This window comes from Acipenser ruthenus, chromosome 2 (assembly GCF_902713425.1).
Source record: "Acipenser ruthenus chromosome 2, fAciRut3.2 maternal haplotype, whole genome shotgun sequence".
In the NCBI taxonomy this organism is placed as follows: domain Eukaryota; kingdom Metazoa; phylum Chordata; class Actinopteri; order Acipenseriformes; family Acipenseridae; genus Acipenser; species Acipenser ruthenus.
The window spans coordinates 87,096,435-87,168,523 of NC_081190.1; the positions used below are offsets into that span (position 1 = coordinate 87,096,435).

A 72,089-nucleotide genomic window follows, 5' to 3' on the forward strand; every position below is an offset into this window, starting at 1 on the left:
CACATCTGCATCTTGTTTCTATCCACATCAGTGCAACATTGTTGATGCTCTCATTGAATACCAACTGTAATTTCTGTACTGTGTACGACGACAACAAAAGGTGACACTGCGTTTTAGATCAGATGTTTATGTCAAGGTTCAGAATACACTTACCCTCAAGGGTTTGCATAATATTGCAAATATGAAGTCAGTACCTCAAATAGCATTTGAAAGTAGACAATGCAGCGGTGACAGCTTTATAAAATGAATACCAAGTTTATTCCAAAACTTGACCCATTATAGAGTACAATTGTATATCTCAAAACAATTGGTATTTATCATGCGGAATGCACAAAAAAGAAAAATAACTTTGATCAACTGAGCGTTCCGTTTATTTTAAAACACCAATGTAAACATGATTGATTCCCACATTTATTACACATTTCTACAGGAGCTAAACTGCATTTTAACAAAACAAAGTTCCCTTTTAAAACAGAAAACTTCATGTTAACATCCATCCATTATCATTAACCACTTACTCCTTTTCATGTTAACATTTTAATTCAATTTTATATTTTAAGTTATTTCAATTAAATAATTCCTCCACTCAGGCTGATGAACATGTTTTCCACTTCAGCAATCACCATCCACCTTTTCCACCCTTCTTTTTCTTTTGCTGTGGTTTCTTTCTGGTAGCCCCAGATGTAGCTGGCTTCTGTTGTCTAGGGGGTACCACATTGCTTGAACCTGCAGTGCCAGGCCTTGGGGATGTTGGAGGACTACTTGCTGTTTTACTTGCATCCCTAAAAGGAATGTTTCATTAAAAAATGTGCTCCTGTTAAAACATTTCTCTATACAGACATCGATTTATTAACAAAGCTTCACTGTATTTTTAGAAGTATTTAGTGAATTTAATACAGATAATCAGTTAACCTCTGGAAGAAACTCCAGTGGGATAAATACCCGATTAAGAATTTGATTAATTAAAATAGATCACAGCGAGTGGTCCATAAGATAAATGGCAAACCCCGGAGATGATGTGTCTATCTTAGTGCACAAGTTTGATCATCAAAAAAGTCTTAGTTTGAGCTTGATGACTTCTCTTCTGACATAAAATATCGGTACAGTTGGACCATATGCTAAAGCAGAGGACTTTCAGTAATAAAAAAAAAAAAAAAAGTCAAATGATCTTTACAAGGATTTATTTATTTGTTCTCAATACTTACAGTTCTCCCGATGCACCTGATGTTGCCCCCTGTGTACCTTTGCCGACTTGCTCCTTCTTTTTACCCTTCTTTCTTCCCCGATAGTAAGAGCGCTCTCGCATCGGAAGCCATCTCTCTGGATCTGGAGTAGCTTTGGGATCACAATTCTTTGGCAGTTTACCTACAGATCACAATCCAAAGAGACATTTAGAAAATCAAACACACCATTTGGTTTCTATACTACACTTAAAATGGTAAAAATATACAAATCATTTGTTTCAAAACATGAGCCCATCACAGAAGCTAGTAGTAGGCACAATCAAGTTTTTTTTTTAAATCCCATCCCATTCTGCTCTATCATTCACATATAGTACATAACAAAAGATAACCACAGTACATGTCCTTATACAGAAAATGAAACCTTACCCTTCTTTTTTTTCTTCTTTTTCTTTATATCCCCTTGCCTGCAAAAAAATAAAACAAAGTTCATACCAAGAGGGAAAACAAACTCTTTACACACTACAACACATATAAATATTTCATATTACCAACATTCAACGAGAAGGCGTTGGCAGGAAGAAAACACTTACCCTTGTTCTTTTGGTAGAATTTCTCCAGTCACCTTTGCTGCTTTCTTTCTTACATATGTAGCTCCGTGTGAATTCTCTAGCTCGTCTACATCAACATTGAAAGACATTTTGTCTGCTGATGGTAGGTGCTTGCTAAGCCTGGGGAAACACTGAGCTTAGGAAAGCAAACTTTGTTAAAAGGCAACATTTTACATTCTTAAACTACAGGAAAGTGTATATTTCAATATAGATTTTACTCTACCAATTAGGTGCTGCCTTATGAAATAATTGACATTGTTCTTGCAATATTAACTAGTCATCTGCAGCTAAACAAGCTTGAAAAAAAGAACCACATAATATAGGGGAAACTCAATGAACTAAATCCCAGAAAGACATAAATAAGTATTTCTGTTAAAAGGATACGATTTAGCTTTTTCTTGATCTACCAATGAGTAAGCAGAGATGAGCTGTGCCAATGTGTGTATATCCTTTGGATTCTGCCTAAGGGGCAAAAAGATAAATTAGATTTTTTTTGCTAAATATTTTTGTGAAAGCTTAGTCAACACAAACAATAGAATACAAACTAACATACAAGCAAGCAGGTTGACTGTGAGCGCAAGAAACATAAAATAAACTGTGGTGAAAATGTGATTTGATATTATCTGGGAGTCAATGCTGAAGGCAATCAAAATAATATTTTATAGTTTTAGGAGGAATCACAAATTGCAGTCGTAAAAATGTTTATCAGGACATAAATGTTTCAAATTGTGCTTACTTCCACAACTGCTCAAGGTCGCTTATAGCCTCCTTTTTTCGTCCATACTTTAACTTGAAATTCGCTGCTTCTCTTACAAGTGATAGATGAGCAGGTAAATTCGGCTGATGAGGGATTTGAAGAAAAAGAAAAAAAAAAGGAAAATGTCAAATACCTGTATGTTAATAATAATAAGTTTATGTATAAAATAAAGGCTGCTTAAAACACCTATGAAATTGTATTCTACTGATAACAGACAAGGACTAGAAATAGCAGTTTAACAAAAACAAATAATCCCTGCATTATCTAAGGGGCTTGTCATATGATATTGGATGGTTTGTAAACATGAACAAAAAAGGATGTGTGAAAAAAAATCAAGTTTCTGTAACACAACATATGAAACTGCAAGCTTATATGGTTTGAATGCAAATTCATACAATGGGGAGGTTTAATTAGCAGACATACCTGATGTTTCTGGTAGTGTTGAATACCTTGGCTGAAAACATCAATTGCACTGTCAATGTCTTCTTCATGACTATACATTGTAACCAATGCAGAAATCTGGGAAGATGAAGCATTTGCAATTACACATGACTATAAAACACTGATCTTCTTACAGAGCATGTTATTATCACTTGTATATACAAATTAACATTGTAAAGGGTCTTACATTGCCTAAACTACAAGTCATAGATATAGATAACTTACCATGCCTTGTTTGTGCTTAAGATCTTCTATGGACCGCAAGATGTCACATGCTTTCGTTACATGACCTTAAAGTTAGACGAATAAAACAATCTTTGATTTTCATGCTTAAACATATTTTACATTTTTAATTAAATCACTTGCACCCATAAATGAATAAACCCTACATGAATTTAAAAAAAGTTAATAATTTACATGAAAAGCAGCTTACCTTGAACCACATACAACTGTGCCATTGTTAGTTTTATTTCTGATGCACTCTCTGGATGTTTTTCTGAAAAACGCTAACATTGAAGAATGGAATTTTAGGGTTTGTTCAAATATCTTGGCTTGACTAACCAATTTGGACAATACAAGCAATTTCTTATAGTTCCTGTAGCATTAAAATATAATACTGAAACATAATTAAATGAATACAAATAAGGTTATAACTTCCAGTAGTTTTGTTAGTAAATTGAGTACTTAATTTGATATTACAAACTGCCTTCCAATTTATAGAGCAATACAGTGTACTAAAATATGCAAGGAACACAAAAATTGAAGACTTATTTAAAAGGAAGTAAACTGAAACGTGTGCAGGTTTAAAACTTCACTCCTTGTTTCTTATGCCGTGTTTCCAGCTGTCACTTTGACTGATTGAAGTGACACAAAATCAGTCTTGTTCAGTTCTATCAGCCAAAAAACAAAATTAAACTAACTGAATTAGTTTAAATTTAAGCCTCAATTCAGATTAGAAAATATTTTCAACATAGATATCCTTTGATCTTTGTCAAACATGTGTTTGCTGATCAAATTAAGACTTAAATTGGAATTAGTGGCAGACCAGATTGGAAACATAGTTTTATATCTCAGTTACATAGAACAAATGCTAATAAATTAAAACGGTATAAAAGAAATACAAGGTTCACCTGCAGTAGTTCTATAGCCTTTGAATGCTGCTTTTCTCTGCAAAGCTGTGAGACTTGAATTAACACTGGCCGTGGATGACCTGGATTCTGGGACTGTAAACTTGCAACTAGTTTACGGCATTGATCTGCCTATAAATATAAAATGATTGAAATGGATTGATGTTTTGTACAGAGCTCATTTTAATCTACAGTACATACATTTGCATTAATTTAGTAATATAAAATAAAAACTTTAAATTTGGCAATAGGCACCTTAATGTACCTTCTTAATATGAAATACATTGCAAGTAATTTATGAATTACTTTAAAGTGGTTTCACAAACACTTTGGACTACCTTAACAATAATAACCAATAAAACATAAACACACACACAAAAAAAAGACAAATTGTGGCAATAGGCAGTTAAATGTTACCGACAACATGCAAAAACAATCCTTTTTATTCCTTACCTGATTCGTGTACATGGCCAATAAAGCCTTGTTAAAATCAATAGCCTGCATCTGTTTTTTAGCAAGTTTGTGCTCCACACCATCTGCATTGGTCAATTTCACCTTTTTCTTGGAGTCAAACACATTTTGGTCCTGTTTATTGAGAATGAATACAGTACAGGTCAGGATGTTATATTAAGAACTAGATGTGTGAATCTTTCGCTTATTTCTTTAACTTTAACTTAACAAAAGGAAGATGGCACTGCCATTAAACATTTAAAAAAATCTACCAAAACAAACAAATCTGTTCAACAACATTTAATTTAAAGTGATAAAATGCACCTTATTAATAGTAATGATGTTATTCGCAGTGACAGCAAGCAATCCAACATCCGTGGGCCTATTGAAGAAAAAATAGGGTTCCCATTTTAAATGTTGTGACAGTAATAGCTAGGAGCATTTTTTATATATTTTTATTGGTATTTAAAACAAGGTAGTTCCTCTTGAACTGAGATCAGATCATCTAGGGCCTTTTTTGCAGGAAGCTGTAAATGTCAATTAGATATAATTCAATTGATTTATTTGAAACCTGACACGTAAGAATAAAAACGTACTTTAATTTGATTACTTGATTGTACAGCTGCAAAGCATCTTCAGTCCGTCCCTGCAACTGCATGACATAGGCCATTTGGGAATGGATAACAGCCAGTTCAGCATCAATATCTTCTTCAGTCATATCCTGATGATAAAAAAAGTGTTAATTCTCTGAATAGATCAAGTAGTTTTGTTGGAGTCATTTTATGCAAGTGTACTGTTATACTGTTAATTTATTTTATTTAATTTACAGTGAATTTAATGCAGGTCATGAATTATTACATTATACTACAATACCCTAAAGTCAGATATGCAGGTTTGGGTACAATTAAAAAAACCGCAGGAAACAGTACTTACAGAATCTTCAGACAAAGACTGACGGCAGAGTTCTAAGGAAAACAAACAAAAAAAATAACAATCACTTACAATACTTTTAACACTGTGCAAATTCTAAGTAGTACACACAATCCTAGAACCTGTGCATTTTGAAATTTTACTGAATGGATTGGTAAAACAGCTTTTTAAGAGTAATTTCTGTGACATTAATGCATTTTCCTCAACTACATACCTGTTACAGTTTCAACCAATTCAATACATAAAGGCATTTATATGAACACTATACATCAAGTTATTCTACATTAGTATAAAGTATATACATCAATAAGGAATTAAACCACAATTCTACAGCTGCTGAACCTTACCTTCTGCTTCTTGAAGCTTTTTCATAGCCTCGGGTAGCCTGCCTTGACCAATAAGTGTACAAGCCGAATTGTAGCACAGCTCATAAGAGGTTTCAGGAAGCCCAAGGTCTTCCTGAGAAATAGTGTTTAAAACAGGAGTTATCATTGTACTTAAAATATGATTGGAACTGGCAAATGTACAGAATATTTTGCAGTTTGAGGCACCATACTGTATAAACGTAAAGCACCCAGTCATTATGGTGGATGCTACTGTTACTTTGAGGGTATCCACCCCCGTAAAAAAAATATCCTGATTATAATGTATGATCCATTGTGGGTGGTTATTAAGTATGCTATATTTACCATAAAAAGGCTACTATTTTAAAAGGTAACCTACCGGTGGAGCCTGTTCCCAGGCACTCAAAGCTGCAACTACTGCAGATAAGTTTGTTTTCCTTTCTTCTTCATAATCATCCTGAGAGTTCCTGATCAGGTCTCGATACACTGTCAAACACTCTTCATAGCGCTCCAACCTATACAGCTGACCCAAATAAATACAACATTTAAACTTTTTTTTTTTTTTTTTTTTTTTTTTTTTTAAAGAATAGATATTAAACCGCATTTAAATACATCTGTATAATTCAATCGATTTATTTACATTTTAAATACACCTCAAGTCAACAGGAATCAATTGGCCTGCAGAAGATACATTTATATTTGCATTAAAAGTGACGAAGTACACAGAAGCACATTGGCTAGGAATTATGCTGTTATCGTGTTATTTGCAAAAAGCCGCAAAAAGACAGGCAAGAAGCAGCAGCTTCAATACCTGACCTTTGAGGACTTTGTCTTCTGCGCTGGGCAACTCATCCAGAACTGGACTCTGGGAGCCGTGGACAAGACTAGACACACGCAGAGAAGGCTTGGTGGTCCAGTGGTTAAAGGGCTTAATACCAGGAAGCTCAAATCAGCCACTGAATCACTGTGTGTGACCGTGAGCAAGTCACTTAACCTCTTTGTGCGCCTTCCTTTGGTTGAGACATAAAACTGAGGTCCTGTTGTCAATGACTGCAGCAGCAGTTGCTGTTGATGCACAGCTCACCCCTAGTCTCTAAGTCGCTTTGAATGCATCTGCTAAATGACTAATAATAATAATAATAATAATAATAATAATTTTATAAGAATGATTACCACTTGGCCATAAAGTTCCTTTAGCTTGTCTGTCTGCTGGCTTGCGCTTTCAATTGTCTTCAGGGCATTTTCCACTCTGTTCAATCTGTATTCACAATAAGCTTTCTCAAAAGCAATGACATCGCTGCAGACAAAACAAATCATTAAAAAAAAGTTTTATTTTTTTTAAAAGGACTATACACATATAGTACGTATTTAAGATCGTTGTGTGCTTAGTATCAGTGCATAATACTTTGTTTCAACATCTTCTCTTATACAACTCTTTCATAACTTTGCCTATATTGCTGTATATCTTTTAGCTTTATTTCGCTTAGACTTGAGTGGAAGCCTATTCAAGCTGCCATCACTTATAAATTATCGTCCTTTGGTCTTTGATACACACAGGAATCTATATAAATCTATAGCGTGGTGGCAGTCAAAACTGAAGTCAGGGATACGTTAATGCGCCCCTGGTGTGAAACCACATACCTGGGTCGTACTCAGGTTGACCCAGTTTGCAGCGACCCACCTCAGGATGTGGGTCGACATGCTTTGAACTGGGTCGAGCGAGACAAAATGCATAATGACCGTTAGTAAGTCGACGGAATAACAAACAGCCACAGCTGTATGAAGGTTTCAATTCTGCAAGACACATTTCTGATTAGCCATATTTGTTGAATGAGACACACCACGAGCCAGATTGCAGCAGGGAAGAAGAAACATTTGCTCTAATCAACATTTGGGCCGATGGTTCAATCCAGCTTGAACGGAAGCGTCCATAACAAGCTGCTTCCGGGGCACTGCGTACTTGCTATTGTCACCCAGGTCAACCCTGCTTTATCAAAAGCAGTGCGAAATCATGTAGCCGGCCCGCATGACACCGGGTCCAGACCCAGGTAGAGCATGCCACTGTGAATGGGGCTTAGGTGTCATTCTACAACACACCTAGTTGTAATAAGTAACAAGGCATAAATATAACTTTAAAAAATGTACAATACCTGCCAAACACTTTATTGTGGGTATGGATAACGTTTAGGGCTTCCTTAAAATTACCATTCTGAATAAGGCAGACAACTTTACAGTTCAAAGCTGTGACGTCATCTTTACATTCTTGCAGAACTGTTAAAAAAAAAAAAAAAAGTTAAGTCTTTTTGTATCCCCAGTTATACACAGTCCAACATTTAGGTTTTCCTCTTAACTAAGCGTATGCTAAATACAATCTCTCTCAACCTGGTCTAGCCAACTCAATTGCAAATACCGAATACTGAATCAAATATTCTTTGCTGAACCTTCGCTAGTAGTATCTTGACAAGAACTACAGTCATCACAAAGCACATGCATGACGAAACTGATGCCTGCCAGTGGCTAGACTAAAATATGTGCTGCCCTGAAAAAAGAATAAAACCTGCAATATTTAATAAGTGTGTGTGCGACTACAAGGGTGCCGAATTAACAATATTTATTTATAATGGCAGTTTTCTACTCAACACATTCGACAGCATTCGCTTTTGTGTATGTGACACGTAACCACTTGACCACATGACAAACTGTACAGTAAGTACGTACCAAAGCGTTACCTTAATATTTTATTATATTGTGATATAATACAAAGACCCTACGTTAATCACTCAACCACTATTATACAGAGAATTACTAAAGGTCTGATCTATATTTTAAACATTTACCTAATCCACCTACACACAGCTCTTTATCTTTATCAAGTCTTTTTCAAATGGGTCTGTCTGATTTGGTGAGAAAATATATATTTACTTTTATTCACAGATTTCAGCGCTCGAGTGAAATCTCCGCTTTGTCCACATCGATTTACTTCAGTCCAGAGCGCCGCTATAGTACCCCCACCGCTCGCCATCTTGTTGCACACTCAGCACAGCTCTGTAACACCGGAAGAACTGCAGAGTTATATCCGGTTGAAGGTTATATTACATTTCCTTTGTGTTACTTACTGTCCCCTTTAGTATGAGGTGCCTACAGTACCGTAGATATACTTGGCCGATCTAGTCATATGTCCTGGCAAGCAACAAAGTATCCTAATAGCTCTAGTACTGTACATACATCGGCAAAAGGTGTTCACTTTTTAAGTCTGAGGGCCCAAAACAAGGATGAAACAAGGATGAGTCCATCAGACTTCAGTGAACATTTAAGAGGTGGAATTGGAGAGGGTGTGTCTGAATATATTATTATTATTATTATTATTATTATTATTATTATTATTAATAGTTTGTTTATGTTATTGTGTATTATACTATATTTCCACCCAACATAAATCCAGTGTTGTACCTGTGCAATGACTGAACAGGACTTTAATCATCACAGGCATTGTTTCAGTAAAACTTACATGAGGAGGTGCCTTTCACTACACTGTATGACACACATTCATTATTACATACTGTGGACTTTTTAGCTCTTTTTTATATTGACAGCTATGACAAGAGGGGCATATAGGTTTCTGACTTAGTTGTTTGTATAGCATTGAATATGTGTTTACTTTTCATTAGTGTTTTTTTCTTTAATAATTGTTTTTATTTATGTTTTAGACACATGTTGAGCAAAACTGTTATGTTGAGCAAAACAGAGATAAATTGATCATACATAGTAAATGGTAAATACACAAAATAAACAAGACAGAAACACATCATTTATTCAACAAAAGCGTCCATATTTTGCTAAAAGTTTATATTTCCCTATACCAAGCATAAAATGTTCTTATATAACATGGAATGCATCCATTCACTCATTGTGGGTATCTTTGAAACTTTCCAATACTTTAAACCCAATAGTGTGGAAATAAAAAACCCAGCAGACAGAACCATTGATGGATACAAAGAGCACATTTATATGCAACAGAAATATAATCACTTATAAAATGATCAATTAAAAATGTCATGGAGAAGTGAAGACTTGTGTGGTAATTTCATAACTACTACCTGTGTTATGCTTTATATATATATATATATATATATATATATATATATATGACAGATTGGATTTATCTTTAAGCAGGCCCAGAAGGCATGTCCTCTATGTGGCATTTTTCACATGTGGGAGAAACACTAGGTATGACCCTGTGGAGACTGCTTTTTGTTTAATAGTATGCTTGTTTTCAAAGGTACATTTCTTCTATTCAGTCCTTGCTTCCATAGCTTGTTTTGTGCAGAATCAGACATTTTCTTTGATAGCATGCGCCAGACTCGTCTTTTAGTCTAACCATTGTTACTTGCTTTTACCACACCACCACAATATATTTTACACTTTGTGTAAAAGGCCAGGAATTCTCACAACTGATTAATTTCCCTGTGATTCATACAACTGATTAATTTGTTATACCTGAGCACCATTTTTTTTTTTTTAAATGGAATTGGACAGCTATTCCTTCATATATAAAAACATCATCTCCCTGTTGCATATATGTTGAGCAAAACTGCAGATCTGACAGAGGGCTGATATAAGGTGCCTTGCTGGCAGGTAATTCTGTGTCTAAAACTGCTGTTATCAATGAGAAAGTCATGTATCCCTCTAGAAAATGTCAACATCTTGCAGACGTATTGCCATCCTGGCACCCCATATTGACAGTGTTATGTTGAATAGCTTATGGCAGGTATTTTCCAAGCTTGTATATTAAAACAAAATTTCCTGGCATATGAAAATGCACAGAATTTCACAATTGTATCTTTTCATTTTGTTGAATGAATAAATAAATAAATAAATAAATAGGGTTAGAGTCACACACACATACTTTACAAAAACTGTTTATGGGTCCTATTTATAAAGGTTTAACTCATTACTTAAATGTTTTTTGGAATAAAATATAAGATATTTACAAAGCTGAATGTTGTTAAATAAACCAGCATCTTTCATTGAAACACTGAAATTAAAATTACAAAGTTTATTTTTCGTTAGTGGCTCATTAATCAAATTATGAAACCCTGAAAGTAAGTTTCTAAGATAAAGCACACTCAATTATGCAGGCAGTTATTCAAAATTTTTATTTTTCTCAAAAAGGTTACAGGTTTACCACAAGTACAATATTGTTCAGTGCATGTAACAGAGCAACTTATATTAAAAGTTAAAACAACCTACATGCTGTACAAGCTTAAAGCAAAATAAATGCAAAAAATACAGACACAACATTATAAGGCAAACTGCAGACGTATCTCAAACATAACATAACCACAATTATAAATAGTCTTTTTTTTTTAATGGTAAACCCTGACTGACACAAATTAAACTTTTTTTGTTGAACATTATTACAAAGATTTACAAAAAATATTTTTTTAAAAAAAAGATAGGTGTAACAGATTTTTAACAAGCTTTTCCACTTTGAAGCTGAACACCTTATAAAAGCAGGTGCCAACCATTTAAACCACTTTCTAATTAAACTGGGCAAATACAACACTGAGGTTAAGAAATGCATTAGGGAAACCTCTTTTTATATTAAAATACTGCTACATAACATTTGATACACTTCTTACAACTACACACTTCTCAGCCAAAGTGAGTTTCCTGTTGAGTAAATATTGCTGGGACAAATATTTATATTTTAAAAAACAAAACAAAAACAAACAAACAAAAAACATTGCACTTGTTGGTATAACATACTTAGTAAACAAGCATACCAAACAATTTCATATAAAGACAGCAAATTAACAAATGCTGTCTGAAACAAACCAGCAGTGGTTCTTTTGTATATAAGGTTATTTGATGGGGTACTGTAGATTAAATAAAGTACTCCTTTAAAGCTGGTCTCAGTGATAAATGTGGTCTCAGTGATAAATGTGAAAATTGTTAATATCAATGTATGATCATAATGATATTAATTAAAACATTTTAAAAAGGGTAATGCTAGTGTGAATTAAAAAAATTACCCATATACCCCCCCCCCCCCCCAGAAAAAAAAAATTCAGTTGATTCCTAATAAAATTAGAATAATATTATTATTTCTTTAAAATATTACTGTTGCTTTACTTCATTAAGTTACATATATCCAAAACAGCTATGATGACATACACATTAAAATAAACTTAACACTGCAAGGATTTGCTGGGAGTCAAATTCATGCTCATGAATATGAGAGTAGTAAAATTGTTCAATGTCATGTTACAGTCAAATTCTGCAACACAATGTTCAAGACGTTCTTTAAGTTCAGGTCTGCAATCTGTGGTTGCTTCATTTGTTTACAAGCTTTACAGTCCCTTTCATTCATAAATGTGGAATGAAGTGGCAAGTACATGGCAAATACATATTCTCTAGTCATGGATTTGAAGATGTCAGTGTGGCGACATCACATTGGGCCCTATTTACAAAACTTTGATAGCTGAAATAAATACCATTTGAAACTGACGTAGACTGTTGTTATTCATGTACAAGAACCCAGACAAATGTAATGGATACCTTTAAATGTATCTAACATTATGGTTGGTAGCATGAAACTTTTTTTTTTCTTCTTCTTCCGTTTGCAGTGCATGTGGGTATTCTAAATTATGGCTTCTGTTTACATAATGATACATGACTTTTTTTCTAATTTATAGAATATATATAAGCTTGCTTAACCTAGGGTTTAGTTTTAATTAGGGTGCAGCAATCCCAAGTACCAATTAACAAACAAACAAAAAAAACCTGTTCAATTATATAATGCTATCCCCACCCCCCAGATCAGCCCTGGTACTATATATGATGTACACTATGATAAATGAAAGTATATATGGTTTGCACTTATTATTACAGCTGGCAGAAATGTGCAATATTTACTGAATCGACCACCATAACCAAATATAGGTTTGCAAAATGTAATTTAATCATTTTATGAACCTGGAGATATAGGACAGTTTACAATCTGTGCTTTGTCAGGCTTTAAACATACCTTATGAAAAAGGTCATTATAACATCCGCTACTTAAAGGTTCATAATAAGAAAGTTGCTTCTTAAAATTATGTTACTATGACTATTTAGGCAGGTATACAACATTAACAGCTTGTTTAAAAGAGCTAGACATGCTATTTAAGAAATCGGATGTCACATTCTGGCTTCCCACCTCTCTTGTATATTATTTACAACCAAGGGAATTGCCTGTGAAAATGGATTAAAACTAAACAAATCAGAAGGGAAAAATGGATCATCAGATCTTTATGACAGTTATAATACCTTAGTTTATTGCACAGTTTTTGTTTTCTGAATGGATGGCTGTTCCTAATTTTTTTGTATTCCTCTAAGACATGACCATATTTTTATTTTTACTTTTACCACTGTTGCCAACTGAAATCATCATTGTTCCCAAATACCAAGAAGAATCCCAGGATGGTTCCAAAGATTACAGCGTTGCCCGTTAACACAAGTGCACAGGCTCCCCACTCAATCTGAAAAGAAAAGAAATCATTTTTAGGTCATTGTTAGAAATAATTTATTGAAGTCACTACCAGCTTTACTGAGTGACGGACTAGAGTTGCATCTTCTTAAACTGTATTGGTATCTCCTTCAATGTGCATTGTGTGGTCCTAGTTTTTAACCAAGGTTTTCCAAAGTACTTGTCACACAGCCAGTGAATCTCGGATAGATTTTAGTAAAGCTGCTTGTATTTTCTTAGCCCGTAACCTTTCCTACAAACAGCTTTAGTAAAATGTAAGACATGAACTCAATGGAACATGTCAGTCAGCAGACCTTTTTAAAAGTTAAGACACACAAAATCTGGAGAGTTACAACCCAAAGCCGAGACACTCTGTAATGTTATCCATTCACTACTAATGCACAACAACTGGGTTATTATTTTTTCATGCACTTTTAAATATATTTAAATCTGCATGTTCATTATACACCAAGAATATAATAGTGTCAGTTTCTACATTATCCTATAGCCTGATGATCATTCTACAATGTCTTCCTCTGTCTGTGCCACTGTTTCACTATGTGAGCCAGGTAGGCATGGTCCTATGTGAAACAGCAGGTCGTCATAAATAATACTTTCAAGCTATTATAGCTCAGGAAGCAAAAAAAGAAAACAAAACAAGGGAACCATAACATTTTACAGACATCAACCTTATGAAGTCATTTTGCTTTTTTTTTAAACCCTAGGAACTAAATTGTTGGAACACAAACACAAAACAAATAATAGAATAATAAGAAAATAATTACCACAGTCGCTCTGGCAAAGACTATGGGTAATCCAAAGGCTGACACAACTATGCCTGTTGTAAGAAAAATGGCCAATTCTTTACAAGCGTTGCTTGCAGCGTCGGTGTCATCCACTACTCTCCTTGCAATGCAGTATGGGATTGGAGAAAGGATATAAAAGAAAAGAACAAACAATGGCCAGTATCTGCTGTAATGAGAAGAGAGAGACAAGGAAATTTAGATTCCCCTCTGAATAGCATGCTTTTAAAAAAAAAAAAAAAAAAACTAACATGGGAAACAAAGCATGTTGGATTAACTTTAATTAAGATACTTACTTGTACACAGGTAGGGCACATCCAAGCATAAGAAACATAAGTCCAATAGCACCACCAAAGGACAGGCTAATTAGGGCTGTGGGGAAAACAAAACATTTAGGAAAAATAATTTTAAAAAAAACCCCAAAAAACAGAGAAAAAAAAAAAAAAAATTTAATTAAATAAATACTGAAATAATACCAAACTATACACACTTTGTTATTAGTGTTATTTTATTTCCCCAGGCAAGTAAAGTATGAGATATAAGCTATTGTGGCAATGGTAAATAAAGGTCAACTTTCTTATGAAGCACAGTGTACAAAAAGACGAGGGAAGAACATAAGAACAGACACTAAAGTAGAGTCCTGCATCTGGTCGGGCACCCGCGACCGCAAAGCTGGTCGGTTTCGTCCGAATGTGAACCTTTTCGCTGTTTGCGGTTCGGATGCTGGTCAAAAAATGTAATTTTCGGGTTAGGCTCGGGTCTGAATTTGAATCACCAATAATGTTTTCTGTCCTTTCAGGGTACTCGTCTGTAACCGTTTCCTAAATAACGTGTTAGAAACTAAATGCACCTGTACCTCCTGCACTAAAGCAGCAGGCGATTAGGGAGGAGTCAGCTGACTAACGGTGTTCTCGGTTTGTATTGCCGATTGCTTGAACGTCGCAAGACCCATTTATCACGTCTACTTGGTGATATTAAAAATGTCTGTGAACGAGGTGAAACAAAAGATAGCGCATGGTTTATATGAAGTGGTTAATAATAATCATTCAAGAGATAAATCAGCCTTATGGAATTATGTTTTAATCATAGCGAATTAAAATAATGAACATGCGATTGGATTCGTTGCTTGTAAAACCTGTCAATATTTTTTGTGTACGACAGCCACAAAACTGGTACATCTCTGTGAAAGCACAGGTGTAGGTCCCTTTCAGTGGTGGCACAAAATGAATAGACAGGCATTTTATAGTAAAGTAAGTAGAGATAGTTAATGTTAAAATATATCCAGACCACTAGAGAAAGCTACCACGCTGTATATAAGCTCAATCTGCGGTAGAGACTGAATGTGAGAGCGTGAGAGTCAGATGACGCAGCCAGTAGGTAAGCACAAACACTTGCGGTTTCGGGTCGGGTTGCAGGTCTTAAAGCGGGTCGGGTCGCGGGTAAGAAGACGGTGCTGCATCGGGTTGCGAGTTCGGGTCGGGTCCTGTAATAGGGGGTCCGGTTAGGCAGCGGGCTGTAAAAATCGGACCCGCGCAGGATTGCACTAAAGTCTGTTCAGCTGTTGTTTCAAATGTAAGATAAAACACACTGCAGCTTTAATTCAAAATAACGAATCTATTTTTACCATGTGATATGTCATGATGCAACAGACTGTATACTACACTGTACACAAGCAATGCATCACTCCGAGTACTGAAACATGTAAGCATTCCCGGTTATATAAAAAAAAAAAAAAAACCGTTTCGTCGCTTTATCCATATCCTCATGCTTTTCTAAACGGAATAACCAGTAGGATATTATATGCTGAATAAAGTGAACGTTAAACAGTGTGCCGGTGCTAGGTGTGAAAGTACACAGTACATAGTACGTGGTAGAACCTTGCTGTCCTCACGTCTGAAGGAAATTAAATAATGTTATCACAGTTTATTATATTGCACATATGATATATTCTGACCGCATTCTTGTTTTAATCCACTGCGTCTTCAATTTAAATTTCAGGTACCATGAATACGTCATGATTTAAGTACGAGAACACAAAGCACAGCCACATAATAACACATGATGTTGTTATTATTATTATTATTATTATTATTATTATTATTATTATTATAAACATTGAGCACATACAATTATTACTAGCTCCTAAATAAATACAAAAAAACCCATCGTGACACAGACATAGTATCCATTGTCTCTTAATGAATAATCAAGTAAATAACTAAAATATTCAATTTAAAGAAAGCAGATTTACTAAAGCTGTTGGCCTGTGTAGAAAGATGTGATGTGATGGGTTTAATGGCAAAACTCAATACATCACGCTCATACCCTATTTGCCCCGAACAAAACAAACCCATATTTCATATACATGATTCATTTTAAACTCACCTTTAATTCCGGCCATTTCTGCAAAACACTACACACAACCAGTATAGCTTAACCAAAAAAAAGGGATACAATTCCCAGTGTCTGTCTCACGTACTACCGTACGCATGCTCCATCCGGCGCACACAGTTTTGTTTCATTGCGCATGTCAGACAATGCAAGAAGTTCCGCATGCAGTGTATAAGGTTTTGGGGGATATTTATTATTATTATTATTATTATTATTATTATTATTATTATTATTATTATTATTATTATTATTATTACTAACAGTCAAATTGAAAGGGATTAAAGTTGGCCAGTTTTTTTTGTTTTTTTAATAGCTTTGCAAAAAACGTGATAAACCCACCGTTTGGGTCCAAAATGTGGAGTGGCAAAACGGATTCACAGCCACTGAATCGTAACAACTGTTTTGTTTTATTTTATTTATTTATTTATTTATTTATTTATTTATTTATTTATTTATTTTTTTTGGGGGGGGGGGGGGGGGGGGGGTATTTTTCAGCTATCTTTTTGAACAGTACTGTATTGGTTTGTCAACAATGATAGGCCTTTCCAATAAACCCAACAAAAGCCACACTAATTCATTAGTTACAAAAAAAACAGCTGTATTTTGAAAGTCATTATACCACTTTAGGTGTAAAACGGATCAGGGTCTGGCTTAGGGTTGCCAACTGTCATCAGGTTTTAAGGGAATTTGTAGTGTCTGGTCAGAACCATTGACCGGTGATGTCTGGTTTTGAAAAAAAGTGAAAGTTGGCAACCCAAGTCTGGCTTGAGAACGTACAAAACACGTAATAAACAAAGCTCTAAAAAATGTCACGACTAGTACAACGTGTCTATGGTTACACAAAGCGCACTGTATCAATCAAATGCAGCATTAACACAGTAACGGTACAGTACCTATAAAAATGCATACAGTTGTTCAGAATCTATTTAAAGACCAAAGCCGTTCAATTCATTCAGCTGCAAACCCCTGGCCAAAGTTGGATTTTTTGTGCAAGCTCCTTACCATACCTACCATTTCTTCCAACGATGTCCGCACTGAGACAGGTAATACATTGTATGGGACGTTTTTGCTTTTGTAATACAGAGTCTAAATAACATTTTATTTTTTTGTAATCGGGAAATTCAACTTTTTTTGATTTATTTATCTTTACCACCACAATGAATACTAACCACTTTGATTTAATGCTGTTACTTATAGGCTTCCTAATAATATGACACATCGTTATTGTGGTTGAGTCCATCCCATAAGGGGTGTGAGCAACACATTCTTTATAAAAAGAAAAAATCTGGCGATCTTATGTTTTTTTTTCTATTAAATTAAATAATAATAATAATAATAATAATAATAATAATAATAATAATAATAATAATAATAATAGTCATTTTTTACATTAATGTACAAATGTGTGTGTGTGTGTGTGTGTGTGTGTGTGTGTGTGTGTGTGTGTGTGTGTGTGTCACATATACCCTGTTTAGAGACCCACCTCGGGATCTTTTGCATCACTTCTTTGGGAGACCTCTATTACTATTTCTTCATGTGACTGTTACTGATTCTAGTGCATTTTATAAAATACAAATCTATACGTTTAGCCATTTGTTATTTATACAATACAATAAGGTTTAAATCTAGATTATTATCACACATGCACAGTTTATAAGATAATATTAATTATATATGGGGATTAGTAGTTACATTGAGACTGCAGCTTTGCCCCTTGTTACACATTAATTATTGAAAATTTCTGCTAAATATTTGCTTACAGCTCTTACAGCTTTAAGTGTCTAGTCACTCTAGTGGATCACATGGCACGCCACTTTAAGACACACATTTGCATACATTGTAGACTAGGCCATTCCAGTTACTTACATTCAAGCCAATGGGGTCATATTTTGGCATGGGATACCAACATACAGTAACTGACTGTGGGACAGCACATCTTTAAATACTTAAAATACTGCTGTATTAGTAGGCCTATAACTAAATACACTAATCACATGCACCTCTTTTGACTATTGTGTGTTGAATTGCAGTTTTTCATTAAATTAAGCACAGTACAGTTTAATTGTTGTTGTGCTGTTGCTGTACAGTATTGCAGTGCTCGCACAAATTATTAACTAGTACAATATTATATACAAAAAAAAAATGTAATTAGTTTGAGAGCTCAAGTTCCTGTTTTTCTAATTGTAGATACAAACAATAGGCTGGTGAAATGTTCAATACATACTGAATTTGTTAAAAGACAATTCATGCAAGTAACACTGAAATCCAGCTTTAAATAATACCAGAAGCACATCATATTAAGCCCTATTACAGTAGATTATTGTTAATTGCATAGCCCAGGTGCCAACTGTAACAGTTGTATGCAATTAACCAGTATGCAATTATCAGTAATAAATACAGTGTAATACATTACATTTTATACCTGATCATTGCATACAATTGTGAAGTACGTTTGTGTTCCTTATTCTGGTTAAATGCATAAAACTGTTAGGCACACAGGATACAATTCACAGGAATCTACAGCATGTGTATTTTCATAAGAAATGTGCTCATGTATGCAATTAATTGCAATGCAAATTGTAAAAACCAAAATCTGTAAATTGAATTTTTTTCTTCATTTTCCAGAATATATATTCACTGACTGGACAACACTTAAACACTGCTCTTACAACTAAATTAATTTCCTCTGCAACAGGTATTAGGCCTTCATCTGTGCCTCTCACTCAAATTCTATGCAGCACACTCTATCCGGGCCTAATACCTGCTGCATATGAAGTAATCAATCAAAGTAAATCTACCGTCTGGAGAAATTGTATAGTCACATGTCGCGGCATTATGTCACAGCGCATCCGCCATCTTAGTAAAGGCAGGACTTGCGTATTATGAATAAATCTTAGGGAACAAAATGTTTTCAGACAGAAAAAATACAACTTTAGAAAATCCTCTAAAATTAAAAATGTACCTTAAAAAAACAACCGCCCATTTCTTACCTCCAGATTGCAATGAGCAGCAACGGAAAACCTCTGATCTGGCAACACTGCCACAGACTGACTCACTTTTGACCTTATCAATATGGCGACACACATCACATGACTTAACAACAGACCATTTGCGTAAACGGAAAACTACACGGAAGTGATTGGCAGTGAAGAGCTGTGTTAGGCCTTAGAAAGTGTGCACTGTATGATGAAATCCAAAGCAACGTATTTCACACTGAGAATCAACGAAATTACAATTTGAGTTTGTAATTGACATTGAAAGCGTTTTACAAAAAAAACAAACAAAAAACAAAACCACAAACTAAAACGGCTTCCCAGTTAAGAAAAGTGTCCAAGTGAAACTGCGTCACCAGTAATTGAGTGGTAATCATTTCAAGGATTTTACTTAAGTTGTAACTATTGAATGGGCAACAAAATGAAATTTGTAATTGCAACGTTTGTTTTTTATCTTCTGATAACGCACGCCGAGAGCTGGAACGACGGAGGTAAGCAAATACATGTCTATATTTGTCTATTGTTTACCGGCCATAGTGCAGTCTTGTTGAAGTTTTGGCAGTAGGTGGACTTTAGTGGGGAAGAGTATATTCCGGTAATAAATAAACACAACGTAAGTGAGGGAGCGATTTCCCTTGGAAGACACGGTGAATTTAGCATTGACATATTAAATAAAAACTGTCGTGTTATTGTTAATTAACTGCCAGCACCATCAAAGATTTATACATAATAATAGTTTTGTATTGCATATTCAGGAAATTGTGTTTACTGGAAAAAAAAAATGTAAATACTACAACCTGATAATGTTTTTAAGCAAATAGAAAGTAAATGTAACTATAAATGTAACGAGAACCATATATTAATTGTAATACAACTTGATCACGTACTCTTAAAGGGACATTGCGAATTAAAAAAAATAAAAAATAAAAAAAAGACTCAATTTACTCCTAAACTTAAGGCTTTCTGTTAGGGATGGGGTAAAAGCCGGAACGCCACTTTAATTAATTCAATTGCATTAAAAAGCAGTGTAGAAATAGACACGTGAGAAATATTTTAGCAGTCAGACCCGATTAATATCGCGCTGTCAGTGTCATTAACACGTTCCGGCCCAGAACCCTCTCTTTGTATCACCAAAGCTCCAGGAACAGTAGCAATAAACAGCTATATAAATAAACACGCACGGAACACCATGTCGGTTCGGTGGGGTTTTTCAGCAGTTTTGTTATGTTGTACCCACTTAGTTGTGTCATTTTTTGTCGTCTTTGTTTGCACCTTCGGAACTGACTGTTCCTGGAGCTTTTTGGTGATAAAAAGAGGGTTCTGGGCCGGAACTGGTTAATGTCAGCGCGTTATTAATCGGCTCTGATTGCTAAAATATTCTCCTCACGTGTGTGTAGCTTTCTACGCTGCTTTTTAATGCAATTTAATTAATGAAAGTGCCGTAACGTCGCGTTCCGGCTTTTACCCCATCCCTTTCTCTTGCTGTACATAACCTGCCGCAGTGGTGGTACTCAGCTTTGGCCCTCGACGTCAAATGTGGTGTGAAAGATACTTATAAAAAGTATAGGTTCTATTCATTTGGTTGCATTGCTGCACAGTTTTGCTTGCCATATCGCATCTAGTGGGTAGCAGCCTTTAGTCTTAATTTAGTGTAATAAAGTATATAATGTTACGGTCGTTGAACCTTCTGTGTTTTTATAGGGGTACAAGCTTTAATGCTAAACGAATTGCTCTGCTGCCAGATTTCGATATCCCAGTTAAGTAAACATTTCAGTTACCGGTACATAGTGTAACTACTGCTACATTAAACAAGTAGTTGTACAACATAATTCAAATTTATTACAACAAATAAATGTGCATTTTACAGAACACTATTGAAATAATGTTTTATAGTAGCAGCTGGGAACATTAAAGTACTCTCAGATCATTGAAAAAAAAAGTCATGCTAGGGCTTTACACAGAGAGCCAGGTGTGAGAACACAGTATAACTCTATTTTAGTGTCCATTCGAATGCATCTCACCAGATTTGATATATACTTACAACCTTGAGTTAAGTGAGATACATTTCATCTGCTTTCCACAAAGAATGACACTTTTTATCAATGATAAACCAATGACAATAAACTGCTAGATAAGCACCACATTCCTGTGACTGTCAAAAGTAGAAATGTGTAGCAACGTTTTAAATAACATTTTTACACAGATAATCAGGAATAAACTAAAATAAAAAGGGTTAGTGTCTCGCTTTCATCTCGGCAAATTTGTCAACACCAGCCTGTATTTGTAAGTCTGATATTTTTACTTGTCGGGTTAGCTCGCAATAACCAAAATATCGCTCAATCTTTCATCCCCAGTAGAACCTTTTCATGCACGAAAATAACCTTTCATTTGCCTAACTAATACTAACATTTGCATACAGCGAAAATGTTAGAAAAAGAAATCCATTGATTTTTCATGTATAACAATGCCATCATTTCTTTCCATATAAATGCATATTTAAGCAATGTAACATTTTAAAACAGTATTTTATAACGGTACATTTCAAACAGAGTGTATCTAATACTGTAGAGTACCACCTTCATTTAAAAATCATTTTCCGCAGCTCCACTGTGAAAGATATTATAGACCAAACATGAAAACGCAGAGCATAGCCCTACACATGAGCCTAAATCTTGTTTTCTTTAAAGCATGTATAAATAATTGTACCTGGGCATCAGCAACATTAATAGTTTCTTCTGCAAGTGAATCCCTCCTTGTTGTCTCGCTGTGTTTAATTTCTTCCGTTTTCTATCGGCTGTGGCAAACATATCTGACATTTCCATTTGACTCACCGTGAGATCAATAATATTATAATATAGAAACAATCAAATCCAGTGTCATTCTGTGTTGCCCATTGACCATTCATGGATTGGTGCTGCATTAGAAAATCTGTACTGTAGGATGGTGTTAGGTAAAATAAAGAACTTCTGTTGATTTTAGCTTTAATTTATTCCAGGCAGGTTACCTCTGTTTAATTTTGGTGAAAATGCCAAAGTAGTCGTTCCTTCATAACTCAGTTTTACTGATTACAGGGAATGTTTTACTTCGAGAGATCCAAGTCATCACTCTGTATAAAGGACGACATACAAATTCCAGACGGACCAGTCCTGTGCCACAGCTGCAGTGCACTGGGGGGTCAGCTGGATGCCTGGCTTTTGTTCCAGAAGTAGTGCAATGCCATAATAAAGGCTGGGATGGCTTTGATGTGCAGGTAATGTAAACCGTCTATACAATTCATACTTATGTTTCACAAAAATAATACACGTATATGTAATATGGAGTAGTGTTTGTGGTTATCTAATTTAAAAAATATGTAATAATAATAATAATAATAATAATAATAATAATAATGAGAATAATAAGTAATCATCAAGAGATGTCCATGACAACATAAGTAGCTGATGTTTGACAAGGATCAGTAAAATCGATAACTGAAAAAGCAGTCAAAATTTCAGTTCCAACTTACAGACTTAATGGTATTAGAGACAGTATTCACTGAGGAATGGTTACATATCCTTTGCTAACTTGTCACTAGCAATCCTAGTTGTCTGTGGAGGTCCTATACCTTATTCACAGTTATATAGCAGATGTTTCTGTTAATGAGTCTTTCAGGACATGTACTTTCTGAACAGATAAGTTACCTGAGTAACTGTACCTCTACAGTTGGGCATTGCTAAGTTTATACTTGGGAATCCATACTAACCATGAATTTGAAAAGTGTAAAAGGAAATATTTCAAGGTATTCAATAAATGTTTTTCTTTTTATTATCTACAGTGGGAATGTAAAACTGACATGGATACTGCTTACAGATTTGGAATCATTGAAGTTAGTTGTGAGGGATATAACTATCCAGATGACCCATATGTTCTAAAGGGATCATGTGGACTGGAGTACACCCTTGAACTAACTGAGCATGGCAAGCAAAACAGGAAAAGTTCCTATGGCAGTGGAGGCTTTAGTTCAGGTTATTTTCAGGGTTCGTCAAGCAACATCAATTCCCAGACGTCTGGTGATGCAAGCAGCTTAATTGTCATTGCCATACTACTGCTGTTCGCTTATGGTGTGTATAAAATGTTTTTATGTGGGCCACTACAAGGACAGCAGCGGTTTCCTAATGATGACTATCCGAACACCCACACACACGATTACCAAAGTGGACCTCATACAATGGGTCCTCCACCTCCTGGATTCAAACCAGATTACATGGGCAACACAGGTGACGGCAGTAATGCAGGCTACACAGGTACAGTAAATAATTATTATTATTATTTATTTCTTAGCAGACGCCCTTATCCAGGGCGACTTACAATTGTTACAAGATATCACATTATACATTATTTCACATTATACAGATATCACATTATTTTACATACAATTACCCATTTATACAGTTGGGTTTTTACTGGAGCAATCTAGGTAAAGTATCTTGGTCAAGGGTACAACAACAGTGTCCCCTACTGGGGATTGAACCCACAACCCTCCGGTGAAGAGTCCAGAGCCCTAACCACTACTCCACACTGCATGGGCTTCATGGTATCTTTTTGGTGGATTAGATAAAGTTTGATATTTTTGAAACTGTTCTAGAAAACTGTTATGCAGCCCTCTTGCCTTTCACTTCTGGATGTGCTGGTTTAAACTTTAAGTAAATTCTCTGTGAGTACACCTTAATCCTGACTTGTACACATCCTGCCATTTAGACCTGGGCCTTGTGTGGTGTTCTGTGTATATTGTATAGACTAGTGTCCACTGGAAAATGTTTTCCTTGTGTGCATTAATGTCATACATTACCCCAGCCAGTGCTAGTTGGTATCTGGATTGGATTGGGTTTGCAAAACCCTCATTAGAAAATGCATGTACCTGTAATGTAACTATCAGTAAAGTAGTGCTTTACAGATTCCAGTGCCATGGTAAAGTTTGACTTTTTTTCAATCATAAAGGAAACATAATATTTATGAATTGTGTAAAATAATTGTAAATCCACCTTTTTTCATTTAAGCTTCAAACTATTATATAATTAATGATTATCAAATTCATTTAGGTGCCTCAGCTGGATTTGGAAGCACCAGTAATGGATATGGTTTTGGCAACAACTTTGCAAGACCTCATAATAATGCTAACTCAAGACCAGGATTTTGGACAGGGATGGGTACAGGGGGTGTATTAGGATACCTGTTTGGAAGTCAAAGGTAAGTTTATAATATTTAGATTGTTCCAACCTCGTAACGTTATAAATAGAACATTGTACATTAAACACACACATACATTCTATTTTGCACAGATTAGATTCGAATTTACTGCAAATGTAACATACTTAGTGTTCCGCGTTTCCGGTTTATTACGAATTTGACCGAAAAATTAAGATATTTTTTTAACTGGACATCGGTTTTTACTGATTAAAATCGATTTTTGTCTATTCAATATTTTCCTGGTACTGTTTTCTAGGAAATACACGATATTTTGATTAAAATGCTGTTTTATTTTGACTCCGATATTGTAATAAGCAGCCCTACACTGTAGAGGACCTTAGACGTCAGAGGACAAATAACGTTCAAACGTGGTTCTCTGTCACTTCACAAACACATTATCACCTGATTATGTTGGCCAATCAAAGTCTGATTATTGTGGCAATTGCTGGGCATAGTAACTACTAGCTTGATCAAAAACTAAATTGAAATACTTAGACGAAAATATAATATTTTTAGTGGATGAGGAATTCGGAGAAAAAGTAAATCAGTTTATGAATATTCAAAAGAAAATGAAAGTTTCGAAGTATACAAAAAGCAAAAATAGCAGAAGTGGGTCAGATGAGACAGAGGATGCATAGCGCTGCAAATACTGCTGCATTGAGGTACATGTTCACACTGACAATAAAAGAACATACTGAAAAATAAGCAGCACATTAAACTGAAACAATAAAGTGAACTGAGAGACAAGCAATCCATTTAAGAGGCTTTTACACACGCTTTAATAAAAGAGAGCGCAGAATGACTGTTAATGAGTTTGTCAGAGCGCTGCCCAAACATTCGCAAAGTACCAGCTAACTTGGGAAAACGTGGCTTAGATTCTGCTTCATCATATATACCAGGGACATTAAACTTAATCAGAAACCAGAACTGCTACGCATCATATTCCACATGTAAAGTGTGTATACTGAGATTCCCCCCCCCCCCCCCCCCCCCCCCCATCTTTTACAGACGTTTCAATTAAACAGTTTTTACCGATTTTTAACCCTGTTTTAATATATGTAAAGTAAACTTAAAGATAAAAACTGAAAATGCGGAACACTAAACATACTGTACATGTGTGATATATAAACAGTAATAGCTAAAGTACAACACAGAAAAAGTTAAATAGTTTTGCCTTTAGTTAGTGTCATGTTTTGGTAACTGTTTCTAACCAGATTATTATTACCTTCTTTACCTCGAAGATCCCATACAAATACTGGTACAGGGAATACATGGAATTCAACCAATTTCACCACTAAACCAGCGGGAAACACTGGGACAAGAACAGCGTCAGGTAATTTTTACTTTTAAAGTTTTTGTATAATATGCTCAGTTAACATGAAACAGAAAGGTACTAGGTCCTGATCCTATTTTGAGAAACATTTTCACCTCACTTCTTGCTAGCCATGACAGGTATAGGTCAGAAAGAGATATTGAATTGCAATATGAACCCAGACATGACAACAATTAATTTGCTGTGGCAGTTATTGGTTTTGGTCACCATTCCTTCTCCAGGTTTATCACACATTGCCTGTTGATTTAAAATATAATTTTAAACTTGTAGAACTTGGTTTTTTAATGTTCAGTTCTGCTGCTTGATCACTCAGATAAAATAACGTTGATTTGAAAGCAACTGAAATTAGGTTTTTTGTTTTAGTTTTTGTTAGCCCTCTGAGTGTCAGTCCACATCACAAAACCTACCACTCAATTTTGCACATTTATTTCCATTTGGCAGGGTTTTATCAGGTCAGGCTTGACCTAAAAAACTCAATTTACCAAAACAATCAAAATAAAATAAATGATGTATTTTTTAAATTTTTTTTTTTTATTTAATAGGTTTTGGAGGAACCAAAAGAAGGTAAACCGGAAGATAAAAGAAAATAGACTTGCAGCATGCAAAATAAATGATGCCTCTCAGCAAAAGTAAACCAGAGGTACTATTCACAGTTGTAGCTCTTGTGGCTTGATTTTAAATAATTGTTCAAAGGGTTCACTAAATTTACTCACTTATTTTTTTTTTATTATTCTTTCATCATTTGCCCTGTGATTACATTTGAATCAAGGTGCCATTATCCCTACAGCAGCTCTTAACGACTACCACTACTATCAGTTTGTAACTGTTATCATTTGTTTTGTTATTTGGTACGTTTTCAAAGCTACTAAAAGTACAGAGGTGCCAGAAATAAAATGTAATCTCTATAAATAGTTTACCCGTGTGCTCTTATGTATAGATTTGTCTTTCCAAACCTGTTAGTGGTGGTGGTGCAGTTTTGAGTTATTTTCTAGACCTGCATGTAGACCATCAGTTCACAAAACATGTATTTTCTTAAACCTCACAGCATAACAATATTCTAACAAGTCCCTTATTTTTTTTTGTTTTGTTTTCTGGACTTTGTTTTCACCTGGGTGTAGATAGTAAAACACCCCACACTCTGATGTACATGTGGAGTTCATATTACTTGTAATACTTATATTAAAAATAATAACTCTGGACAAAAGATTGTGTTAAGATATTCAATATGAGTTACAAGGTTTGAAAATCTGGCCTTATATGTTTTTGTTTGAAAAATATATATATATTTTTTTTTTATTTTACTTTATTGTACTATTGTGCATAACCTGTTCTAAAATTAATGTACCAGTCAAACTGTACTTTGAGCCTGCATTTTGTACTATAAAAACAAAATGCACCACTAGCAATTTTAGCTGTTTAATATTGCTTCGATGTGCTTTCCTTTTAAATTGAAGACTTTTTACAGCACTTAAGTGTGATAGGCTGCTGTGCTTACATAGGATATTTGGTGGGATTTAATTATAATCTAATCCAAAAGATGTATTGTGGTGTTTTGTGTGTATAGACCAGTTAAAGCTGTAGTAACATGCAAGCCATTTCAAAATCGGAACTAAAAAAATGAAATGGCTCCATTCACTGAAAAAGCCCTGGTGACAAAATCCCAAAAAACTGGAGAATTTATTAAAGTAATACAATATATATATATATATATATATAATTACCATTTTTATGGAATGGTCATGTAATCTCCACTGATATATCTAGTCCACCAGGAGTAATTTTTCAGAGTTCTGGGCATTAATGGGAACAACTGCCTTTTCAGGAGAGCTGAATGCACTATCAGTGAATTTTCATGAAGTAACTTGGTATGCAGTACCTGAGAAGTATATTGAAAAAGGGAATCTCATTTGAATACAGAATGATAATCATGTTGCTTTGTAAACAGAATAGAATGCCTAATAGAGAATCAGTGGAGCAAATTCTAATCAAAATCCACTTTTGAAATGTTTAAGAATAATATTATACAAATATTACTATAGCTTAAATATATTGAGGAGGTTTTGCTTTCTGGATAACATTTCTTTTGCACTTTTTTTTCAAATGAAAATAGATTTAACAAATAAAATTGTTTTGTTTGTCAGCATTGTTTTGTCTTTTTCATTTCAACATTGGGTAAACAAAAATGGTTTCAGATTAATAACTGCATGGTAAGTTACATAAGTGGTATTCCTCATTGCAGACTGTGCGCGTGTTTGAGTTTACCTCCTCCCAATCTTCACCTCAGCATCTACAGAGGAATTGGGAGTCAAGCGGCCTCCCTGTCTGTGTCTGTGATGGCTGAGATGTGTTGTTCAAAACTGAAGCAGTACAGAGTGCCTAAAAATCTTTAAATCACATGAGTTGTGACTGAAACTTCCTTTGTGACATTTCCAAAAGGCAGGATAGTACCACTAAAATTAACCAGTATGAAAGCTGGGGATCAGATGAACCCGAAGGTGGTTCTGTTTTTTTTTTTCATATAAATATGTACATGGAGAGAACAGAGCTTGGAGCTAAAGGGAGACTAAATTTGAACATTTGTTGAAATGTTTTAATCACTTTTTTTTAGAAACCAGAATTACATTTCAGACTACTAAAACATCTAACTCCAAACTGAGTGAACTTCCAGTTAGCCAAAACAAGTTTCAGAAAGAATCTAATGAATAGTTAACTCTTTCATGCATGACAACCTCATATGGGGATGGATAAAAAATTGTTTTACTATTTTTAATATGGAGACATATGGGAGATGCAAATGCACAATGACCTTATGTGAGGATGCCATATTTTCCGCGTACAAAGCAATGGAAAACATTTATTCTGTATCAAACTACTTTTTTCAGCTATTTTCAAGATGTCATGCATTAAAGTGTTAGTATTCAAATGTCTGTAGTTTATAAGTTGGCAATAACTACATTAGAAGGCAGACTTGTCCGCAAAGAAAATGACATGGTCGATGGACGTAAGCTCTTCTGGACGTCCTGCAACGTTACTGTAGATAACTACCGAGAATTGGCTGATGACAGACATTTAGATTCAAGTATTCACCGAGAGAGGCTGAAATCCAGAGCAGTAATGTGACTGCATTACTTCCACAGAAACAAAAAACGGTGACTTCCATGTTTCAAAAGTCCACTGAAAACCGTGAAGCACGAAACACATTAAATTTTGACCTGACAGAGGCATTTGTTTCTTTGCGCAAATATCCCTCTTGAAAAATTGGACAACCAAAAGTTACGTAAATTCTTCAGACTGAGTATAGCACATGGTGGAGTGATTCCTTTACCAGCCCAGCTGAGACATAAATACTTACCTAAAGTTGCCATGTATCACAAGCAGGAGATTATGGAATTGGTAAAACAGTCTGGTTGCTTGTCAGTGGTCACTGATGAGTCGACTGATGCCCAAGATCAGTATGAGTTAAGGTTGGTTTATACTTCTCTCGCAGTCAAAAGCCGTACATCAGCTGCAGACACTTCTACGGATGCGCCAGAAGAACTGAAGCACCCCCAAGTTTGCAGACTTTTTGACGCATCAAAGTAGTCGTAGCTGTCGGTCATACTTTCAGCTGGTCTGCGTTACTGCCGGTGTCGCCTTGTGACTAGGGTTGCCAACAGGCTCCACAATCCCGCGACACTTTGAGACGGGATTACAAAATTGCCCATCTCATGAATTAAGTGAATATGTAAATTGGCTCATATATATCTTTATGAGCAGCAAACAAGTAAAACTGATCAACTGTTCTCCATACTGCCTCCGATCAGACGTATTGAACAGCTGAGCAATGTTACTGATTTCATGGGGAAAGTAATTGCATACAGAAAATAAATAGCGACATTAACTTATTACTGACTCAAATATATAAAAATGATGTCATTACGACCGTCGGAAGTATAAACCAGTTGTATTTCTTTTGCACGACCTAAATGGTGAACATGCATCCGACGTACTAGAACTTAAAGCTGCCCTTGCAGGTACATTTTACCTACAGGCTGTTAATTAAAACACTATTTCACAAGCTATTGTAAAGTGCTTGAATAACTTTGACGTTGATTTTGATGATGTCAGTGCATTTTTCTCTATATTTGATGTTTAAAAAAATTATCTGTACACATAATTTATAAAATAGTTCCGTGCACATTCCACGAAATACGATACTTTACCCGTGACACTGCCGTGAATTTTAAAGAAAATTTCCGCGATTTTCACAGGGCCTTAATTATAAACCATAATTTCACATTTAAAAACTGTTTTTAAATAAATCTGTTGGGAATTTTTAGGTTAGTTTGACCATTGCATAACCAGCAGGAGTTGCAATCTGATGGATGACACATTGCACAAAATTATATACAGTATAAATTATAAAAGCAATAAATTGGTCACCCAGGAATCCAGTTCTAATATACAATTGAACATTATTATTGTTGCACATTGAACAGTGCTGCATTAATTAGTTGATAGTGGATAAATGTTTGAAAAACAATAAAAAAATAAAACATCTGTACTTTGCATTGGGTCAGACAAAGCACTTTACTTGGACCAGATCTATAATGAATGATATTAAAACTGAAGTGTCAATGTTTACTACATTCTTGGACACTTTACCCTTCTGTGCATTGTAACTTCAATTGGAAAACCTAGTTGGTTTAAATTATCTAAAGGTCAAGAAGGAGGCTCATGGTATTATAAGAGGCATGCTTCAACTTTTTGCATTGGATAAATGCCATCGACAACATGTGGTTTTAACTGCTGTTTCAATCGACAGGAAATTCATACAGATGCTCCTTTGCTCCCTTACCAAAAACTACTATAGTATACTATAGTACTTTATAATACTACTATAGTCCATCATATATGTACTTTATAATACTATATTACTTTATAGTATACTATAGTATATTGTAGTACTTTATAGTTATACTATAGTAATTTATAGTATTTTATAGTAATACTATATAGGACATCGTAATAGTACGAAAGTATATTGTAGTACTTGATATAAATACTGTATGTCATAGCATTTTGTAGTAGCACTTTAAGTACTACCTGTACTTTAATGCACTTCTTATTAAGTGTTTCTGGGTTACCTGCAAACACCTCTGCACATTCTTCTACCTCATATAAAAATCCTTCACACCCTATAGCAAGTTCACGATCACCAACTGCAGCACACTTACTGGTCAGAATGTTTACAGGTATGAAGAAACACATGCACAATCACTGCTGGAACTGCATTTACAGTGAAGTTTTATCTTGACCAAGGACATCATGTCAACAAATCTCCCATTCTCTAACTGACTTGCATGGTTGATTCTCTTGCTGACTCAAGTGTAGTTCAGAAAATGATACAAAATGTGATTAACAACAAAGGGGGCAAAACATTCACCCATTGTATTTATTAAGATTGTATTGGAAGCATGTTCTACAGCTAGTCGATGAATGACAGACATACCATTGTTAAAACCACTTCCCAGGAGCATGATTTTATGACCTGTGATAGTTGGATCCAATTTAAAATCTGGAAGTATCCTATTGAATGCTCAGAATATTCGTAGAGGCCTTATACATACTTTTCTGCTTTCTGAGGTAGACTGTTAATAATAATAATAAGATATGCACTGCAAATCTGATGAGGGACATACAAAGGAGGCTGTGTGGTCCAGTGGTTAAAGAAAAGGGCTTGTAACCAGGAGGTCCCCGGTTCAAATCCTACCTCAGTCACTGACTCACTGTGTGACCCTGAGCAAGTCACTTAACCTCCTTGTGCTCCGTCTTTTGGGTGAGATGTAATTGTAAGTGACTTTGCAGCTGATGCATAGTTCACACACCCTAGTCTCTGTAAGTCGCCTTGGATAAAGGCGTCTGCAAAATAAACAAATAATAATAATACTAAATAAATGAAGTACTCGGTTGCCTTCATAATGAGATGCAGACATACACCATGCTGGACCCTAATAAGTCATTGAGCATTTCCATTTTTTAAACACATTTAAGAACATGCTTTATTATTATTATTATAATTATTATTATTTATTTCTTAGCAGACGCCCTTATCCAGGGCGACTTACAATTGTTACAAGATATCACATTATTTCACATTATACAGATATCACATTATTTATTTATTTTTACATACAATTACCCATTTATACAGTTGGGTTTTTACTGGAGCAATGTAGGTAAAGTACCTTGCTCAAGGGTACAACAGCAGTATCCCCCACTGGGGATTGAACCCACAACCCTCTGGTCAAGAGTCCAGAGCCCTAACCACTACTCCACACTGCTGCAATTTTGCACAATTGTACTGTGTCCTTTTTATCTGCCAATAACAAATGAATGGCATACACAAGGAGGAACCAATGACACCATGTTTGTGTAGAAACTGTGAAAGCAAGGATGAAAAGATGCTCTCCACTCAGATGCTTTCCAAAATGTTCTTTGCTGTAAGGAACAAGGTGTAGGTGTTATTTCAGATGGAAGTTTAACGTTTACTAACATATTGTCTAATTTCCCCATATGTCTACATAAAGGTTTTGATGAGCTAGAAGGATCAAACCAAAGATTAACTAACTGCTGTACAACCCCTAGCAAAACAAAGTTCATGTAATCAGGAATGATATAAAAGTTTGGAATGAACATCAAACCACTAGGTCCCTTAATTCCAACAAAATAAATAAATAAAATAAAATAAAAGTCAAAATAATAATTCATGTTTCAAAATTATACATGAAAGCATTTAGGTAACTCAGGGAGGTGGGTTAACATGTGTTAGCCACATTTAGTCACCCTATAGAATGTGAATCCTTGTTTAGAAATGTATTGGCAGGAATTGATTTTTTCTTTAACAGACAGCTGAGCTCACAGTAACAATTGTTGCAAGTTGTACTTCTGTGTTTGTTTTTTGCATGCAAGGTAAAGGAAGTAAATGCAGCTATCAGGACAAAACTAATTAATCAAGATAAACTGCTTGGAATGAGTGTCACATTATTAATAAATTAATAAACAAAGTTCTGAACACACGTTTTCATGAAAAAATCTCTTTTTGAGAGTTTTTGTATTATTTTATTTGTTATAAACCACTACAATAGTAATTTAATTGTAGCCCAGTAATAGTAATTGTAGTACAGTATTATAATACTTTATTACTATAGCATTCTCATTTTACTTTAGTACTATAGAATATTTTTTATAGTAATACTATAGTACTTTTTTTTGTAAGGTCTATAACGTGTGCCGATTTAAAAGAACCGTTAAAACACCCCCCGCCCCCATCCACCAGAAAGCAGGATGGTATTTGTTGCAGTAGCTCTTCAAGACTAACATTTCTACGTAGCTATATGTGACAACTTCAGCTTCCGCTATGAGATAAGCAGCTGCAGGCTGCAGTAATAAATACCCTTCTCGCGGTCATGGGTCCACTGAACGGGGTTTGTGGCACTGTTCAGGGTTGTAACCAGAGGTATTGTGGGATAGATAGAGGTTTCCTGTCAAGATGGCGATGCAAGTTTTACAGCTTGTTTCTGTAACCTGTTCTGAATTATTATGTAGATTAATTTAGTTTTTCTGTAAATAATAAAAACGGCACGATTGTGTAAATGTGTTTAATATTTGAATGTAAGATGGTTTGTGTAGATTATAAAGTCATATGTATAATAATGGGGCTGATTTTATATATAAATAATAAAAACGGCACGAAAGTGCTTAACTTCAATTTTTGTGTCTGTCTGCTGAAAGAGGGCAATCGAACTTGGAAACAAGTGAAATCTTTCACACACACACACTGGCTCAAAACGATTGATTGCACCAAGTAGATATTCAATGCAAATAATAAAAAAAAAAGTTTCACATTACTAGCGTGAAATACAATTAAAGCACTTGGAACAAACTACCTGTAGCCGGTATACATAGCAATGCAGTCGTAACATGTTTGCCTAGAGAGATATATTTTGCATTACTTATTGGTATAGAACTTCTGACAGACATATCTGTGACATTAGTCAGCGTTATATACATAACCAACCTGTTTGTTCGTCAATACTCATAACGGCTGTAATTACATTTTCAACCTCTGCCAGTTTTAATGACCGGGTCCGTTCTTGCGTTGTGGTCACATTGATTCACGGGTTCTTGGTCAAAGGTCGCTTAACGGTTAAGTTAACCCGGTTCTGTTACGGTCAAAACGCGAAAACGCAACCGTGGAACCCGATGATCTGTTGAAGAGGAGTTTTAGTTATTTATCTACATTTTTAAAAACAAAGGTAAGTCATTTGTGCAGCATGTTTAAGCTTAATTATTTTGTAAGTAAATAGGGAATCACTTTTTTTATGTATAAACGGTTCGACATAGTATTTTGCGTAACTATTGTAAACGATGATGTAGTCTGTATAGGTAGCTTACGTTAGGGATCGAATATAATTTAACACGTTTGAGGTAACAATAACATAGACTATACTTAAAATTTAAACAAATAAATAAATGTCTTGAATATTCTAATAATATGCAAAAATACGATGCAGTCAAGTACGTAGGTATATCTGCACCTGTTTCATTGTCATGTTCACAGGCAATATAAGGTAGCCACACCGAGATTCTTTTAGAATTAAAACGTATTATGTTTTACAACATAGCTTTCTTTACATATGCTAATATAGTTTTTAAATCAATAATTTAGTTTGCAGAAAGTACTGGTGTTTATCTACACACTGCTTCACTGTAATGTTCTGTCAAAGATGTAATTATTGGACCACTACCGCCACCTTGCGTCTTTTCACGGTATGGCAACTCAGTTTACATCTACTCAAAAATGTACACTTGTCATTTTGATATATATATATTTTCCCCAACAAAAATAAATGGTTTACAAAAAGCAATGAACGAAATAGAAAGGGATACAGATTATGAGCAGTTATACTATGTCAAAAAAAACTGGAATCTTTTCAGAAGAATAGAATTTCTGAAGTCTACAATAAAGAGGACTGCAGTCAATTGGAAATATCTGGGATCCTACACATTGAAATGGAACCTGAAAATGGGAAGAACTCCTGCACTGAGAATAAAGATGCTTGATGTTCTGTAAGTAGTTTGATCAGATCATTTTTGCTAAGAAAACAAACCATTACAGTTTATTATAGTATTTATTGAGTTTGTTACACTGATTTTTGTGGTGATGGGTCTGTCTTAATACACAGATGTTTGATCTTCAGCGATATGATAATGGTCATGAAACCAAAACTTTTGGTCAACACTTATTGTTTAATATGACAGTGATTCCATAATGCATCACATCCCAGTAAATTTCAGTAGCTCATTAAAAAGGGAATGCATTTTTAAATACAGTAGGAAAGAAGAGTGTTGAATTTTAGTATTGGCACAGAAAAAGCCGTAGGGAACGGGTTCGACTCGAGTCCCTGCTCAAAAGACACGACTCGACTTTTACGTTAGTAGGGTTGTTCAAAATACAACTGACCTCTTAGTAGCACGGTATGTTTGCACATTTTAACTACATTGATGATTCTGTTTAGACAAACAACTGGGATTTGATTGCGCTAAGTATAGGTTGTTAAAAGGTTTATGGTGCGATGTGTTCTGTGTGAAATAGTTTAGCTTTAGTGAAAAACCCTTTTTTTATCTAAACTCTTAGCCTTTGAAGACACATTTGTTTCTGTAATATTAAGCAAATTAGGTTGAGTTTATGATTTTGAACTGGAGCGTATAAGTGTGAGTATGCAATAGTTTTAAAGCTCTGATTCCACCTCAGTTGCATTACCTGTAATGTTTTCCTTTGTAGCTGCTATTTTCTAAGCTTAGAAGCAAGATCTCTATATCAAATATCAAATTAAATGCCACATTTAAAAAACATTTTTGAAAAACACTCAGGCTGCCATCATTAAAGTTGTAAATAAATGGTTAAATGCATTCTTTTGTTTTGTGGTATCCATTACTGTACATCCAAACCAATTGAATAAAAGGGCCTCTGTATGGTCAATAACAAAAATCTGCTTATAAATAGCCCAAGGAATCATGATTTCACTGAAATGGAGACAAAACACAAGGCAGAAACCATGGCCCTTTAATGGTGAACATCAGTGGGGCAAGTATGACCACATTATTATGCATCTCAATTTTGTATTTTTAATTGAAATGTTCTTTTCTTTTTACTTGTAGATTGCTAATCTCCTGTAAAATGAATCTGATTAAATCAAACTGTCAGAAGTAATGACTTGACTCAAGCTTGGCATGTCAAAGACTCGACTCAACTCAAGTTTTACCCCCCTCAGACGTGACCCAATTTTTGTGACTCGATTACAACAACAGCTTATTAATGCGAGCAACCTCATTGCTTTTTATATTTTTTATTTAGAATATACAGAAATACGCCATAGGTAAATAAACTGCTACTTCCAATGCTACAGCTCACAGTCTGATTGCAGCTAGACAGGAAGTTACATTTTGACAGTTTAGCTGGAGTATTCATATTTGGGTATTTCACTGCAACCTATATTTTGTTAGTTGTAAACTACCTGATGATTTTCAGAGTGAAAATAGGCTAGCATATAGGAAAACTCATCACAAACATAGAATACTGCAAGCACGATTACCGATTCAGGAGTACATGGTTAAAAAATGAAATGCAAAGAATTTCCACTCCAACATCCTGGCAATGAATCAAGGTAAGGTAGCTGTTAGATTATACTGCATGCATTTTTTAGAGAATAATACAAATATATTCAAGTAACAGTTTTGCATTTTTTTCTTTTGATATTAGTACAAAGGACACAGCCTTTGAAATATACAGCTATGGCCAAACCAGAACCGGAAGTCAGCCATCTTGGTGAAAGGGTGTAGTTGTAAGACTCATAGACATATATAGAACTAGACCCACCATCAGCTGAGTTCAAGTGAGCAATTGCGCCACCTTCTTGGGTGATAATAAGAGCGGAGGTATATTTATATTTATAGTAATATTTAAGCAGCTTCAATAGATTTTCAATTAAATGATTATGTTGTGAAAAACAAATAGAACCAACGTGATTCAGTACATTACAATACATCTGACCACATTATATATAGGTAGGTAGAAACAGAAATAGACATCGAAGAGTAACAACCTTACATCTATGTCTTGTATATGTAGCTTGTTAATATAACTCTCATTCTATTTTTTGACAGGTCATATACCAGTTGTTTGACATCTTGAACTCTAGAAACCCTAAAGCTAAAGGATACAAGCCCCCACTGGGAAAAAGTTTCTTAAAAAAACAGCTTACAAGCTGGTACACCAATATTTGTCTCTAACAGGTAGAATGTTAACTTTACATACAAAATCCTTTTGTAGAAATAAATGTCACATTAAGTGCTTATGAAAGTCTTCCAATAGCCTGTTGTTTTAACTAAAAAGTAAAAAAAAAAAAAAAACATACTTCTGTCACCATGAGGAAAATAACTTCTGCTGATTAAGTATCTTTTGTTTCAGACATACACAGATCACAGGGATTGTAGTGACAATTGAGTCCATGCTAAAGATGGCTCCTGACCTGCTGAAGCTGCAGCCATACATATTAACTTACAAGTTCTGGCTGCTCTGTAACACCATTAGAAGAGCAGGTAGTGTTTTTTTATTTATTTATTTATTTTTAATTTTGCTAAAATCTATTAAAAATATATTGTTATTTTTATATATACCTCTTAGTAACCAGCTTTACTATAAACTGCTTTAGTATACCTATAGACACAAATGCATTCACCTAATTTAAAGGTTTGTGGGTGGTGTCTAAAAAGTAAACGGTGGGCCATGCTAGAGAGCCCTTTCAGTTATTACAAAGTATTTATAATTATATTGTGCTTCTTTTTAGGAGGATGGAACAATAAGTTTAGAGCTGCTTTCAAGAAGATCCTGGCTAGCTGTGGTGTGCTTCCAAATTCAAATGGGAATATAGTACAGCTTGATGAAACCACAGATGTTACTCTTTCATCAGCTGTATTTTCTGGTTCACAAGTACTTTGCAGTGGTGATGAAGATACTCTTATGACAGATGATGGTGATCTGTTTGTACAAGAAACACACCTTAGAATTGTACTTGAACATGACTACTCAGACCATGTCCTTAAAGGGTGCCTCACAACAGTAGAAAATGATGTAACTTACATTGCAGGCGGGGTTGTACATAAAGTGTGCAAAATCATCAGCTGTAGTACTTGTAAAGATTCCTTGATATCTTCTAGAGCACCAAGTGAGTTTGATCAGTCGTATCGATCACTTCAGCTAAAGAATGAGGGGGTCTGGTGATACCATCTTTAGGTACAGTGTACAGGAAATTAACTAATTGATGTGCACAGTCAAAAAAATCTACACAAGATCAAGTACTGAGATTGGTTAATGAAGTTATGGGGCACAAAGATGTATTTTGTCTTGGTAGTCATATTGTGGAAACACAGTATGAAATTGATAACCATCATTTTGATCTGATCTCTGTTTTAGTTCAGGTTTATTATAAATTGAGGCAGCATCACTTTGCAAAAACATAACATTCAAAATCAAGGAAAGTCAATTCGAAAAGTGTTAGGAAAACTAATTTTATTTAAAGGACAATAAAAGACTACTATTTTTTGGATAGTTATAGGCTATATATATATATATATATATATATATATATATATATATATATATATATATATATATATATATATACATACAGACGTGCTCAAATTTGTTGGTACCCTTACAGCTCACTGAAATAATGCTTCATTCCTCCTGAAAAGTGATGAAATTAAAAGCTATTTTATCATGTATACTTGCATGCCTTTGGTATGTCATAGAATAAAGCAAAGAAGCTGTGAAAAGAGATGAATTCCTGCTTATTCTACAAAGATATTCTAAAATGGTCTGGACACATTTGTTGGTACCCCTTAGAAAAGATAATAAATAATTGGATTATAGTGATATTTCAAACTAATTAGTTTCTTTAATTAGTATCACACATGTCTCCAATCTTGTAATCAGTCATTCAGCCTATTTAAATGGAGAAAAGTAGTCACTGTGCTGTTTGGTATCATTGTGTGCACCACACTGAACATGGACCAGAGAAAGCAAAGGAGAGAGTTGTCTGAGGAGATCAGAAAGAAAATAATAGACAAGCATGGTAAAGGTAAAGGCTACAAGACCATCTCCAAGCAGCTTGATGTTCCTGTGACAACAGTTGCAAATATTATTAAGAAGTTTAAGGTCCATGGAACTGTAGCCAACCTCCCTGGGTTCGGCCGCAAGAGGAAAATCGACCCCAGATTGAACAGAAGGATAGTGCGAATGGTAGAAAAAGAACCAAGGATAACTGCCGAAGAGATACAAGCTGAACTCCAAGGTGAAGGTACGTCAGTTTCTGATCGCACCATCCGTCGCTTTTTGAGCAAAAGTGGGCTCCATGGAAGAAGACCCAGGAGGACTCTACTTTTGAAAGAAAAACATAAAAAAGCCAGACTGGAATTTGCTAAAATGCATATTGACAAGCCACAATCCTTCTGGGAGAATGTCCTTTGGACAGATGAGTCAAAACTGGAGCTTTTTGGCAAGTCACATCAGCTCTATGTTTACAGACGAAAAAATGAAGCTTTCAAAGAAAAAAACACCATACCTACAGTGAAACATGGAGGAGACTCGGTTATGTTTTGGGGCTGCTTTGCTGCGCCTGGCACAGGGTGCCTTGAATCTGTGCAGGGCACAATGAAATCTCAAGACTTTCAAGGCATTCTGGAGCGAAACGTACTGCCCAGTGTCAGAAAGCTCTGTCTCAGTCGCAGGTCATGGGTCCTCCAACAGGATAATGACCCAAAACACACAGCTAAAAGCACCCAAGAATGGATAAGAACAAAACATTGGACTATTCTGAAGTGGCCTTCTATGAGTCCTGATCTGAATCCTATCGAACATCTATGGAAAGAGCTGAAACTTGCAGTCTGGAGAAGGCACCAATCAAACCTGAGACAGCTGGAGCAGTTTGCTCAGGAAGAGTGGGCCAAACTACCTGTTAACAGGTGCAGAAGTCTCATTGAGAGCTACAGAAAACGTTTGATTGCAGTGATTGCCTCTAAAGGTTGTGCAACAAAATATTAGGTTAGCGGTCCCATCATTTTTGTCCATGCCATTTTCATTTGTTTTCTTATTTACAATATTATGTTGAATAAAAAATCAAAAGCAAAGTCTGATTTCTATTAAATATGGAATAAACAATGGTGGTTGCCAATTACTTTTGTCAGTTTCAAGTTATTTCAGAGAAAATTGTGCATTCTTCGTTTTTTGTGGAGGGGTACCAACAAATTTGAGCACGTCTGTATATATATAGATAATGTGTATATACAGTTGTAGTCAAAAGTTTACATACCCTTATAGTTACAAGATATAGATGTCTACAATTATTTATTTCATCATTTCATCAATTTTATTCATTCCCTGATAAGGAAAATTAAATGAATAGCTAGTTGAGGCACCTTTAGCAATAATAACCTCTTTTAAACTATTAGGACATTTTTCAATTAGCTTTTGGCACGATTCTTTAGTGATTTCTGACCATTATTCAACTTCTCTTGTGCACAGCCTTCTTCAACTCATACCAAAGATTCTCAATCGAACTTAGATCTAGGCCATTCCAGATTCTTGATTTTATTCTTTTTCAACCGTTCTGAAGTAGATTTTGATGTCTGCTTTGGATTGTTGTTGTGTTGGAACGTCCAGTTTCTCTTTAAATCAAGTTTTGTAGCGGAGGGTTTCAAATGATTGGCCAATATCTTTTGGTATGCTATGGAATCCATTTTACCATGTATTGGAACTAAATTTCCTGTGCCATTAGAGGAGAAACAGCCCCATAGAAGGATATTACCACCTCCATGCTTGACAGTAGTTATGGTGTTCTTTTCTTTGTACGCCTCACCAGACTTTTTCCAAATGTAACAACTATCAGTATGACCAGATAGCTAAATTTTTGTTTCATCACTCCACAAAACCTTTGACCAAAACTCATATCCATCATTAAAATGTCGTTTGGCAAACTTTAAGCGATTGTCCTTGTGACATTTTCCTAAGAGTGGCTTTTTCCTTGGCCTGCGACCATTGAGACCTTCACCATGCAATACTCGACCTATGGTTGAAATGGAAACCCCAGTACCACTTTCAGATATATATATATCTCAATCTCGGTTTGTTATTAACCTTCCTCACAATTCTTCTACTTGTTGGTGAAAGAACCTTTTTTCTTCCAGACCGAGGGAGAGTTGTGACAGTACCATGAGTCTTGTACTTCTTGATAATAGAAATAGTAGTTGAAATTGGGATACTCAAATGCTTGGAAATCTTCTTGTATCCTTCTCCAACTTTATGAAAATAAATCATTTTCTGTCTAATCAGATAGCTCTTTACTTTTTCCCATATTGGTAAAGACAGCAATCATCCTATGGGATTCTTAAAAGTGGACCAATACGATTACTGTGGTTGAGAATGAAAGCTTTGTTCCCTGCAGTGTAATGGATTGACCACTAGATGTCACGAGTTCCCGCATGTATGCACAGGTACCGAACAGTATCTCTGCAGCTTGGATCCTCCAGCCGTGCAGCTCTCATCGTGCAGCTCCAGCGGTGCAGTCATGCGTGCGCAGCTTTTAATAGACGTCACCATTATACTGCTGAAGGCAAGTTCATTCATCTGAACACCCCAATCACATGATCACATCGTACCTTATCGTAATACAGGCAATGGAAACTTCATAAGACCCCCATCAAACGATTACTATTAACAATAACAATAAACGTATCAAAGCGAAAACGTCAATTTTACATAACATTTGTATTTTTGTATTATAAATTCAAAATTCAAAGAAAAGCGAAAAAATAATCCCCCTGATACCAACACACTGTTTCTAGGCTGTAAAATATTTAGTTGCAATTTAGTTTAAATCAGAGCACTATCATTTTAAATATTGTCCTTTAATTTCGAAACACTGGTTTTATGGTCTTTGATGTTAAATACCTGTGCATGCATGACGTGTGCATGTCACTGACTGCATAAATATATATATATATATGTGTGTGTGTGTGTGTGTGTGTATATCTATCTATCTATCTATCTATCTATCTATCTATCTATCTATCTATCTATATATATATATATATATATATTGTGATGAGGTGTGGGGCACTGTGGTCGAGGGCCGGTATTTTGGGCCTTGGATTTTGCGCAGTCTGTACCCTTTTTAAGGAAATGTAGTCCTGTTGGTCTGGCGCAACAGGACTTCAATTCCCAGGAGGCCATGGGACTGATGGGCAGCCATTTTAGATGGCACAATTATAATAGGTGATTGGGTAATTGATTCAACAGCTGCCTTCAATTTAACAATTGGGAACCTTTTAAAAAGGGCAGGGTCAACCTGTTGAAAAGAAAAGAAGGAGAGTTGGAGAATGAGCTGTGAGCTGTTTTGAAAAGGGGAACAAGAACCAAATCTTTTGTGCAAAGGGGGACTTAAAAGTCCTGGTGTTTTGGGGCCGGTAAGCAGCTTAGCTGCCCGGACTGTTAGATAGGGATACTTGCTGTTTAGTTAGAAATCCATAAAGGAGTTAGGCTTTTGTTTGTTTATCTTGGATATTTTGTTTTATTAAGCACTGTAAATAATAAACGCACAGGTGCCGACCTGTTTGAACCACATTCCTGGAAGTTTGACTTTCTTTAATGCTAGAGGACAGTGTAAAAGGTCCGGAGGAAGTGACAACCATAACACACATTTTCAGAGTTGTCACAATATATATATATTATTTTTTGTCTTTCATTGATTTATTCATTATTAGAGGAGACCCTGTCTTGTTCATACAAGGGACATTTTGAAACAGTGTTGATGAAGATTATTATTTAAATACAGATGACTGTAGTACAGGATTGCAATGGGAATGTCAGATTATATGGTAATATGCATATCACTGTGTGCATTATTACATATTATTATATTTATTCATATCACACTGTGTGACATTTCCCCAGTAATAATGAATCACAGTAGCTGAAAAAAGAAGCATATGACAAAAATTTCTATGTGACTGGGTTCAGAAAATAATGATGAGGATTATTTAAATCAATGTGTAGGAGCTCCCCAGGAGCAGATCTTTAAATGTATTTATTTGAAAAAAAACACGAATATTATGCCTTGATTTGATTAAACCATCATTATTTAATAGATTGTTTAAATCATTATTATTACAGACATTTAGTAGATGAATAATGATGTCTATTACAACCTGCGCACGCATGACTGCACGGCTGGAGCTGCACGACGAGGCTGCAGAGATACCCCTCTCCAGGGACCACACAAAGTATTGTTTAGTTAGTTCTCCAACTGAAAGCAAGGTTTATTTTGTTTGTTTGATTTAAAATAATTGTTTTAACATCATTGGCAGTATGGTTAAATTCAGTAATAAAAGTCATTCTATCATAGCTAGGTTGCTTATCCTTAGTGGTTTCAATCAAAATCTCACGTTGTAATTTCTCAGCTCTATTGTAGGCAGTTTTAACAATTGTGCTATTATAACTTCTTGCAATAAAACGATTTTGCATATCTAGAGCTTTCATTTCATAATCCGATGTTTTATTACATATGTGTTTTAAACGTAAAAATTGCCCGTATGGTATGTTTTTGATCATGATGTGTTTCGGGTGGTCGCTACTAGCTTGCAAAACCGTGTTCCTATCGGTTAATTTTCGAAAAATTGATGTATCAGATGTACCTTTAATGTTGATAGATATAAGTAAATCTAAAAAATGTATTTTGGAGTGGCTATGTTCCAATGTAAATGTTAAATTAAGATTGGTATTATTTATATAATCTTTAAACAATACATTACATTGTATTGTTTAAATTACGATACATTGTTTGCATTCCGATACATTGATGATGTATTAATGGTTTGGACTGGCTCTGAAATTGATTTGTTCCTGTTTAAAGATTATATAAATAATTTAACCATACTGCCAATGATATTAAAACAATTATTTTGAAACATTGGAAAATTTTAGAATGCAATCCTCATCTTGGTAGATTTGTCACTACTACACCGAGATTTTGTTTTAGATGTGGTAAATATATCAAAGACTCAGTTGTATCGTAAATGTGTAAACCACCTTCTATAGAGAATTGGTTAACTACACCCATACATGGCAACTGTCATTGTGGTAAATAAGAACATAAGAAAGTTTACAAACGAGAGGAGGCCATTTGGCCCATCTTGCTCGTTTGGTTGTTATTAGCTTATTGATCCCATAATCTCATCAAGCAGGTTCTTGAAGGATACCAGGGTGTCAGCTTCAACAACATTACTGGGGAGTTGGTTCCAGACCCTCACAATTCTCTATGTAAAAAAGTGCCTCCTATTTTCTGTTCTGAATGCCCCTTTATTTAATCTCCATTTGTGACCCCTGTCCCCTGTCCTTGTTTCTTTTTTCAGGTCGAAAAAGTTCCTTGGGTCAACATTGTCAATACCTTTTAGAATTCTGAATGCTTGAATCAGATCACTGCATCGTCTTCTTTGTTCAAGACTGAATAGATTCAATTCTTTAAGCCTGTCTGCATATGACATGCCTTTTAAACCCAGAAATAATTCTGGTCGTTCTTCTTTGCACTCTTTCCAGAGCAGCACTGTCCTTTTTGTAGTGAGGTGACCAGAACTGAACACAATATTCTAGATGAGGTCTTACTAATACATAGTAAAGTTTTAATATTACTTCCCTTGATTTAAATTCAACACTTTTCACAATATATCCGAGCATCTTGTTGGCCTTTTTTATAGCTTCCCCTCATTGTCTAGATGAAGACATTTCTGAGTCAACATAAACTCCTAGGTCTTTTTCATAGATTCCTTCTTCAGTTTCAGTATCTCCCATATGATATTTATAATGCACATTTTTATTGCCTGCATGCAGTACCTTACACTTTTCTCTATTAAATGTCATTTGCCATGTGTCTGCCCAGTTCTGAATGCTGTCTAGATCATTTTGAATGACCGTTGCTGCTGCAACAGTGTTTGCCACTCCTCCTATTTTTGTGTCGTCTGCAAATTTAACAAGTTTGCTTACTATACCAGAATCTAAGTCATTAATGTAGATTAGGAATAGCAGATGACCTAATAGTGATCCCTGTGGTACACCACTGGTTACCTCACTCCATTTTGAGGTTTCTCCTCTAATCAGTACTTTCTGTTTTTCTGATCCATGTATCCATGTGCATGCATTTCCTTGAATCCCTACTGCGTTCAGTATGAGAATTAATCTTTTATGCGGGACTTTGTCAAAAGCTTTCTGGAAATCTAAATAAACCATGGCATATGCTTTGCAATTATCCATTGTCGATGTTGCATCCTCAAAAAAATCAAGCAGTTAGTTAGACACGATCTCCCTTTCCTAAAACCATGCTGCCTGTCTCCCAGGATACTGTTACCATAATGCTGTTGACTAACATTCAATTGAGACAGTATGTATATATATATATATATATATATATATATATATATATATATATATATATATATATATATATATAATCAATCATGTTAAGTATGTGTCTATGATATTATATTCATTTGAAGTCCTTATTTTATCTGTAGGTATACCTGAAAAATGTTTTAGTTCAAGGGAGGGGCCAGAATGAGCAGGTCTGTAAGAACCAGAGTCGGAAAAGGGTTGTTAGTCTGTGCTGACAAGAGAGTGAGGAATACTGAGCGGTAGAGTGCTGTGACTGTAGTTGAGAACCAATAGGGGATTGTTTTATTACCTTTTGGTATAAATGTAATTGTGTTCCTGTCTTTATATTCACACTCTGACTGGCTGTCTTAAATAAAGAACGATGTTTTGGAGCTCTGGTTGTATGTCTGTCCTTGCAACATCCTGCATCATTGCGTCTGTAAGCTGCTCATCCCTACAATACAACATACTAGCTTGCAAGATCAATGTCTCACACTGATGTTTAATTTCTTAAGGAAAGAAAGTGTAATTGATTTAATTTCGGTTTCGATTTTGCTTTTATGTGCTCATTGCTCTACTTTTATTTTTGTTGCTTTTATTTTGTGGTCGCCTCTGTTGCCCTCCCCTGAGCAACAACAAAGACGTAGATTACTAAAAGACAATATATGAAACAGACTAGCTGAAACCGCGACGAAGGGAGGACCGATTGCTAGGGGCTTGGACTTTTTATCTTTTTAGAAAGGGTTTTAATGTATTTTGTTGGCGCCAGGTTTTAGTTCGTTTTTAGGAATCATTTTATTTATTTTATTTAAGGAAAACAGAGTAACTGTCTCTTCTCTGTTTGCTTTTTTTTACTTGTAATAAATTGATTCAAACTAATTGTTGCCTTTCTATGGTGGTTCAACTGGTAAATCAAAGAACCCGTGTGTTGGCTCTTTAGAGTATTTAAATTTTGTGTAGTTTCAATGTTAACTTCTTAACCTCTAATTTGGGAGAAAAAATACAATCTGGCACACCACACTTAAAAGGTCACCAACCCGTTATAGGTCATGCAAAGAATGTGTTCCTATTCCTGTCTGTCTATTCTCACAACAGTACTTCCCATCAAGCCCAGATGGTGTGTTGAGAAGGGTATTGTGCAAACTGACACAAATCCCTCACTATAGGATCCAACATGCCATAGCTGGTTGTTAACTAGAAATGGTTGTGAAGTATTTTTACTTTTTGGAAAGGTAAATTGTAACTCACAATTTATGTGTATATTATGTAAGAAAAAGACACGCTCTGACCAAGCTCTGACCCTTGTAGTTTCACAGACCCCCATTAGCACTTAGATTACTCAATGTAAATTTAGGTAAAGTAATCCAAGATTAGAGCTAATCAGTCTGTGAAACTAGCCATAAGTCTTTTTTTTTAAAATTCTAGGTACATTTTATCATAAAGCAATCCCTTGGCTGTAACACCCTGTTTATTTTGTAAGGTATTTTACAGCAAATGTCAATGAGTAATGATCAAAAGACAAAATAAAGCTAAATAACAATCATTTTAAGACAGGCTGAGAAGATTAACATCCAAGCACATAGATACTGTGATACCCAGGACCACGAGCACAAGTATCTACTCTACTGGAGCTCCGATCTGAACTAACTAGGAGACGAGTCATTCTCATTTTATACATGTGGCAAGGCTAAATTGGCAATCAGTTATCCAATAAGTTCCCCTACAATCATGTCACTTAACTCAGACTTTTTTTTTTACCCTATCCCTGCCAAATCCACACACAAAACATACATCATCATGTGTGATATAAATATCTTCATATGAACATGCATAGAATGTTTTCAAAAGGATGAGTTCATAAATAACAATGACATGCATTCAAAGACACTCAGAACAAAACAACCCCAAATGTTGTTGTGTTTTAACCAGTCTCAAAACTCTTTAGATAAATAATTGAGACTGTTAACCCTTCTGAGAATTCCCAGGTGCATCTTGTAAACATTGCGAGATGAATATGTATGTGCTATTGCACTGCCCAGTGACAGGAGTAACTGTGTGTTATTTCAATACTCGATTGGCATAAAATCCCCACAGCTATTGCAGCCTAAATGTTTTTGATTGGGAAGGGAAGCATAGATTTGTTAAATTGTATGTATTTATATGAAAGAAGAAATTAAAAATAGATATAAAATAATAACATTCAACTACTAACCTTTCATGTATAACCACAGGACAAGTTGGCTGTAGCTATGGTACCGGTATTTTGAAGAGCATCCCTGAATTTCTTACAAATGAACAGCTATTAAGGGTTGAATTTAGGAAGCTGCTTGGGAAGAATATTGCCAGTAGGGGAGTTATTGTTATCAAAGCTGTCAGGAAGAGTTTTTTTTCCAGATTACAGTTTATCTCCAAAACTGCAAGATTACAACATATGTTAGCCTTTAGCGGAATTCGGGGGTGGGGGGGGGGGACCCTTAATTGCTGCCTATCATTACCAATCTCCTATTTAAACCCTAATTACACACACCTTCCCTGTCTAGCGTTTTTTGTTTTGTAGCAGTTTTTGTTTTGTAGCAAACACTCAGACCCCGTCATTCATATCTAAACTCTTGCTCCTTTCTCTGCAGGTCACTTCTTTGCACAGCGCTGCCAAGATATTATCAACTATTTTCCTACCTACTCAGGTGATGCTTATCATTCAGTTTCTCTATTTGGCTGCAGGAGCTCCACCGTTAGTCTTTCCTGCTCTGTCCAGTATCCAGCCCAGCAACAGCACCGTTCAAAGCGTGTCTCCATTCTGTGGGGAGCCGGGGGTCCATTCTTTGGGGGGTAAGTGAGCCTCACTTCCCCGACCTTATGCAAGCTGCGCTTCCTCAACCTTATTTAAGGGAGGTTCTCACCGCGTGAGTCAAAGGGGACCCCCGGCCACACTATCCTTTCGCAGCTCATGCGCTTTTCTTACCTCATCGCAGTGAGGCGCTATCCTATATTTAATATTTCGGGACGTGGCCTGCTTTAATCTCTCAGTGCTCGAGTCCCAACTAACCCACCTATTCTTGTTCTTTACAGGTTCCCTTGCGGGACGCTCCTCGGCTCCCGGCTCCCGGCTTCGGAGACCGCAGTCTCACCTCATCCGAGGGCAGCACCACATCGGTCAGGGAACCCCTTTTACTATTACTTCCTTTCAGGTCTCCGCGAGACCTATTCTCGCCCTGTGAGGCGGCTCTGTCACAGCAGAGTTTTTTCTCATGCTTTCAGATCCCCGGGGCCACAGCCTTCAAGACCAAGCCCTCTCCTCCGCAGAGGACGCCTCTCTGGTGGGGGATCTCTTTTCTATCCAGAACGCGGCCTGTTCAGAAGTTCTTGGCCTTGGTCTCAGTTCAGCTTCTCCTACATGGCACAAAGCAGCCCCGCTCAACGGAGGAAGCTGGTAGTCAACGAGGTGCAAAAGCAGGAGGAGAGGATGAGGTGCATAAAGGCTGTTTCCCAGGCCAAGCAGGGAGAATGGATGAGATGGGAGAGTGTGGAACAACGCATGATCAGCTGGCGAGATCTATGGACAATGGAACAGAGCAGGATCAGTTTCCTCATCAGGTCAACATATGATGTTATCCCATCACCACATAACCTTAATCTATGGATAGGAGAGGATCCATGGTTTCCTTTGTGTTCATCGCCAGCTGCATTACAACACATTTTGACAGGATGTAAGGTGGGCCTTAGCCAAGGATGGTTTACTTGGCATCATGACCAGGTGCTGTGATGTTTGGCCTTAGCATTGGAAGACAAGCGCAGCATGACCAACAGATTACCACCAATGCCAGTAATATATGACACACGAAGAACAACATTCCTCCATCTAGGGGAGCAACCTCCAAGAAAAGGCATTAAAGCTAAAACTCATCCAGTACAATTGCAGCTGTTAGAGACTGGAAAATACTGGTAGATGTTGGACAGTGGCTTATTTTCCCACCGGAGATTGCCACCACTAACGTTCAACCGAATATTGTCTTGTGGTCTGGATCAGCATGCCTTGTTCACCTGGTAGAGTTAACAGGGCCATGGGAGGATGCTGTGGATGAGGCGTATGAAAGGAAGAAACTTTGGTACGCTCAACTGGCTGCTGAAGTGGAACAGCGAGGATGGAGAGTCCAAGTTTACCCAGTGGAGGTGGGTTGTTGAGGATTTGTGGCACACTGCACAACCCGGTTTCTCAGAGACATTGGATTCAGTGGTCACGAGTTGTGACGCATAGTGAAGTTTTATCTGAAACAGCAGTGAGGAGCAGCAACTGGCTCCGGTTGAAACGAAAATATTCTGGTTGGGGACCTCAAGCACAAGAGAAAGAAAGCAACGTCGAGGTAAAGGAAGGTAAGTAAGCTGGACTTAGCTGCATGGGGGATGGAGGGGGGTGATGCTGGGGTGCCAGAATCGATGTTGAGGCCTCTTAAGTTGTCGTGGGCTAGTCGACAAAACACCAAGGATGGAAGGTGCCCACTTGAAGACCCCAGAGAAGTACCCTACTCAGCTCAGTTCAGACGATTGTCATGCTGATGCGCTAGGGAGTCTGCACTGTAGTTGATCCATGGAGCCAGCATTGCAGCCTGTGTGTGTGCTGATGCACCAGGGAGGCAAAATAAGCTGATCCCTGGAGCCAACATTACACTTCAGCGATCAACACCAGGCAGAAGGATATCTACATCATCAGATGGAAGGAAACACAAATGGATCACATTAGTTTACAGTAAAAGAAGCTATGTCTTAGTTGGTGCTTATCTTGGCGAGAGCTGAGTCCAATATCAACATGAAGTTTTAACACCTACTGTCATGTAATGGAAATCATGTTACATCAAGGTTCAGAAAGAATGTCAACAGTCTAAACCTCTTTAGTTTTCAGAAATTACATTTGTATTCCTAAAATGTTAGGTAACAGCAAGAAAGTAAACATTAATGGAGATGCAATAAAAATATAATAAAATAACTTGTTCCTTCCATAAAAAAGTCATGTGTGTGGTGTGCCATCTTCTGGTACTATGGCTTTGTTTGAATTATTGCTTGCCCAAGGGAGTGAAAGTGTCTTTTCTTATTTCTACCATCCAAAACACTTCTTACATCTTTTCCACAATTAACCCTTCCACCCCAGCTTCATAAAAATATGTTGTGCCACCCTAAATGTGTAATTTTATATTTTTATATTAAAATCTTTGTTTCTGCATTTTATCATCACATAACATTCTTATAAATGATCAAAGAAAAAATACTTCAGTGATTTTGGGCAGTACATTTAAAAACTCTATTAGAGCGTTTTAACAGAGCAGTTTAAGTTCCAATCACTTCTATAACAAATTATATTGTGTTGTATACATTTAACTCTTTAAGATATAAGGAACATATGTGTCCCACAAATAAAAATAATGGTAACTTTCTTATTTTTGCAATGAGGTGCTGTGGCAAGTGGTTAACTGTGTGTAGGTGATCTATAATCAGACAGACAACGATAATCCAGGTGCAATGGTGATTAATTGTTTGTAATCCAATTGCCTGATGGCTAAACAACAGTAAATAATAATGTTAACAGACAATACAGTGGCATGTATTGCTCTGTTTTAATCCCCGGGTTGGTCCCATTTAACAATAGCCCCGTTCTTTACCACCCACACGTAACACAGGCACAAACACAAACACAAGTCCACAGTGCGTGCTCTAGTGCTCGTGGTGAAAATACAGTTCTGGTGCTACAAAGTGCAGTGGTGTTGATCTGGGTTTAGTGCTGGTCTTTGGCAACAGCTCCAGATTGTGTTAGTTGTCTAAATAACAACAAACAGTATTATTAACGATAAACAAAACAAACAAAACACTCACGATTTCACAGCACAGTTTTTCCTTTTGGTTACGTAATTTAACCATTCACAAAGGAACAGATCACATCACTACGTCCTATTAAATACCGTCAACCATGTCCCCTTGGTTAACGAGTGCAACCTCTCCTCCAATCCGTGGATGCCACATCGTTTCCCTTCCGGGTCGATGATTTAGTGTACCGTAGCTCCACCCCCTTTCTAGATGGCCGACTTCCACCTAACCCTGGGAATGAATTGTCGGGCCATCCAATCCAAGGTCCCTTTACACAGTGCCCTCTCAGGTCGGGAGGGAAATCTAACACTAAGAATCATTCAATCTCTGTCACAGTTGCACAAAAAATGGTTTAAAATGTACTGAAAGGTTAATTTAGTTTAGGTCATCCAAATTGACAATTTCCTTGTGATGCATGAGTCGCTCTCAAATGCATTTTAAGAAGAAACTGTTTGAACAACAGCTCAATACCTTGTGTACCTTAAGGGGTTAAGAGTATATTTTATACTTGACGTCATCATCTCTTTCTGATACTTAATGCTAAAAACACATTCTCAAATGAGGCACTGCAGTTCATGAAAGAATCCTCTTGTGCTTTTGAAAACATGGGATTATCAGTAACCTCAGGAAGCAGTCTGTAAAGTTCATAAATATTGAAAAAATATTAGCAAATTGTAACTAAAAGCATAAAAACAACATATAATAAACAGGAGTTAAAAAACAATATGCAAATTCAAGACATGTTTTAAAACCCACTCAAACAAATAAGATAGCTGAAAGAAAATGCAGTTTACAAAGGCTTTTTTTTTTTTTTAAGAGGCCCAGTTACTAGCAATGGTTTAAAGATTTTGTAGTAAGCCAAATGAATACAAACCTATTAAACTGACAGATATATTAATAAATATAAAATGTTTCCTTCATTCTCTTTCCCTGGGTCAATCCTCTCTGTTGCTAAGATACTGTCTGAGGTATAGCATGACTAGACCCACCCCCACCTCCCGAGGAAGAGAATTAGCTGCATTGTGATGGAGGTGTAAATTTTAGGTGAGTACGATACAGAATGTAAAGTACCATATGAGGAGCATTGGATGATTGATAGAGATTATTGCAGGGTTAGTCTTGTTAAAAAAAAACCAACTGAAACATAGATACAATACTGTACTCTATAATATGAAATTAATTTGTCTTGCAGACTTCAGCATTTACCATCTCTCAGAATGATATTTCATATCACACTAGATGGCACCAGAAGTCCACAGTTGTAAAAGGAACTTTGGATTTACTTAGAATTAGGTTTCTGTATACAAAATTCACTTCATAGCAAAATATTTTAATAATTTCATACTGGCATACAGTGTATTTTGTGCCTGCAAACCTCAGTATTGTTACTGTACCTCAGGATGTCAGTATTGTTACTGTACCTCAGGATGTCAGTATTGTTACTGTACCTCAGGATGTCACCATTTTTCAATTACTGGTTTCTTCACATTTCAAAAAGGTGGGATTTCTAAAACTGTCTGTTAAACGATCTCCCAAAGCACCACTAAAAGGTTAACATATTTTCTCGTCATATTCATGTCAAGGGCGGATATCGTCTGTGAGAAAATTACATGGTACAGGAGGGAGGGTCAGACACGTCCCAGTGATGTGGCCCATCCATTCAATAATTTTGTGGGGTTAACATTATTTCCCTGACTGTTGCATAGACTGCTTTCATTGTAGCATGCTTTTGAAGATGATCAAAAAAGTATGGCTTTGTGAGTCACAGAACAAGTCTGTCATGTAACTTTGCTGTCATTATAAATATGCTACTGAAAGCAGTGTTTTCAGTTCCTGCCAACGCTCATGCAGGTTCAAAAGAAATCAATTTTGTTGCACATTTCTGCAAAGTCATGTGCAGTGTGGCAGGGCTGAGGTCTTATGTTCTTAAGTTCTAATTAGCATGTTTTTGTTTTTTATTTAGTTTTGTAAATAAAGTTTACTGAAATATAAGTTTGTGTTAGATATGGCAGAGCTGTGGTTAGATTCTTGACGTTCCTCCGGTTGCCCCTCCTGCCCTTTCCTCCTTCTCTCCTCTCTCCATTGTTGATGTTTCCTGCTTACTGTTGGAACCAACTACTGCCACATGCTCCTTGGACCCCTGGCCGACTAACCTTGTCCGTCTCTGTGCTTCTGATCTTGGTCCCTCCATTATGCACACTCTCAACCTGTCCCTGGTTCGGTTCCTGCTGCCCTTAAGCTTGCCCGAGTTACCCCGGTACTCAGAAAACCCTCCCTTGACCCAGCTGACTTATCTAATTTCTGTCCTATCTCCAATCTCCCTTTTCTCTCAAAAACTCTTGAAAGGGCTGTAGCCAGTCAGCTGATGAAACACCTCACGGACAACAATCTGCTTGAACCTCTACAGTCTGAAACTGCTCCGCTCCGGATTGTGAATGATCTCCTGCTCAATGCTGATGCTGGTGCTCCCTCTGTGCTTGTCCTCCTTGACCTAATAGCTGCTTTTGACACATTAGATCATGGCATTCTTCTTGACTGCCTTCAGAAGTATGTTGGCATCTCTGGAACCTGTCTCTCCTGGATGTCCTCTTACCAATCCGGACGCCTGCAGTCTGTTTTCTATGCTGGAAGCAGTGGTGTTGCAAACCCAGGCACTTGTGGTGTCCCCCAAGGATCTGTTCTTGGGCCCCTTCTCTTCAATATCTACATGCTTCCCTTGGGTCACTTCATCCACCAACACAGCTTCATGTTTCACTCCTATGCTGATGACACCCAGCTCTACTTAAAACTCAACCCTGGTAGCCCCTTTGCCATGGTCCGGCTCTCGGATTGCATTCAAGACATCGAGGCCTGGATGTCTGCCAATTTTCTTCAGCTGAACACTAGCAAATGTGAACTCCTTCTAGTAGGATCTAAAATTCAACTTAAGAATCTAAATATAGCTGCCCTGAAACTCGGAAACTGTCTGCTGCTGCCGTCCTCCACAGTACGAAGCCTTGGTGTACTTCTTGACAGCAACCTCTCCTCTGATGCCCACATCTCCTCCGTGGTCAAATCTTCCTTCTACCATCTTCGAAACATCTACAAAGTCCGTCCCTACCTTTCCCTCCACGATGCAGAGATACTTTGTCATGCATTTGTCTCCTCTCGACTCGACTACTGCAACTCTCTATATGGCATGCACCATTAACCGACTGTAACTAGTCCAAAATGTTGCTGCCAGGATCCTTACCAGATGTACAAAACGTGACCACATCACCCCCAGTCTTGCCTAGCTGCACTGGCTACCTGTAAAGTTCAGGATTACTTTCAAAACTCTCCTGCTCACCTGCAATGCCCTTCATCACACAGGTCCCGAGTACCTCCTCAACCTTCTGACCCGCTATGTCCCTGCCCGCAAGCTGAGGTCCTCCGACTCTGGCCTGCTTATTATCCACAAGCAAAAATGCACCACACTTGGAGAACACTCATTTAGCTTCATGGCCCCGACTCTCTGGAACTCTCTCCCAGCTTTGGTGTGTGATGCTCCCACCATCGCTCACTTTAAATCAACTCTCAAGACCCACCTGTTCTCTCTTGCTTTCCATGCTCTTTAAGCCTGATATCTGCTATTAACTGCTGTGTTGCTGTTACTATTTCATGTATTATGTTACCATCATGTATTATGCACTTTCCACTGTATTTAATGTGCTATTTCATGTAATATGCACTTTCCACTGTATTTAATGTATTATGCCTTTTCTTTTTTTTTTGTATATCCTGTAAAGTATTATGGATTTTCTTGTTGTTACTGCATCTTGTAAAGCGCTTTTTGATGGTGGTCCACTATGAAAGGCGCTATATAAAATAAAGATTGATTGATTGATTGATTGACAGATTCCCCCTGCTTAATTAGAACAAGTGTGAAATGTGGCCAGGTGTTAATTGATTTATTGATTGGAAGAACCCTCACGACCACATGTCCTCCCGTCTCACTAACCACAGTGAGTAAACCAAGCACACACTTTAAGAATAGGGATTTAGGGGATTTTAGTCCCACCCAGTATATTTGAGTGGGTGTCAGGGAGAAGGTTCCTGGAGTGGGACCCTCCTTTTACTGGAAGTAGCGCTTGACCATCTGTAGACCAGCTTTTGTTTTGTTAGTTGAGTTTTTACTGTGTTTTGTTTGTGTAAGTCCTTCCACACTGGGTCTTATCATTGCTGGTACCCTGGTGACGGCCACCTACCATTGCAAACTGAATTATTGTAAATATTGTAAATAAATCCTGCGCGCCTGAGTGGCATAGCAAACACAACCACCGTGTCTCACCTGTCTCCCAGTGGATACCTGCACCCCCTTTACTCCTGTTACATGCCGCTTAAGAAAGATTTTGAGTTTCTTTTTAGAAACGGGACACAATGGTAAATGCTTTGTGAATATGAACCCTTGTCTTCCTGTTGTATTAATTAAGTAAGTGAAACACACATTTTATCTTGTTTTTTATTCCCTTCTCCAAAATTGGTTGCAGGTATCACATAAAATTAAGTATGATGGCCTAAGTACTAGCTGAGTTCAATCTCACTTAAATAACAGTGCCTCAATAAGCACCATGATTTTATGGAACATCTCAGTACTATACTATAGGTGCAGATTGTATAAAAGAAAAAGAAAATAACAATGTACAAAATAATTATAATTTGCTTTATACTTATATGGTACAGTCACATTACTTGTTATGGATACTCATTTATACTCATTATTCGGCACATCAGGGAAAATGAACCCTCATAATGAGTATTACCAAAGAGCAAGGATTAAAAATGGTTTAAATCATATGAACAATGAATTGCAATAATCCAATCTAGTGCTGAAACTGATAAAAAAAAACCTGGACGATAAGCTTTCTACCATCAGAATGACAATATTTCTTAAAATGACCTTTGTCACAAAAAAAAATATATCAAAAGGTTAGTTCGGAATTTAAAATGTCTACTGAATTCATGACTTTTGTACTGGTGTTAAATGTTTCCATCAAAATGAACTATTTGGCTGGCTTGGTGTTGGAACACGGTGCACACCACAGTTTCCCACAATACGCAAGACATTTATCTTTGGTATCAGAGCAATATACTGCATGAGAATCATTACATTTCAATAAATATGCCTTGATGTCCCACAAACAGACATTTTTATACTGTTCATAACAGAAAATATAAATAATAATAAATACTGATAGTTGGCAGGGTAGCTTGATTTCTTCCTTCATCAGTGTTCTTTGGCTTTCTTTCTGGAAGATAAACCTCATGCCACAAACAATGTATACAACTATATACAACCACACAACATTATATATATATATACATTTAAAAAAAGAGTGAAAAGAGAGGGTGGCAGAATTTCGTTTGCCTAGGACGACAAAAATCCTTGCGCAAACTACAGGCCAATTTTTCTGAATTTGTATTAGATTTATGCTGTTATTTATTTCATTATCTTAGTTATGTGATTTCAGACAAAAATTCACTAAATACAGTAAGGCTTTAGTATTGTAACTTAAATATTTGTCTCCTCCATGCCATTAAGATTGATTTTCCATTAATAGTTCTTAAGCACCACCCAAGATCAAACTGACAACATTTTAACAACTAATCAATACAGGTCCACAGCGACGTGATTCCAATAAAGCTATAATGAGACTAATTAGCAGTGCCATTTTTTATTTGGCTTTGTCTTTAGTGGTGTTATATACAGATTCTGATCCAATATTGATTGCGAGAAATCTAATAAGAAATTCTGGTAATCCAAATCACTTTTTAAGTGAATAAGACAACATGCGTGTAATGGACTTTGTAATCATGGCACAAAATGACCGAAATTCAGTAAGTGCTCTGATTAATGAGGTGTTAAGTAGTAACCCTCCATGAATTTGCTCCCACATGAATATTTGATAAAGGAAATGTACTAACATGAGGGATGTTTAAAGGATTCGTAAGGGTATGTAAGAACAGAAAAAGAGTAAAATAATGATCAATAATTCATTTACTTTCAGCTGGCCTGAAGCAATTACAATGCAGTCTCTCATTACATGCTTCAAGTTAGAAAGGCCGATACAACATCCCCCCTTTATTCAGTGTTTTTAAACAAAAAAACAGTTTTATTATTAAAGGTTATTGTAAATATGTGTGTTGAAAAAATCCTTATCATTAAAAACAGCAGGCCCACCACAAATTTAATTAACATTCATTGCAAAAAAAAACTTTAAAGGTTTGTGACACAAACCCACAAAACTAGGGAAATTTAGTTTTTTTTTACAATGCAGCAGTCTTAACTGAGACTTTTCTACCACGACATCGCAGTATAGAAAAAGGTAGTGTGGAGTCTTAAATCAGTGATTTATTTATACACACACGACATGTAAAAGGTGTTTTTTAATTTATTTCACATTCTTGCAAGTCTTTAAAAACATTGACACAGTAAATATGTTTCTTGATTCAGATACAGCTGTGTTACTCCTGTATTGTAATTCACTTTGGAATACCAGCAGTGTTTTCGCGCGACGCCATAAGGGAAGCACAGTGCTTGACTTGCTGCCAAGCGTTGCTGACTAGCTAATCAGACTCACTGTTATATACAGAAAGAGCGCACCTTCAGTTAGGCTACATCTAGACATACCTGGTATAGAAAACAGCAAGTGGAACACTCAGACATAGAGTGTAGGGGAATCACTGATAAGTCATACTTTTAATAAGGCACTTCAATCTTTCTTGTCAAAGGCTTTACATGTACATTATTAATTTAAAATAAATACATTATTGTGTGTCTTTGTATGCCAACCACTGGGTGCTCTTAATGATTTTAAACCATTACCACCCATTACCCTTCGGTTTGTACCAGTTGATATCTTGTTGTGCTACATATACATCTCTAAATATTGTATTGACAAAGGTTTCTTGTATTAAACCACTGTCAGAAATATATGCTCATTAACATAGCTTTTGGGGGATGGGGCGACAAGAAAATTGATAGACTAGCCAATCCTTCATGGGTGGGACCAGGTCAGACTAGGAATTGCAAAACAAGCCTCCCCAGAAGAACACTGGGAAGCAGTTTTTGTATTTGTGGTCTTCACAAAGCTTCCCTGGGCTGTCAGCCTCCCCGCAGTAGATATCACATTGTATTTTTCCATTGTATCTTAACCCATTGCGGTCCATTGTCGGACTGGGTCCGACATTGCAATTATTCCTCACAGGTCCTTTGTCGGACTGGGTTCGACATCATTATAGCAACGCAATAAACGGGTGTTTAGTCGTTTTTTCTCCGGAAAAAGCCGAGAAAACCATTCAATTGCCGAGTGGGAGCGACAGGAGCCGAGACAAGTCGAAAAAAACCCCCCCAAAAAAACAAAAAGGGGTATCTCATGATTAGTCATACATGGTATCAGGTATCAGATAACGGGGGAGGTTGTAAGTAAACAAGTTGGCTGACTGAATCAGTGCACAGAAAACACAGACATTTGCAGAGCTTTTTTGAGATGTTATAGTAATAAAATAATGACTTGGATCGCATTATTGAGGAGTTTGGTGATAAAACGAGTGATCCGGAGATGATCAATCGGTATGTACGACTATTATTATTATTATTATTTATTTCTTACATAGGTGAACGCTATAGCAAACGAAAGGGTGGGACGGGGCTGGAGATGCCTAGTGAGTGCTTTGTTGATATGCAGGGCCATTTAAACCCGTTTGACTGTGAAAAAAAATACTTTTAAACAGCGCGTCTAAAATTAACTGCGCGTGTGAAAATTAATTAGACCTGGCGTGCCTGACGCGCAATTAATAAATGGACCGCAAAGGGTTAAACTACCAAAAAAGTTGCCTGATCTATTTAGGATTTCCAGTTTGGTCAAATAGTAAGGTTGCTACCTGAGCACTAAAATAAGGAACCCCATTGATTAACAAATTCCTTTAATTAAGCAATACCATGGCTGGACAATTTACTGAGGTGTAGTACTTGATTGTGTGTGTAGAAATTAGACACCACAGTGAAAAAGTTTTGTCTTCTTCTTCTTCTTCTTCTTCTTCAACTAGCATCACTATCTAACACTGTTTCTTGAAAACTGTCAGCTTATCAGAAAAGTGTCCTGTATCTGCCAATATAGCCCGCCAAAGGTTTTTGGTTAGGGTGATCATACGTCCTCGTTTTCTGGAGACAGTCCCCAGATGAGGTACTGAGTCCCCGGGCAAATAATGTCTCCGGAACATTGACTGACAGAAATTCCTGCCACTCAGTTTCTTTGTATAATCACTGACATTCTACTGTCTGTAGCCTATCGGTCTAGTTTGTTGAGCTGACCCGCTCTTGTTTCAACTGCCGGTAAGTCCAACATCAGTACACACTGGAGCGAGTGTGAAGTACTAGACCTAAGAGGACATTATTTAGATTACTTTGTTTTTTTTAATAAATGCATTACCGTAGTTATGTATTTGTCTGAAAAAAATAAATAAAACACTTGCATTTAAAAAAAAAAAAAACGTTCTCGGTTTAGATTGGGTTTAGGCAAACTGCATCGCATGAAAATAAAAAACAGCTGATGAGGATTATACGAGAATGGCGAGGGAGTAAGTACAAACCTTTATTATAATATATAGGACAATATTTAAGTTTAAATATTTTTATTTTATGTCCCGTTTTTCATAAACGCCAGTGTTATGGGCATTAATAAGTGTTCTTGCTTGGTGCGTATGTAAATGTGTTAAACGGTGTTGAAGAAAAAAAAACATCAAAATACAAAGATTTTTTTTTTTTTTTCCGCGTTTGGCAGGAGCTTCAGTGACCAAGACAGCTCAACTTGCTGATGTTTCACGAGCAATGGTGTCTAAGGTGATGTTGGCATGGAACTCCGAGGGAAAGACATCATCAGCAAAGGGCAACAGTGGGTGGAAGCGCATACTCCAGGATTGTGATATCCGTGCATTAATTTGAAGTGCAAGGCAAAACAGGCGAGCAACTGCAGATCAATTGACTGCAAATTTCAACCTGGGGCACGAGCAGCCAGTTTCATCAAAAACGGTCTGTCGAGAACTCCAGAGAGCGGGGTACCATAGTGGCCCAACGCCCTATTAAGTGACTTTACATTGGTGTTTCCATTTTTTTGTCCACTACCTGTAGCTTGTGCTTTAATGAAATAAATAACACAAAAGTATTTTTTAAATGTATAGAACAAACCTTTCAGTGCATATACGACGAAATACTAATATCAGAAGGGTTAACCAAAAATACTGTTTGTGATTAGAATTTTATTTTACAAAGATGTACAGTATATGAGTTAAGTCAACCATACGTAGCTCTATGGGGCAAAGGCTGCGGAGTGGCACTTGAAGTGTGGGGGGGGGGGGGCATATATTTTCTCCATATAGTAGTCTACTATCACCACATTTAAGGTGGTACGGCTGGATTACATTATTAGATGGTAACTTAAGGTTTAAGTTTATTTTAACAATTCCTGCTTTGAAATAGTAGGTTGTGTTGCATTATGTTAAATTTATTACATTTGTATTTAACCAAAAATATGGTAAATTAAATTTTAAATAACTTACCTAGTGAAAAGTTTATATAATACAACAGCAAATATTTAAAATTGGACATTTGAATAATATCGTAGAGAGGTTACTCACTACGATACTTAACATGGTTATTTGGAACACAATAGAATGAAAGCGAAAATACTTTCGAAAGAAATTCTGTCTGTTTGTATTTCTCTGCGCAAATTCTGATGCAATTGAGGTTATATCTGTCAGGCGAGGGGTTCCTTATGGCTACACCCACACATCAAGTCATTAAATCTGTTCTGTGTCATTTTTGATTATAAATATTTTTTTATGCAACAAAGAGATGAAAAGCACCTTTCTGCTGTGCTGTGGTCACCGCTATTGTGCAATACCAGCGGAGCAGTTTGTTAACTTCTGGAAGCAATCTTCAGGCATCATAAGCAGCTGTGTGTGCAAACGGTCAAAATCAAAGTCATTAGAATAGGTTTCCAACGTTATTGTTGAAAACGTTACAGTTTCTCAATTAATTCAGTTTCCCACCATTTGTTTTAAAATGTATCTTCCGTGGTGTTGTGGGGGAGGGGGTTTCTGAAGGGGGCTGAACGGAGACGTCACAGCAAAGGACCGTATATTTTTCTAGAGTGTTTTTTTTTTTTCATTTACCTAAGTGGTCGGGTGGCTCACCCGGCTCTGCAGCCACTGTTATGGGGCCTTTACGACACATCCTTTACCTGGAGAAGAGGAAGATCAGCAGGAAACAATTTACAATGGACAACTTTTCAGAGAGAATAGGAGCTAATTACACTCAGGGGTGCAGGTACTGAGGAACAACCACAAACTCTGAGCTGATGTGACACATATTCAGACCCTCCATCAGCTTCTTTAATTGATGCATTGTCATACGTCTTCAATGGTCTTTACATGGAAAGAGTCGTACAAAGCCACTGAGAAGCAAAAAAAAAAAAAAGCTTTCTGGAAACAGAAAGTACTGTTTTGTAAGTATTGGAATGGTAACTACAATACCTAAAACAGAAAGTATCAGTAAGTATAGTATTATTAAGACCAAAAGGGTAATTACAGTAGTATTACTTAATACATATTCTTTTATATTAAAAAAAAACATAATTTTGGAGGGTATTTTCTAATATCTCTAAAAACAAAACAATAACAGATATGAATAGAGTTGCTAACAAATAATTACAATGCACAAAACAAAAACAATCAAACTAAATAAGTCTTCTAGTGTTCTTAGCATTTAGTATGTCATTAATAAATAATAGGTAAATCATTAATTAATATTTTTAATTTCCCTAACATATAAGCAAATAATTAAAAAAATTGGCAGTTAACAATGACAATTTTTAAATGATAATATTATTGAATTATTAAAACATACATTTACATAGGCTAGATATTTTAAATAGGCCTAATAATTAAAAAAAAAAAAAGATTTATGGTGCTTTTCTTTTTTCATGGCATTGTTTTGCCAATTTGTCTTCATAATTAAGTTTAGATTTTATTACTTTTATTATTTGATTTTTTGCTGCTCCACATTTTTCTGAGATGTAGGCTGGAAAAACAAAAAAAGCATTTGTTACTGGTTAATTTATAGACAGGTTGGACAAGGCAACTCACTTCTCACCTTCCCTTATAGCGACTGTTGGTATGCTAGTGTGACGAATTAATCTTTTTAATATAACTACAACAGGCAGTGTTAAAAGAAAAAAAAAACACAGGTCTGGTTGGCTTCACTGTCGATTTGCAGAGTGAAAGAAAGCAGGCAGTACTTGTCTTCGCCTCTCCCGAGTCACTGCATGGCTGCAGCAGTCAGACACGTTCTTAAAAACAATTGGTCATGCTAAATTTGGAGAAAAAAAAATGGGGTAAAATATTTGCCGATTCCAAATAAAAGCAATAAACATATGTAATTGAAATTGATCAGTAAGCAAATACAAAATAAGTGAGCAGTACAAAGTTTAAGATTAATAATTACTTACCAACTACTGCCTCCAGTTTTTTGGAGGTCCAGCTGCTTTTTTGAGTGTTTTTTTTTGGATGTTACACGACTTTCCAGTCAAACTTGACTGGGCAAGTTCATCCTTCGAGAAAATTAGTAGCGCATTTGTAAGTTTGCAGTATTTACTATCGTCACAATACCTTACGGAAGCTTCTGGTGTGAAAATACCTGCACCAATGTCAATCTGCATAACATATATATATATATATATATATATATATATATATATATATCAAATTAGTATGTAATGTTATGTTACTAATGTTTTGTCTGTTCTAAAAGAATAAGACCAAATTAATCAAAACAAAAATGCATACAACTCTGCTCAAAAGATTTACCTTTTTAGTGTGCGGTACATCTTGCGGTGGATTTTGTGGAATTTACTTCTGTTCATTTGTACATGTAGTTATCATGCATATTGTTATGTACTGGCCCTATAGAGAAAGTATGCTGCAGTGGAGACAAAGTTAAATAAACAAATAAATGACAAAGGACAAGTATTACTGTACTTACTTTCAAACATTCCTAATGCCTGCCTCAGCTGTGCGTTCTCTTGTCTGAGGTGTCTATTTTCTTTATTAATTATAATAAATTTATTCTGCAGTACATGCCTAGAATCCAAATTGTCATCGCTGAAAGTAACCTTCCAAAATAAATAAATACATGGTAGTGACTCCAGGAAAGTTAAAAGGAAGTGACATTTAAACAGTTACCTTTTGGCCAAATCTGAGGTATTGTGAAAGATGTTGAACTATTAACATTGTTGCCCAGGTGTAGTTTACCGGGCCAAGCAATTAAAGTGGTGGAGATTAGCTGGCCGCAAGAACAATGAAACATTCTATTAGAACGGTGGCTACTGTCCTCGAGCAGTTAGCAAAAAAGAAAAAAAATATATAACTGACAAAATCAAACGTATATGTTTAGATCCGAAATGGTGAAGCCTAATTTTCTTGGCCTGCAAAATTACACCTATGCCAACATTATTTTGCTAATGAACAAACTATTCTTGTATTTGATTATTATTTTTTTTGTGCGAATAGTCCCCCCCTTCCATTCCCTTCCCCCTCCCCTCCCCCTCCCCCTCCCCCTCCCCCTCCCCTTCCCCCTCCCCTTCCACCTCCCCCATAATAAAATACAATAGCAATATAGTATAAAACAATACTGGACATAAAAGATTATCACTCATGTCTGTAGAGTTGTAGTGTTTCTGATCCCTGTGAAACACTGTAGTCATTAAAAGAAAAATGATTGAGTTACTTTATATATATATATATATGTGTGTGTGTGTGTGTGTGTGTGTGTGTGTGTGTGTGTGTGTGTGTGTGTGTGTGTGTAAAAAAAAAATTCATACCATTTCAACTACGTCCTCGATTTGTGTTTCTGAACTTTGTTCAACAATATTTCAATATATATATGTTCAATATATACAGTATATATATTATGCTTTATTAAAAAAAAAAAAAAAAATAGTATTTTGTTACTCCAATTTAAAGTTCTATTAGTTTTATTCCACAGAAACAAAACAATGCAGATGACCCAGTCTACCCTGGGGCAATGCTAACTAATGGAGAAAGTTCATTATTATTGTAGTCATTGCCAGGAATATATAGATAACACTGGTATAAATGAATGTACAGAATGTGCACATCCTTTTAACAATCAGAAGAGTCTAAAAATGGTTCATTTTTATACTTGCCACTGCAGGAACAATTACAAGACATTTTGGGTGTGCCAGATGTGTCCCAAAAAATTAGGACTAAAACCATTCAGTCAAATGATAAATATGTGATATTATGGATGGTTTAGTATACCAGAAATTAGTGTCTTAGGGTAAGCTAGCAAAAGATGATCTTACCATCCTGTGGAACTGTGATGGTGTTCCAGTGTTTAAATCATCCAATTATTCAATATGGCCTTTGCAAACACAAATAATTGAACTGCCACCCAAAACTAGACGACAAAATATAATTTTGACTGCTCTGTGGTTTGTTCCAACAAAGCCAGACATGAATACCTTCTTAAAACCTTACGTGAAAGAATGTCAACACCTAGCTTTAGAAGGTTTTTGTTGGAAAGATGTACATGATAACACAAATAAATCAAGAGTCTTTAATTTAATTTGTTTTGCGGATGCAGTAGCAAGGCCTCTTTTAAAAAACACAATACAGTTTAATGGTGCTTATGGTTTTGACTGGTGTTTACATCCCGGTGAATCGGTTTTTAAAGGAGATGGACATATGCAGTGTTATTGTTTTGATGAGCTGCAGCCTACATCTCGCAGCCATCATCAATAAATTGCATATGCTATGGAAGCATGGAAGCATGGAAGCTTACAACAAAAGGGACACAGTATGTGGTGTGAAAGGTCCTAACCCTTTAATGACCTTACCATTGTTTGATGTTGTCAACGGTTTCGTACCAGACTGTCTACATAGTGTGCTGCTAGGGGTAATGCTCGATTAGTCCAACTAACACCTCCATCGGAAAAAACACGTCTCCCACGGTCCATCACACAAAGGAAATATTGGAGACGGTCAGAATGGAGGGCATTTCTTCTATTCTATGCTTTTATTACACTACATGCAATCCTACCCAGTGCTTTCCTCAGACACTTTTTCCTTTTGTCTTTTGCGATTCATATACTGACCCAGGAAATGATAGAAACTTGTTACATTAATACTGCTCACCTAGCTTTATGCAAATGTGTTGTGCAGATGAAAGACTTATATGATAAAGAGAACGTAACATTCAATGTCCACCAACTAACCCATCTCACACAAAGTGTTAGGAACCATGGTCCATTGTGGGCAACCTCAACTTTTTCTTTTGAAGGAAATAATGGTTCCTTGGTATCTTTCTTCAATGGAACTAGATATGCATCATCACAAATTTAAAAAGAAAACTGTTACAGGAAGCTTCAGTGCTTCTCCCATTTTTCAAAAGTGACAGCAAGATTCTGTATAATCGTTTACAAGGAAGAACAAATAGGCAAAATGGAGCTGAGTTACCACATAATATTTATGGTTCAGGGAGAGCACAAATAAAGTCCATGACACATGAACATAGAATAGCATGTGAAAATGTGTTTGGAAATTGCATACACAATGCTACAGCGATGTTTTATGACAGGTTTGAGTGTCAGGGAACCCTATTCACATCAGTAAATTATACAAGAACAACACGTAGAAACAATTTAGTGATTCAGCTTGAAAATGGTTCTATTGGAATAATATATAATCTGCTGGCATTAAAACCTCACTGCAGGGAGAGTTTGTCCAATCTACTTGCAAACTAAAAACATGTATTATTTTGGAAACGTTATCAATTCGCAAAAGACAACTATGCAAACATGTTGAACTCACTATTTTGTCGGATTCCATTTTTAAATAAGTTGAAACTCAGAAATCCTACATTACTGTTAAACCAGAAGATATCTTCCGTAAATATGTTTTTTTTTTTTTTTTTTAGAATAGACAAGGAAGCATTTGTTATTCCATTGCCAAATTCACAAAAGACAGACTCAATTTTGCTTACTGTAGAGATCCAGGATTGTCCATCAGTGGCATTTATTTGCCGGTTTGCTTGCCGACATTATTAGTAAGGAATAAATCATAACACGCTCAGCAAACGTGAATTATTAATAATAAAGAAGTGCACAGATTTAGTCAACCCTGGCACATTTAGTGACGCTGGAAAAATAAAATATTATAAAATACAATATACACATATACTATATAAGTCTCTGATCCCTGGCAAATACGTTCTGAGTTCCCGTAGTGATCTGTCAGCGCTTATCCTGGTCTCTGCATCAGTGTACCTGGTTTCGCTGAGCTGAATGGCAAGAGCTCCCGCTGCTCTCAGAAATGGAACCCCGACATCCAAATCAGCAGACATACTGTTAACATGAAGTCATCTTTTCTTGATTATTTGCAAATCCAAATGGAATTTAAAATACGTCTTGCGTGTAAACATAGTGAACAGAATAAACCAAAAACATCAAAGTCAAGGGATACACGCAACATTGTAATAAACTGTCATTCAATGTTTATAAATTATATTAGAAAAAATGCCTTTAACATGTTTGCACTAATTACTTTATTTAATGACTGTTGTCTGTTGTATAATACAACTCGTATAACTATTTTTTTAAAGTGTTACTGTACTGTTTTTGTTGTATATTTAAATAGTTGTAAACGACAATAAAATTCTCTAACTACCATGTCTCAGTTTTTTTAAAAAAATGCTTTTGTTTATTTAATATTTCATTGCACATATTTTACCTCCTACATGTTAGCTTAATCTGTACAGGTTGTCACTTCAGTTATATTTCATGAATTGATCATGTTAGTGATGGGGTCCTTATGCCATAACAATTAAACCACTTCTAATTCTTTACTGCCTAATTTTAGAAATTAAAGTGGCTGTATAGTGTACTTTACTACCAGTGTAGTAGCCTAAGTTAGTAGTCATGTTAGTATAAAACTGCTGTTGTGTGTGGTAACATGACTACTTGTTTACTACTCAATTCAAGTAGTAAAGCACACTACACAGACACTACTGACTACAGTACTACTGATGTCCTGCCCATTACTACACAAACACTACTACACCCTTTTCATTAGTAATGTTACTACACAATTACTACTTAGTTACCACTGGTTACTACATGGTTACTTCTAAATAGTAGTATAACAGTAGTAATCAAGTAGTTTTTTTTTCATAAGGGATATTAGAGTGGTTTGGTAAATTAATCCTCATGCTCTCAGACTGGTGTAGCTGTTTTGTATAGGTCGAGTCTAAACAACAGGAAAGTGGTCTTTTCTAACTTTGAAAGACATATCGTAATAACTTCTCTTCGACTATTGCCGTTTCAAGTTAAAGTTATATTTACACCTTGGTAGTTTGTTTGGATCTATGTGCAATATCCCCTTGTGTATTAACGGCTGCTTTAAAGCTGCAGAACCAGTGTCTTTTTTATTATTGATTTGCGTGCTCGTTGTCTATCCAGGGGTGTAGTGCTGGGGGGTCGCGGGGGAGCGCTGCCCCCCCACTTCTCCTTGTTAGGGAGAGCACTGCTTCCGTACTTCACATGTAGAATATTCAACTGTTTTACTCCGATAATATATGGAGATACATATGTGTATAACCCATATAAATAAGCCTTGCGACAAATAATGAAAAAAAAGAGGTGACGGGAACCTTTATTAACACTGTGCTGAGGTGTCAGCATTTTACAATTAGATGTAATAATTGGAACAGTTCTTATTTTTAGACCCATATATAAGACATAATGCAGATAAAATAAGCAAAACATTTATTTAAAAGATAAAACTCAATTGCAACAAACAAATAAAGGGTACCTGTGGCCTTACAAATCTTTTTTTGCAAGCGTTTCAAAACCTCAGTCTCATTAGCTCTTAAGCGGCTGCAATAGGACAGTGAGACGAGCTGATTCTGGACCAAACCATTCAATATATGAGAAGGGGGAGTGAGGGAGTGTTACGCATAGTATTAATAATAATAATAGTGACGGCGTTTTAATCATGTGTGTATTAGTGTATGAAACTGGTTGTGAAAATATGTACAGTATTTATTTATTTATCTTTAATATAAATAGCTGTAAGTCTAGTTGCTTTACAGTAATACCTCAATACCTGATTGTCTAAATTTGTAATCAATTGGTGCACTTGTTAGCCCTTTCAAATACCATAACTACTACTAGTAATAAACTGCGGTTCTGTTGTTGAGTGTATGGGGAAACGGGGACTGCAGGCCGTGTGGTAGGGTTGAGTTAAAACTTCATGCTGATTTGAACTCGGCTCTCGCCAAGATAAGCACCAACTAAGACTTTACAGTAAACTAATGTGATCCATCTGTGTCTCTGTCCATTTGCATTTCCTTCCATATGATGATGTAGATATCCTTCTGTCTGGTGTTGATGGTTGAAGTGTAATGCTGGCTCCAGGGATCAGATTATTTGCCTCCCTGGCACATCAGCACACACAACGGCTGCGATGCTGGCTCCGGGGATCAACCACAGTGCGGTCTCCCCAGCGCATCAGCATGACAACTGTCTGGATTGAGTGAAGTAGGGTACATCTCTGGGGTCTTCAAGTGGGCACCTTCCATCCTCGGTGTTTCGTCGATTAGCCCACGACACCTCAAGAGGGCTCGACGGTAATTCTGGCATCCCAGCATCACCCCCCTCCGTCCCCCACTCAACTCAGCCCAGCTTACTTACCCGTACATCAGCGTTTCTTTCTTTCTATTGTGCTTGAGATCCCCAGCCAGAATCTTTCCGTCTCAACCACAGCCAATTGCTGCTCTTCTCTGCTGCTTCAGATAAGTTCTTCACTGTGCGATGCAACTCTTGGCCACTGAATCCGACTCTCTGAGAACGGGTTGTAGAGTGTGCCACAAATCCTCGACAACCCACCTCCACTGGGTAAACCCGGACTCTCCATCCTCGCTGTTCCGCTTCAGAGGCTAGTTGAGCATACCGCAGTTTCTTCCTCTCATACTCCTCATCTACAGCATCCTCCCATGGCACTGTTAACTCTACCAGGTGGACAAGACGTGCTGATCCAGACCACAAGACAATATCTGGTCGAAGGTTAGTGGTGGCAATCTCAGGTGGAAAAATAAGCCGTTGACCAACATCTGCCACCATTTTCCAGTCTCTAGCAGCTTCCAGTTGTCCTGGGCGAGGATTGGTTTTAACACCTTTACTTGGTGGTTGCTCTCCTGGGCAGAGGAATGTTGTCTTTTGTGTGTAATGGACCTGGTGGCAACTTATTGGTCATGTTACGCTTGTCTTCCAATGCTAAGGCCAAACATCGCAGCACCTGGTCATGGCGCCAAATAAACCGTCCTTGGCTAAGAGCCACCTTACATCCTGTCAAAATGTGCCTTAATGTTGCAGGTGATGAACACAAAGGACATGAGGGATCCTTTCCTACCCAGAGGTTTAGGTTCTGTGGTGATGGGAGAACATCATATGTTGACCTGATGAGGAAACTGATCCTGCTCTGTTCCACTGACCATAGGTCCTGCCAGCCAATGTTGCGTTGTTCCACACTCTCCCATCTCATCCATTCTCCCTACTTGGCCCAACCTCGTTGACTACCAGCTTCCTCCGTTGAGCTGGGGCTGCCTTGTGCCATGTAGGAGGAGCTGAACTGAAACCAAGACCCCCTCTTCCATGCTGAACTTGCCCCATGATATCACCAATTGAAAGGGCAGCCTTTGCATCCTCCACAGCTTTCTTTGCCACCCACTTTCTTCCAGTTTTCAACACAGGTGCTGCCTCCCTTACACATTTGTTGCATGACTCTACTAATGTCATTTCCAGTCAGACCACTGTATCTATCCATAAATTTAGTTGATATAACTATTGTATATTAAACTCTTATTGCAAACTCGTATTTCAGCAACGTTTATACTAATGAAACCATGTCTACTGCAGTGTTTACAATTCAGTATTTAAAGTTATATGGTGCTTTGTCTGTCGTTTTTATGAAAGTCACAACTTGCTGTTATTTTGAAGTGTTGTATTTGAAGTTTACATGGTACTTTTATTGATGTTTGTATTGTTTCTATGAAAAACGCTGCATGCTGCTATTTCTGAAGTATTATTTAAAGGTATGAAGCTTTATTTGTATTTGAATTGTGTTTGTTAAAATAATTATTTTTGAGATTTGAGGTGTTTGTGTTAAACTCACTAAAGTGCCATAGTACTTTGATATGAGAGGTGAAAGTAACAAAAAGTAAATATAATGCAAACACAAAAATAATCTATTAACAACAAAACAACATATCTTAAATTGAAATTCAATTTACTCAAGAACAAAAAAACAGCATACCTTAAATTGAAATTTCAATTTACACAAGAGGGCACAAGATCTTCATTTGAGCTGTGTACTTTTGCTCCACAGTTTATTTAAATCAATTTTACTTGAACTGGTGCAAGCACAAAGTGTCAATCATTCCCCTCAGCCTCGCCCACTTCCATCGAGGAAATCGGGGCTTGCTCTTGCTGTCTGCCGACACGTTCAGCCAATCACAGCTAACTATAGTTGGAACCCAAAACTGACACTCAACAGACGTGTTTTGGATAGCTCCGTGAAGTTGCTCCCGCTACAAACAGCACAAACGTTGAGTCATATATCATTCGTTTGTACCATTGAAACGAACGTTGGTGCAGCTATGGTTTTTAAGATATTAACAATAATTTTTTTAGGGGAGTGATGTCACTCAGCCCCCCTACAATAATGGAATTGAACCAAAATTGTCTAATTCGTTTGTGCCGTTGAAACAAACTTTTTTGTTTGTATATATATATAATTTTATTATTATTTATTTCTTAGCAGACACCCTTATTCAGGACGACTTACAATTGTTACAAGATATCACATTATACATTATTTCACATTATACAGATATCACATTATTTTTTACAAACAATTACCCATTTATACAGCTGGGTTTTTTACTGGAGCAATCTAGGTAAAGTACCTTGCTCAAGGGTACAGCAGCAGTGTCCCCCACCTGGAATTGAACCCACGACCCTCCGGTCAATATATATATATATATTGTAAAAGAGTGGTAGTGTGGTGTTGCTGGGCACCGGTAACTCTCGCCACAAACTGGGAGTGAACACGTCACTGATTCAGGTACATACTTTTATTTACAATATTTACAATCAAATATATGTTCTCTTGCGTTCATTTGCCCTGTACGGGCCACTAATTATCTCACTTCTTCCCTCTCTGTGCTACGGCGAGTGTAAGTTGGAGTGAGCCAGGATCACAGGTAAGTATCGGTTGGGCTCCCTCTGGTGGAGTGAACCTGGAACACAGGTGAGTACAGGTTGGGCTCCCCCTGGTGGAGTGAGCCTGGAAGAGAGCAAGGCCAGACGGATTCAACTATAATAAAGATTGTTCTCACACCCCGATTCTGTGCTTGGTGGTTTTCTTCCAAATGTATACCCCTCCTGCTTAGAAGTGTACCGTACTCCAGCAACCGGTAATCCAGTCTGTATGAGCCAGACTTGGTTCTGTAAACTGTAACTTG

General features: G+C 36.4%; 3 protein-coding genes and 1 long non-coding RNA gene across 7 annotated transcripts; 2 read left to right on the forward strand and 2 right to left on the reverse strand.

Moving 5' to 3' along the window:
- Nucleotides 1-235: 235 nt before the first annotated feature.
- Nucleotides 236-8,913, reverse strand: LOC117408618 (signal recognition particle subunit SRP72-like). Its single transcript, XM_034013774.3, has 19 exons — nucleotides 8,764-8,913; nucleotides 7,992-8,112; nucleotides 7,015-7,138; nucleotides 6,221-6,364; nucleotides 5,845-5,956; nucleotides 5,501-5,532; nucleotides 5,164-5,288; nucleotides 4,892-4,949; nucleotides 4,571-4,702; nucleotides 4,121-4,249; nucleotides 3,424-3,496; nucleotides 3,216-3,280; nucleotides 2,973-3,068; nucleotides 2,529-2,632; nucleotides 2,177-2,254; nucleotides 1,775-1,912; nucleotides 1,611-1,648; nucleotides 1,206-1,365; nucleotides 236-782 (listed from the first exon to the last, which is right to left on the reverse strand). Exons 1-19 carry the CDS (start codon nucleotides 8,861-8,863, stop codon nucleotides 620-622), a joined length of 1,992 nt encoding a protein of 663 aa, XP_033869665.1. The 5' UTR covers nucleotides 8,864-8,913; the 3' UTR covers nucleotides 236-619.
- A 2,068-nt stretch (nucleotides 8,914-10,981) lies between these two features.
- Nucleotides 10,982-16,677, reverse strand: LOC117408616 (leptin receptor overlapping transcript-like 1). The gene is made up of 4 exons (XM_034013770.3): nucleotides 16,540-16,677; nucleotides 14,451-14,526; nucleotides 14,137-14,323; nucleotides 10,982-13,364 (listed from the first exon to the last, which is right to left on the reverse strand). Exons 1-4 carry the CDS (start codon nucleotides 16,553-16,555, stop codon nucleotides 13,248-13,250), a joined length of 396 nt encoding a protein of 131 aa, XP_033869661.1. The 5' UTR covers nucleotides 16,556-16,677; the 3' UTR covers nucleotides 10,982-13,247.
- A 2,978-nt stretch (nucleotides 16,678-19,655) lies between these two features.
- LOC117408476 (store-operated calcium entry-associated regulatory factor-like) lies at nucleotides 19,656-28,237 on the forward strand. The gene is made up of 6 exons (XM_034013476.3): nucleotides 19,656-20,029; nucleotides 22,610-22,788; nucleotides 23,353-23,821; nucleotides 24,617-24,764; nucleotides 26,006-26,097; nucleotides 26,640-28,237. Exons 1-6 carry the CDS (start codon nucleotides 19,948-19,950, stop codon nucleotides 26,663-26,665), a joined length of 996 nt encoding a protein of 331 aa, XP_033869367.1. The 5' UTR covers nucleotides 19,656-19,947; the 3' UTR covers nucleotides 26,666-28,237.
- Nucleotides 28,238-34,154: 5,917 nt separating this feature from the next.
- Nucleotides 34,155-38,769, forward strand: LOC117408989 (uncharacterized). 4 transcript variants are annotated; one of them, XR_009309218.1, is made up of 6 exons: nucleotides 34,155-34,394; nucleotides 35,077-35,208; nucleotides 36,146-36,806; nucleotides 37,306-37,434; nucleotides 37,610-37,740; nucleotides 37,989-38,769. It is a non-coding gene; the product is annotated as an uncharacterized LOC117408989 (long non-coding RNA). The 4 variants fall into 4 exon arrangements; XR_009309217.1 differs by having other exon boundaries at nucleotides 36,146-37,434; XR_004545458.3 differs by having other exon boundaries at nucleotides 36,301-37,434.
- The last annotated feature ends 33,320 nt before the right edge of the window (nucleotides 38,770-72,089 follow it).

Bases quoted from the DNA above. Each gene is read 5' to 3' on its own strand.
- LOC117408618 (XM_034013774.3), bottom strand. From the start codon at position 8,863: ATGGCGAGCGGTGGGGGTACTATAGCGGCGCTCTGGACTGAAGTAAAT. The intron at 3,497-4,120 runs GTGAACCTTGTA...CTTCAATGTTAG, and splicing joins AGGCTATAGAACTACTGCAG to CGTTTTTCAGAAAAACATCC. The intron at 1,913-2,176 runs GTATCCTTTTAA...GTGTTTCCCCAG, and splicing joins GATCAAGAAAAAGCTAAATC to GCTTAGCAAGCACCTACCAT.
- LOC117408476 (XM_034013476.3), top strand. From the start codon at position 19,948: ATGGGCAACAAAATGAAATTTGTAATTGCAACGTTTGTTTTTTATCTT. The intron at 24,765-26,005 runs GTAAGTTTATAA...TTTACCTCGAAG, and splicing joins TACCTGTTTGGAAGTCAAAG to ATCCCATACAAATACTGGTA. The intron at 26,098-26,639 runs GTAATTTTTACT...TTTATTTAATAG, and splicing joins TGGGACAAGAACAGCGTCAG to GTTTTGGAGGAACCAAAAGA.
- LOC117408616 (XM_034013770.3), bottom strand. The intron at 14,324-14,450 runs GTAAGTATCTTA...TTCTCATTACAG, and splicing joins TGTGCCCTACCTGTGTACAA to CAGATACTGGCCATTGTTTG. The intron at 13,365-14,136 runs GTAATTATTTTC...TTTTCTTTTCAG, and splicing joins TCTTTGCCAGAGCGACTGTG to ATTGAGTGGGGAGCCTGTGC.